General features: G+C 36.1%; 1 protein-coding gene across 1 annotated transcript; it reads left to right on the plus strand.

Moving 5' to 3' along the window:
• The first annotated feature begins 26191 nt into the window (after nucleotides 1–26191).
• On the plus strand, nucleotides 26192–53491 carry LOC114361427 (GAS2-like protein pickled eggs). Its single transcript, XM_028316432.1, has 2 exons — nucleotides 26192–26346; nucleotides 53196–53491. The coding sequence occupies exon 2, from the start codon at nucleotides 53219–53221 to the stop codon at nucleotides 53489–53491; it is 273 nt and encodes a 90-aa protein (XP_028172233.1). The 5' UTR covers nucleotides 26192–26346; nucleotides 53196–53218.
• Nucleotides 53492–72089: the final 18598 nt, after the last annotated feature.

Genomic DNA, 72089 nt, shown 5'->3' on the forward strand with positions numbered 1-72089 from the left:
GTGACGTGACGCGTCAGAACGGTATCGGTTTCATACATTTAGTACTAGCTGGTGCCCGCGACTTCATCTGCGCAGGATTAGTATTTCGAACAATATGTAAAATCCATTCAGTAGTTTTTGCGTGAAAGAGTAACAAACATCCATCCATCATCCATACAAACTTTCGCGTTTATAATATTAGTAGGATGGTAACGTTCACACTAGTGCGTAACGTGTTGTGTTGTGATGGCTTATGTATGGAACCGATACAGTTCTGACGCGTCACGTCACGACACACCAGACAGATATAAATCCACCTTGTCTTGCTCGCAATATTACATACACAAACAAAAGTACCTATACCGTAACTATGAGACAATTTCTGTCTATATTCATTTGGAGGGCGCCACTTCTAACTTAGAAGTTCTAAGCAAATCTGTCAATCTAGCTGAGGAGATGTACATATAGTTCACGTTACGCTGTCATTGCTGTCAGCCACATTCATTGGTCCTCCTCCCTTTATCTTTGATTTTATTCATTAACTACGTGCGGCGTTACTGACGCACTAGCGTGCGAGAGATAGATAGAAATTTCATCGTTCGACAAAAGTGAAAAGGATGACTTACAAAACTAAACGATTCACAAACGTTCCATTCTGCTGCGCCGTCCCACCCAATGTTCGGGGATTCCCCGATACATCGAGAATCACGCATTCAGATAGCCGCAGTGTTGCCAGAAGGTTACTTTTGTAACCTTTTAGGTTACTTTTAGGTTACACTAATGAAAAGGTTACTTATAGGTGATTTTTCAGAAATTGTAGAATTAACTTTTACAGGTTCTTCAGTAAAAAATATTAATAGTGACAATTTAAAAAATATGTCATAAACTGCATTTAAACATGAATTTGATTTATTATTTGTTATAAAAAATGAGTTTTAGCCAATGTTTTTCGATAGTGAAACGCAAATCCATGAAACGTTTTTATATGACCGGTCACTCTTCGGTCTTCATGGAATGGTCAAAATTTCGAATTTAGGTAAATGATTGATGATCAATTGTATTCATTTTCCATCCATGAACAACCTTAATTCCACAAAAAAATAATCGTTCAAATTGGTTTATAATCGGCGGAGATATTGCGTATAAAAAAGTTCATCCCCAATTTTCCACCCTTGGGGGTTGTTTTTTTTTATTATTAAATTTAAATGGGACCACCCTTGAGGTATTACCTATACGCCGAAAAAAGATTTGTTCAAATCGGTTCATAATTGGCGGAGTTATCGCGTAACAAACATAAAAAAAAAACATACGGGTCGAATTGAGAACCTCCTCCTTTTTTTGAAGTCGGTTGAAAACAGGTATGCGATAGTGCAAATTGCATACAACTGCTGCTGAGTTTCTTTCGCCACTTCTATGTAGCCGCTCATATGTTGTCCCGAAGTGGTGGTAGGGCAAGCTATATTTGGGACGTGTATAAGTGCCCTGGAAAGGGCGTAAGTACTGAATTAAAGTTTTAACTTGAATTTACTAACTTATAGTATACAGGGTGTAACAAAAATGTCAATAGCTTTGGAACCATTGAAAATCGCGGAATATACATGGGGGTTATATTGATAGGTATTGAAGTCCCCCATCGTTTGACTTACGATTATCCAACCCCCCTGTTACACCCTGTATATTGGTCTGCAACCCGCATTTTAAAGTGTAACTAGTAGATCCAACGGACTGCTAGCTGCGCACGCGCTTGTAAAGCCCCTCGACACGTGGCTATTAACGTCTTAATAGGACAATTAAGTAGAACGACTGTATTTATGAAAGCTCCTTGTGCGGCCGCGGCCATATTGGGGATCTGTGTTAGAACAACATTGGTAATTAAAGCTCGTTGTACAGTCAGCTTAACAGGCAGTTTTTGATTGAAAATAGCTTCTATTTTAAGGACATTAGATGCCACAGTATTTAGCTTGATGTGCTTGATGTACAACAGCATTTTTGTAGCAATCTCGCTTCTATTATTACTGTAAGAGAGTCCAGTGGTTTATTTGATGTTGACGGCTATTCAGGAAGGAAGGCGTTAGTGACGCCGAAGTCAAACAACGTTGTCGTTGTAATAGGTTTCTGTATCAGTACCTGGAGCTTAGAGGTTCAGGGTTCGGTGTTCAGATGAGACACATAAAGAGAAATATCTTTGTTGTTCCTAGTTTGGTCAGTAAGTACTGTCTGAAGAAGAACAACATCCATATGGTCTAGCTAGTAGTTATATAAGAAGTTGGATGTTGAGAGGTCCTAGTTTTAATGTTCAAATGGGACGATAATTTCAAATCATATGTATTGTTCTCTCCAGTTTGATTATTATCAATTGAAAAAAGAATTTTATTGTAGATCAGAGGATATTCTCAGCCATAGATTCATTTGAATCTTATAAAGGTCTACACTATTAAATTTACTAACTTAATACTAGTAATTTGTGATTAAACAAATGATTAATATCCTCATTAACCCCCCCCTGGCGAGAGTGATAACGGGTAAAGTGATTCTCGGTTTTTCATATTTGTGCTAACGGCTGTATTTTATAACATTGTGTAAAGTTTTCAATTTAAGTTTGGGTTGCATGCACCATCTCACTTTAACTTTAATAAACGTCAAACTACATACACAAAGCACCGGTTATCGTTAAAGTTAGGTGGTGCAACTCAGCCTAATAATAAAGATAAATATTTACAAAATTAGTTGTTTATAATTCAGCCGGTCTATTCGCTAAAAGTATAAAAGCAAACTTCTCCAGAAAACCCTCAGGCAATTACAGTTATTAATAAATCTAAGTAACACGAACTCATGCGTCATTCAATCATCAAGTCATTGACAAAAAATTGACCCAATTTCAATGAGCCAATTAATATGGTATTAGTCATTGGTTACAGTTACAGTTAACACATGTGCGATGGTGTAGCATTATTATCTGTGGAGTAGTGTTACATTTCACAGGTCAACGACCCTTGATTAGATAACACTCGATATGACCTATTTTCGCGGCTCTCATCGCGGGACACAGCATAGAGAGAACAGATAGCTCAAAAATCTTAGTTTATTACACCCATTTTTGAATGAAAACAAACTTGGGAAACTTAAGAATATAGTAACCTACATTTGGAATTGGTGTTTTGGTGATGGATTAACGCCCGTACCTATTCACGATGCTTGCTTAAGTGAAGCAGCAAATCGAACGCACAGCGTTGAATAGAGCTCTGTGATTGGTTCGTATGCCACCTTGTGCGTCCACGCGCACTGTGAGACCTCATTAGTCTCTTATTTTTTCTTATTATCGTCTTCATACTTTAGAGTGCACAAGCGAATTCAATTTTATCGCATTTGCCGCGTTTGTTTCTGTAAAGTTAAAAATGAAAATTTTAATACAAATTTCATCATCATATCGCTATAGAACGTTAACTAACTGCTTGTCGTAATTTATGAGCTCTTTTCATCCAAAAACTCCAGTAACTTTTTTGGGACAATCGGCGTAGTCATTAAATTACTTTTAACTGTGTTAGACACATACAACATTGTCATGTAAGTAATTTATTTTTTGCAATTAGGCTTTTTTTAAAATTGCACTTTTTTACACACTTTTATATAATCGAAAAAATTATCTTTGATCGTCAACTTTTCTTATCATCTGACGGTGTCTCCCTTCTGGCCGATCTCCTATAACTATGGACAAGTCGAGGCCGCCGAACGGATGTAAGGGATACGGGCTCAAAGCAGCTGAATCAGAGTCGTTGAGGTCGCGGTGTCTTCTCCCGGGCAGAGCAGGAAGTTCGGCATTAGGGTGCAGTTTCTTTGTACCTATTAATAGATTGTGGATGAAATTGGAGATTGAGTTTGAGATTTGACCTTGGTTAGTTTAATTGCTAGTCGTAATTGTAAAACTTCACAAATTAGGTAGGGTTCACCATCTTTCTTTATCTTTGAAAAACGTCAAAAATCTGTCAAACTTCATACAAAAACACCGGTTATCTTATAGTTACGGTCAAAGTTAGGACGTCAAAAATCTGTCAAACTTCATACAAAAAACACAGGTTATCGTTATAGTTACGGTCAAAGTTAGTTGGTGCAACTCAGCAGAGTACAGTGCAGACTCTTAAATTTTATGAAAATAACTTTAAATAAAACTCCTAAAACGTAGGAATCAATTGCTTAGTCATTATAGTACAAGCTCTATTTTAAGCTAAGTATGTACCTAATTGTTGTAATTAGTGAGTTTGTTGCGGCGCTTCTTCTCAGCACTTACCAAATGTTGGTCTCAAAGCGCTGGTAGGGTAAAAAGATTATGAGACGTGTAGAGACTCCTTATGAGCAAAATATTTGACGATTTGTAAGGACTATTTATTAGTCTATACAAATACAGAAATTTTGACTTTGACATTGTAATTATACAGTTATGTCTTCAAAATCAAAAGCTTCACATAAAGACAGACAATCTCTGTAAAACACGAAGTACCTACATTTAAATTATTCTGTGATTAAACCTAGTGTGAAATAAAATCTTGAGACACACTATTCGTTCACGTCTTCCAAACAAATCTATGATTTATGATTCCCCAACATACCCAAATAGTTATTTTTAGCTTCTCTTTTGTAAAACAATATGATATCACTATTTTTTGCGGCGTCTATGCGATCATCATTTAACCGTCGGATACCGTGAATCTGTAAGACATAGGTTTAGCGTTTAATTGAGTCAGTTTTTAAANCCCTAATATAAATAAATAAATAAAAAATACCTGAGGTAAGGGAGCGGCACGGGCAGGGGCGTAGCTACTAAGGGGCAAGGCGGGGCTGTGCCCCGGGGCCCCCAAGCTCAGGGGGCCCCTGAATCCTTACCTGAAAATCTCAATCGAACTGAACTTTAAAAAAATTCTCCCAAATAAACAGAGACATTCGAAAGTTATATCGAAGGAAGAGAATTCCCCTAAATTCTTTCTGTGGGTTGGCAGTGTTGTAAAGGACAATGACCAAAAATGTATGGAGTGTGGTCCAAATGTCCACCACTAACGAGACCTATGTAGTAAAATAGTCTACTAAATACTGATTCATTATAACCAAACCGCAATCAAAAATATGCTGTCAGTAAAAAGTTATGACTGAATGAAAAGTCTGTTTTTTACCTGTTTATCCGAAAAATGTTCTTGATATCATTCTATCGATTGCACATTTTGGACTAATCTATGCATATTATGTCATCATGTCGCATGTGGCACGGGGTTATAGATGAATTTTATTAAATGTCATACTAGCTGTGTCTACGACTTTGTACGCGTTAAAATATTTTGAATAATATTACCCATTTTTACAACATTTGTCTTTACTGCTCCGCCCCTATTGGTTGTAGGGTGATGTTATTTATTTATGCTAAAACCATCCTTGATAAATGGGCTATCCATAACAAAAATATTTTTTCAAATCGGACCAGTAGTTCCTGAGATTAGCGCGTAAACTACTACAATTTTTGAAACAGTCATAACTTTTTACTGACAGCTTATTTTTTTTTCGTCCCATACTGAAAGTTAATCTCTATTTAATGGACTATAAGCCAATATAGGTCCTATTAGTGGTGAACATTTGGACCACTTTTGGTCATTGTCCTTTGAAGGATAGAGATATGTGCGTTTTATTGTGAAGAGAAGAGAACGATTAATCCTAAAAGCTCCGCGAATCTAGACACAATAGATAATCAATTGTTATAACATTAATTAATGCCGTCTGGGACTCAATCGGTTAATGAAGAATGCTGTATCAGGATAAAACCTAATCAGTTTAGATTGCAGTGGGGCCCCATTTTTTTATTTGCCCCAGGGCCCTTGGTTACCTAGCTACGCCACTGGGCACGGGAGGGTGTTTTGATGACGGTTAAACGTCAGTGAGACTTCATAATTTGTATGATCTGTTACGTCATAAATGTCAATGTCACTCCACCCGTGATGCTCCTATACCTCAGGCACTGACTGAGATAAGCCTATCTATGCCTATCTGACCTATCTATAGTATTGACGATACATGGTTATTATTTACTTGTCTATTCATGATTGAATAGATTGACGGGTTGACATGTGTTTGAATTGGGCGATTTATTCATAAGTATGATTGAATCTTGACCCTCCGTGTAGTGTGAGTAGATAGCAAGATTTGTAGTATACTTTCATTAATTATTTATCATTTGGTAGTTTAGTTACTTTACTTATTTAAACTAAGTTACTATGCGATTTTATTACCTTTATCACTAAAAATGCGTTGTATTTACAAGATTATCTCACAATGAGGGTTTTCGCGAATGAAAGATCCGCTAGATGGCGGGACGTGGGTGTAGGTTATGACTGCTGCGTGATTGGTGGATTTTGACATATCTGTTAATGTCATGTCAAAAATAACCAATCATGCAGCATTTGGACCTCGCGTCTACGTATTGCCATCTGGAGGATTTTTCATTCGCGAAAACCCTCATTGTCAAACGTAAGGTTCATTGTCAAACTTCTATTATTTTATCAAATTTCTATTATTTTGGCATTTACCATCATCAGGTCATATAGTCTTCATTACAGGAGCATGACTCTATGTGATTTACCAGAGACAAATGGAGAATTTGGTCTACTTTTCTACTAGGGATGTTATGGATAACTATGTAGTTTCAGTTACGGTTACGGATATTTTTTTATTTTGGTTATCCGAAAGTTTCGGTTACGGTAACGGATATCTGTACTTTTGAATGCAATTTGCGAATAGTTGTCCAACACGGTTCATTCATGGCCGCACACTTTACATCGAATAAAAAGTAATAAAAAAATAAAAATTGATATTAGATGGCTTATGAAGTTAAATCAGACTGTTATGCCTTTACATAAATAATACTATATAAAAAACAATTTAAATTGCCTACATTCGAAACTATCCGAAACTATTGAATCGGTTACGGTTTCGGATATTTTTTTATTTTGGATATCCCAAAGTTTCGGTTACGATTACGGATAACTATAACATCTCTGTCTACTCAACCGAAACCACATGGCATATTTTTCATTTTACCAATTACAATTCATGATAGTTTGTATAAAGGTAGGAAGCTTTAAGTTCTTGTACGGTAAGTTTGGCATAACCAACTTGATCGAAAATCAATCAAAATACAACGGAAGTATTAAGCGTTTAAGGGCCAAGGGCTCGGGTCAGCGATGTTTTTAGTCATTCGTCACGGATAATAGAGTGGCGTCATAGGTCAGAGAGCAGCCTTATCAATTTGGGACCAGCATGGCTGTTGTATTGTTTTGTTTTATGTTACGCAAGTGCAATGGGTAACATGTAATGTTATGTGTAATGTAATGTATCTTGTACCTTTTTTGTGTCCACCTGTTATGCCCTGCAGGGTAAAGCCTTATTAATCTAAGCATTACTCAATTTTAGATTGAGAAATCTATTCTTTAGAGAAATTGCTCCATATTCTTTGTCATTGGGTTTAAAGTGTTTATTTTTCAGCACCAATATTTAAATATTATTAAGGTAGTTTAGATGTCTAAATTCTGACTTCCCTTCTACTTACATCAATATTAGGGTGGTCCTTATTTTGCGACTTTTGAATTATCCCCGGGGCACTTTCTCATTCGATTATATACCTCTAAATATGAAATAAGCTTTTTTTGTTTTTTTTTTTTTTTAAGATTTAGAGGTCGCTACCAGCTGTCAAAATATTTACAAAAAGCTTTGAAGATCTTAAATCATGGTTTCATAAATGTTTTATTTAAGTGTTTATATCACATTTTAGGTGCAAATAAACATCGCATAGATAGAATAGACAATCGCTTTTTGTCCCCTTCTCCCCTCAACCCCTCTTCTGTACCGACCATGGTACCGACGCGTCGAGATACTAACAAGTAAACTCTTATATCTTAAAAATAATTGATTCAAATATGTACATTGTACATAATATCTTAGTTCATAGCAACAACAATAATTTTGTAATATTTTTATTTGGCTTTGGCTTTAAAAATAAATTAATCTAACAAATACAGATTTTGTTTTTACTTAAAATTCAAACCTTGGTAGCGACCCCTAAATGTCTTTTAAAAATTAAAAAAAAAATAATGAAAGACTTTCATATGGTATATATTCAAATTACGTGGTGCCCCGAAAAATATAAGAAATAAAAATTTTTTCGTAGGAATAAGGACCACCCTAATCAATATGTTATAGCAGTTGGACGGAAAAGTGGCCTCCCACCCTGTGAACGGACGATCTGGTGAATAACTAGTTTACTAGTCTGATAAAAGTCCCGAGAAGGACTTGGATCGGCAACTGGGCCACACAGGACCGGTTGTTGTGGAATTCTTTGGGGGAAGCCTTTGTCCAGCAGTGGACGTTCGTTCGTTGAACGAAAACTCCTTCATTTCAATCACCGCACTGCTGCACTGTCCGTAGTAATGAGATTAATTCAATGTAACGTCTAGTGCTATTAATAATGCTACTGACAACGCCACCCTTGTAGCGGAGTTTTGGGCTGACACTGTATAGGTTTGTTGTCGACACGATAAGTAAGTAGAAGATAATGCTTGGGTGAATGTCCAAAGCACTAAACTTTCTGATTCACACACCCCACGTGCGTACGCGCATATGGGTCAGTCTGCGCCCACGCGGCGCTCGCAAGTGGGTCTAGGTCGCCATTGTAATGTAAAACGTAATAATTTTGATAAAAACGGAATATGATTCAATTGTTTGCGTTATAGTATAAGTTATTTTACATTGAAACTTTTCAGAAAGACTGGATATGTCATGATTCTGCTTGAATTGTTGAATCATTTGTAAGAGTTTTTAAGAGATGCAACTATGAATCGTAAGAGGTAAATGGTGACAGAGTTTCTAGTGCTGCTTCTTCTCAGCGCGTCCTCACGCCTCTAATTTGAAGGTGCCCTTAGAACCCTCTTTGGAGTTCTTAACTCTTCCTAAGCGGACAGTTGATTGAAATTATGGATGATTTAAAATAATTAACTATTAAGTTTAAAAACAATCACAGTTTATATTTTGAAATGCGAAATCGTAGGATCTGAATATAGTAAGGTGTTTAGCTTGATGCTACAGTTCGGTTGAAGTTCGTAAAAGATTTACTGAGTTATCATCGCAATATTCTTTATAAAGAACCTCCTCCTTTTTTTTAAGTCGGTTAAAAATATCGTAATCAAGTTAAATTTAAAATTCTTCCTGAACTTCACTCTGAAGAATGAACTTCAAAACCGATCTGTACATGTCTGCACTTGAACTAAACGTCTATTATTGTATCCCGCGGGTGTCCCGACTATTCCTGTAACTCCAGCTTATGTGGTTTTATAGATTGTTTGTTTGTGTTGTGTTAATAGAATCGAACGTACTGATCACTAAACTGATAATAACTGTTTTTTGGAATTAGAGGCAGTCGTTAATGCCTTATTAGTTGACTATAGGTAAACAATCGACATGGATTGGTAGTCGTATAGGATATCAGACTTTGATGTAATTTTTTTTTCCTTTTACTTCTCAGTCACCACTTTTGATAGAGTAGACTCTATATTTTTTGCTTTTAAGATTAAGTTTGGAAAATTTAAGAAGCTGACGAAAAGTGACTGATGCCCGTTTTCACCATCAATCCCTAACTTTTAAGTGACCCCTATGAAAACAAAATTCCTGTTATGTGTTACCATAGGGGTCACTTAAAAATTAGGGATTGATGGTGAAAACGGGCATGAATCTCTTGCGATTCTTCTTTGGACTATCCCACATTCGTTTGTTTCAGCCAAATGACGTCCACAGCTGGTCAAAGGTCTCCCCAAGCATTTCTGCAACGACCGGTCCCGCATCCAGGCACCTCCCGTGATCGTCGGTTCACCTAGTGTCTCACACTAGTCGACATAGCATTTAAGCACCACTATGATTGTATACAATTAATTGACATCGTAATAACAACTATCTGACATGATTATATTTTTAAATATGCGTAAATGAATTTTATATAATTAATTTGATCTGACACTGATGTATTTTATTTTGTTTATTTATTATTTTTGTATTGTGGGTATGCGACTAAAGCGCTCAAGATTATGGGCCAAACTGATTTAACTGATGCTATGAATAGCCACAACCACGCAGAATGATTCGATCGATCGAGACTGTTTTGCGGACGTCGAGACACACACAATCACAGTATACACAAACGCACTTTAATACATTACAATTTATTATTATTATTATGTACACACACACAGTTTTGTTTTTTAAATATTATCTTTTTATTTATAAATATCTTATCACATCTTTTCTACTTCGTCTATATCGTATATTATTATTTTCTACTACGTCTGTATATACATTTAAAATTTATACGCGCACTATTATTATTATTTATGTATGTATATTTTATGCAGTATAGGTTAGTGTCCGTGACTCTCACTCGGCATGGGGCACACTGAAAACCAGCGTCGTGGCTTCCCTCACCGGGGGCCACGGCATATGCTGAGTGAGGTCCCATTGCGATGGGCATCGCTGTGCGACAGGGTGGCACTGCTTAGTTTATTCATTCATTTATTGTATGTTTTATGTCACCTCTGTCTTATTTGCTTTTTTTTTTCATTTTACCTCTTTTGTCTTTTGTGATGTCCATAGCAATAAATGTTTCTTTCTTTCTTTCTTTCTTTCTTTCTTAGTCCCGAAGATTGAAACATTTTAAGTTCACACATACACCTTACATAATACCGCATCATGTGGCCACTTTATGTTTTATTAAATCATGAATTCCTAATAATGGTGATTAGCCTTTGCCAAAGGTCAGAGCGTGCTCCCAACAGCTTTGACAAATCGATGCGTATGCGACTTTCCATCTTAAACGGGGGTCTACTCTGGAAAAAAATCTATATCTGTCTCTTTCTTTTTAATGTAACTTTGCCATGGAAGAAAGAGACAGATGGAACTTAAATTGTTATGCAGAATAGACCCGTAAGGTTATAAATGGATGTATTTGGATGAAATGACATGTGAACGTATGAGATTGTCTCATAATTTCATAAATAGATGCTTATGTATTACAATGAGGTTTGTAATTGATTTGGTTATTGCAAAAGACATGAATAGAAAGTTGCTGGTATTACACAAAGGTAATGCAATAAAAATAAAAATACTTGTAATTTGTTGGATGTTGTTAAACTAAACAATGAATTCTTTGTACTGTTACTTGAAACCACTATAAGACGTATAAAAAAAAGACACTTGTAATTTTATTATTGTCCTGAAGCAGTGCTAGGGTTAATACTGGGACGTGTAAAAGTGCTTTTTAACCAACTTCAACAAAGGAGGAGGTTATATGTTCGGCTGTATTTTTTTTCTATCTATGTTCAGTCAATTGTGGACCGATTTTCAAAATTATTTTTTTTTGTTCGAAGTGTACCTACCCTACACTTCTGAGGTGGTCCCATTGTCACCAAGTCAGGATCTGATGATGGGATCCTAGGGAAATCGAGGGAAACCCTCAAATTTTATAGGCACGTATATCGTTTTTCATATTTATTCTAAAGTTATTCAAGTATATGCGTCTGGTAGTCATCATTGAATGTTGATGAGGTGATGATGGAAGGTAAAACTATACATTACTCTACCCATGAATAGTCTAAGCAATTGGTTTTTTAACCCTACCGATAGTAGAGTATCAATATACCAATTTAACACTCGCGTGACAATTTACAACTTGGATATGGCGTATTAATACAGACTGCATAACGGGTCAGCGCCCGCAATGCAGTACCGCAGCGCTGGCGCACGGCCAACAAAACATAGCACTAATTGCCTCAACCTGGAATCCGGGGGAATTAGGGATAGCGCGAAACTACTTATTTTGATTAGGGAATGTTGGTAATAAAGATATTTAGCACTGACACTATGTTAAAAGTCATTTTATTTTCTGCAAATGAGCTTTCAGAAAGTGCTTTTACACGTCCCTGTATTTTTTAGAAAGATTATTAGTAATTTGTTAAATTATACAAATTAAACATACCACTATATTAGGATTAATATTATCATATTATAATCCTACCACTGCTTCGGAACAATAAATGGGCCAGTGGCCAGTGCTGAGAATAAGCAGCGCAAGAAACTCAGTCATTTTTGCTATCTTTGTAATGTTCATAAGTGTCAAGTCAAAATTAAATAAAGACTAACTAGTTCGTAAGAGTCGTAATAATAATTTGCAATAATCTATTATTAACGCCGGGGGTCAGTGTTTTTTATCCGTATAAGGCACGAAATAACTATCCCGATACATTTATTCACTCAAGTATCAGCAAGTGATTAATTGATTTTAAATATTAGACCAACCACAGGAGCAAACCTATGCTTTCTGGTAGTTTAAACTTAGTTTCGCGGAAGTCGTTAGGTGGCGCCCACTTCATTAATATTGCAATTTTGTAAACACGCCTACTATTTGTTTTCGGTAAAGGTAAGTCATGCGGTGAAATTAATGTACTCCTGAAAAAATTTATGTTTGTGTTACAAGTACATAAAGTTCCAGCTACCCATTTCCGATTTTTCACTCGCTCTCATCAAATGGAATTTCTTTGCGATAGAACGAGACGACATGACCGAAAATGGAAAGCTAGAAGTGTGGCCCATAATATCTACCTAACTGCCGTATAAAACGGAACGTGAAACATGTATGGACTACTTAGCTGATACATTATACCTACCTTGGCCTAGTTTTACTCTTTCCAAGTACATTCTTGCCACAAGGGCTTTTACGTCATTAAGCGTAAACGTATGATATTAAATCTGAAGCAAAATGTTGATGAAATTCCTTTTCACAATTGGTTTCTGTTAAATACTATAAATCTTTCTATCTATAGCAGCCTTTGGGTTCGCCTTCAAACATAGGCCTCCTCTTCAACCCTCCACCGACTTCTGTCCTTGGCCACACGCATCCAGTTCACTCCAGCCTGCTGCCGGATGTCGTTTGTCCATCGTTGAGGCGGTCTTCCCCTGCCGCGGGTGTTGTTGCGGGGTCTCCACTCCAGGGTCTTTCTGACCCAGCGATCCTGGTTCATCCGTGCAATGTGCCCTGCCTATCTCGCAGGGAAGAAATAATAAATAAATAAAATAAAAATAAAAGGTATTTATTTCAGGCATAGCCCATAAAAGTGTTAGTAACAAAGGTCTTATAAACTATGGTATAATATCAATAATAACATAATTTTCTGAAAAATATGTCTCGCACAAATTACTTAATTCGTGTTGAGATGAATATCGTGCAATGGTAGGGGCGTAGCGCCGCCCGCCCAAGCGACTCACCGCCCAAACACGTCGGCGCCGCACGCGATGTATTTCCGTAAACGATGAAATGTCGTGGATTATTACTATAGTATACTAACCACTTAAAGTGGAAATGTACTGAGTTTTATGTAACTGTGGTGTATTTATTAATTTATTGGTGAATACAGTCTGCAGCAGTGGATAATTAAGTTTGACACCTAGGTGATACTAAAAAGCATTTTATCCTTTCGATTTCTTGCGCTGCTTCTTCTCAGCACTGGCCCATTTATTGTCCTGAAGCAGTGGTAGGGTTAATACTGGGACGTGTAAAAGTGCTTTTTTAAAGCCTACTTACAGAAATAAATGAGTTTTACCAGGCCTGTTCATCTCCGCGAGTTTACATCGAAAACAAAATACGCACGATGGCCCACCTACAGGAAGGCCTCACATACGAGCGAACATTGACTCACGCACGCGTATTCTTGTGTATGATGGAAGAAAATAAAGAAAATGGTGTACAAATACTGTGCAGTATTTAACTGCCTAAATAATAATAAAAACACAGAATGCACTTTTTTCAGTTGCCTCAAGACACTGAGAGGTAAATAAGTAGTTAAATTATTCATGATAATTCATGCTAAATCATGTATTTCCTCCGCCATTTTCCGCAGTTTGGCACCTCACGTCACATCATTTTACCGAAGTCAGCCCTATAGCTTCGGCGCAGTGCCGATCACTGACGTTTGTCAACAAAATGGTGCTTGACTCTTGAGACAGGCTAAATTACACCATATTGTTAATGACATTGAGCATACATTTTTTTAAATACCTTCGCAAAGTAAAACTTCTGTATAGATGACCCACGCTGAACTGTCCCGCCAAACTCAATGACAGGGGGGCGCTACCATCGTTCAACTATATGGTTTCCAACATGGCAAAAATCTGAACCAGCGATCCGGTATTGACGGTGGCGCCCCACTGTCAATGTCATCGACAGGACAGTCCAGTATTTTGGAACTATACGTAGTATTTATTATTCTGCCGTCCAATCACTATAATGCCGTTAACCCACAATTGGTCAATTTTGACTTTTGAATACCATCCGAATCAGAAAAAAATGCTTAATCTAGCACTATTATCGAAATTTTTATATCTTGTTTAGTTCCTGAGATAAAAAAAATAAGAAAGCCGCTAACTGCTTCGCCTCTGCAAGATTACATAACTAAAATGCAGTTACATTACATTTCTTAGCTTAAACGCGGTTAAGCGTCTTTAATTGTTATTAGAATTAAAAATTTAAGAAAAATTACAAAGCTTTATTGCCGTTATTTACAATTTCTAGTCAATACAGCCGTTAAGGTACTTTAACGACAATATTGCTAAGCTGCTCTTTGCAAAGCTTTAATAGACTCCTCAAGACTAAAACGCCGTTAAGTAAAATTATTAGACTTAAACGCAACAAAGGTCCAATAACGGCATTATAGCTTTGTATTACATGAATTTATTTATTAAAATTGCACTAGTAAATTCACCATTAAGGCTAACCAAATGTAACAATCTATGTGTTTTTTACATNTATGTGAACACTTATGGGCTACAATTTATACTTGGTGATACAATTTATGGGCTATTGAAATGGAATAACATATTTTATAAATAAATAAAATTGTTACGCTCCCATTTTATGCATTGAGCATACTCATTTTCTTTCATCAGAATTGTGGTAAATTGAAAACCGATTATCAAAACAAATTTATACCCTTCCAGTTTTTAATTTACTTTTAAATTATAAGTAAATACTTATACTTTGTTAAATAAAAACGGTTGTCATAATTAAAGGCACTAATTAAAATCATACATAGGAAACTGAATCCTAAATTACAAGAACAACGGAAATTATGTCTTTTTGTTTTTTTTATGATAAAAATGTTATAATACATATTTTCAGCTCAGAGCATTTCTTAAACCTAATTAGCATACGTAAATAATGAATATTAAATATTAAATTCCACCAAAAAAAATGTTGAATGAAAATTTTATCACTTTGTATATTGGGGTGTGTCATACCCCACCTGGTACGGGACGTAACTTTTAATCACCTCGTACACGGAGGGTTAACCGCTTGAGTCCCAGACGGCATTAATTAATGTCATAACAATTGATTTATCTATTGTGTCTAGATTCGCGGGCCTTGAAGGATTAAAACATGATAGCAAAAGGTCATTTACTCAGTAAATATTATAATGAAAGATGTTAGACCTGCATATTTTATGATAGTAGTTTTCGGGTAAAATTCAAACGGTGTGCTAATTTAACTAGGAAGACAGAAGCGCGTGAAAAAAAGGTCTATTAAAAAGTCTTGTGCTGCTGATCTGTCTAAAAACCAAACCCAGGATATCTAGATGCTTGTGACCACGGCTGCAGCATCGCAACCGAAACGTCAAGCCGTGAGTACATAATGCAAGTCATTAATAAACGTCGCGTTAAGACCCGTGTCTTACTATTTTAGTATCTAGATCTTATCATAATCTTCATAATTTCACCCACAGGACGTCCACTGCTGAACATAGGCCTCCCCCAATGACTTCCACATCGCACGGTTGGTAGCAGCCTGCATCCAGCACCTTCCTGCTACCTTTATTAGGTTCTAGATTCAGTTCACTTATTCCATAACATGTATTGCTCGGAACTAATCTGACTTTAAATTCTTCTGTATTTATTTGTACTATTATGTGACAAGTGGACACATAGGTACTGCTATTATCTATATTGACTCATGATAAACGATGTCCTTATTGGCTTTCAGCAACTACCCACTTCCTAGTAGGTACAGTACACAGCACATAAAACTGTGGCATCTTATACCCTTATAACAAGGGCTAAATTGCAATGAAAATGTTATAATCTGATGGCTGTCGTTTGTACTAGGAGTAGGACAAAGGTAATCTATATCATTTATTTATTGCTAAATTATACGTTTTCACCCACTGGTCAGATTCTTGAAAAGTACACACAAGTGATTCAGTAATTTTTTATTGGACGCCCACGACCAGTGTTATTACGCCTCATTGAATTGTTAATAGCTTAGGTTTGATTAAAGGTTTTATTACGTCGTATATTTACTCGTATTTATATGTACAGTAGAATTAATAGACAACTCTGTCTATACTTTTACCCCAGAATGGTCTAGTGCCCATAGCTGGGCACCGTTAATCAAATAGTTAACTTCGTTAATCGTTAAACCGTTAATTAAAAAATTAACTTCGTTAAACGTTAAAACGTTACATTTAACAAGATTTAACGCAAGTTAACGTTAATCGTTAATCCGTTAACACATGTTTAAAACGAATAAAGTAATAAAGAGGTTCAAATAATTTCGAAAGCTTGTATCGCACACGGAATTTATCCCTCTTTTATGTTTGCGCTACAAGCTTTCGAAATTATTTGAACCTTGCATACAATTATTTTTTTCGTTTTAGTAACAACTGCATTTCAGAATAAAAACTTGTTTTTAAAAAAGTATTTTATTATTATAATTTTACTAGCTTTCCGCCCGCGGCTTCGCACGCGTGAAATTTCGTTTGTCACAGATCGTCATAAATTATAGCCTATATGTTATTCTGGATTATGAACAATAATACTGTAAAATTTCATCAAAATCCGTTCAGTGGTTTTTGAGCCTATTCATTACAAACATACAAAAATAGGTACAAATCTTTCCTCTTTATAATATTAGTATAGATAAAGATATACACTTTTTAGTAGTAGACTAAGAGCTAGTGAACGCCAGACCTACGTCATTTTATAAACGCTGAAAGTTATACCACAATATACCATAAAATCTGATTTTTATGTATAATATTTGGGCAATGATTAGAAGTTGTTTCGACATCAGCCACACAGTTTTGACAGTTCCAACTCCTTGCCAGACAGTTTTTTTAGGATAGCTGCCAAAGCAACGATGACCCAAACTTCATAATCCACCAACATTCTAACCTATATTGGGAGCAAACGCTGACAAACTTTCAGCTTTTATAAAATGACGTAGGTCTGGCGTTCACCAGCTCTTAGAACTCTTAGTCTATAGTATCTCAATCTCAGAGCCTTGTTTCAATTACAATACAATTTAGAACCCTTTATTAATCTAAGTTAGCACCAAAGTGCTCGAAAAGACAAATCCAACAAACCCAAACTCGATAAGTTTCCACCGTTTCGTTTAGGAATTCATATTGCCACCTCCTGACTCCATGATCAGGACCCTGGACATCATCTAGTACCAAAGTGCTCGAAAAGACTAATCCAACGAACCCAAATTCGATGCGATGCCGCCGTTTCATTTAGGAGTTCCTATGGCCACCTCCTGACTCCATCATCAGATCAGCTTAATGGTACCATAACATTGCATTTTCATCGTACTTACATAAGTATACCAAATTTCAGCTCAATCGGTTGAGAACTAGTCTTAAATTCAGTTGCAAGATTTGTCCCACTCATACTAACTAACAAGTGAAGTCAATATAAAGCTTGTAAATAAATAAAAAAATAGCATTTTTTATTTCGTTTCGTTCTGGTTACAAAAACTGTTATTTTGGGTGAAAGTTCTGGAAGCCTGAACGTACCTGTGAGAACGCGTTTTTCTAGTGTTTTTCAGCGTGCCTGCTGTATCTTTTTGATAAATAGTAGGTACTGGATTAACGATTAACGGACTTAGGATAATTTAACGGAAGTTAACGAGTCCGTTAACATTTTTTAAAGTTAACTTAAAAGTTAATCCGTTAATAGAAATGTTAACTTCGTTAATTAACGATTAACGGATTAACGAGTTAATGCCCAGCTATGCTAGTGCCCACCCCAGAATGGTATTAGTGCCCACCCCAGAATGGTCTAGTACCCACCCCAGAAAATCTAAGAAATTATAAATCTACATACTTTATGACACTAATCCGTGCCCCCCTGAAAAAAAAATGAGTGGTTACTAAAATTCCTTAGCAATTAGAGACTCAACCTAAATTTGAAATTAATGTTATATTTAAAAAATAGAAGAGTAGACTACATGGGCATCCATTTTTATTAAACAATGTAAAAGTCTTTGAGGTTAAATAAAATAGATATTCTGTAGCAAATAGCTAACAAGATACCACTGGGATAACGTTTCATATTTCATAAGTGGTTGTAAAAACTTTGAATCGATTTTCTTTAGACTTTCGCACGATACAGGCGTTTCTAATCAGTAACAATGGTAAGAGCGGCTTGTTAACACGCAGAGATAGGTGTTCGTTGGAAATAGACCGAGGGACAGGCTGCAGAAAGTTTGAAGCATAAAAAATGAAAGAAAGAACGTTAGTAGTATAACACTGACGTCTGACTGACACTGTCTGAGTTTCTTCAGTGAGTCAGTACAGCCAATATGCTGTCCCGAAGTTGGTGGTGTGACAGGCTATCATTTAGGACGCGTGCCCTGTAAAAGGCCTACATACTAATAAAGAATTTGATTTTTAATAACGTAAAAGTAAGTAGTAAGTTAAAGTAAGAACAACTTGAACGTTTGAAATGAAGTATAAATAATTATAATAATATATAATACTAATAATAATCTGTCTTTATTTCAGGCTTTTAAATCCCATATCTTAATAATAAATATTTGAAAAAATGTAAATTGTAACGTTGGAGACAATAATTATAATTTACCTAGTACATAAAATTTATAAAATTTAAAAGTTATTTAAAAACATGGGTAAAATTTAAAAATACGATTGTTTAATAAATGAATAATTTATAAAACTGTAAAGATTGAATTTTTTTTTTAAATTTAAAATATTGTTTTATTTCCTATTTTCCTAAAATAGGCCAGGCTTTTGATTTGACTATCTTTGAGCTAAAATATGTTTTCCAATGTCCATCCCTTGCACTACAGCGATGTGAAAAGCTTATTATGTTATTGTTCGACATGAGCGAAGCCAGGAACCTATTTAGTATAGTAACGGCACATAACTTAGTTATGTCACACACGCTATGCAGGTGTATAGGGTTGGTAGGCCGGAGTCTTCCAGGGATTTGGCCCACTTTCAGCTTGGTCCACACTTGGCCCGTGGACAAAGCTAAAAGTGGTCCTAGTCGATGGTCTCGTTGCAGCGATGTCAGATGCCTGTGGTAGTTCATCAAGTCTGACAACGGCTGGTATTGATGGCACTGGCCCATTTATTGTCCTGAAGCAGTGGCTAGTGGTAGGGTTAATACTGGGACGTGTAAAAATGTTTTTTAAAGCCTATTTGCATAAATAAATGATATTTATGAGTTCTTTCATGATAACTCAGTCATTGTACTTGATATGAAAGCGTACATGATAAGATTTTACTCATAAGTTATAAAGAAAGGTTCCTAAGTTGAACCCACTGAAGATTGAGGTTGTGTGATATGATGGGAGTAAAAGTGTTCAGCGAGCTTTCACCAGACATCTTGCCTTCTGCTCTAGTGAATTTTCCCATAGAGCTCCCTATACACAGCGCCTCGACAAGCTCAAAATNCGAATGCCGCCGTTAAATAAATGAACGTGTGCATCGATTGAGTATTGAGTATCGAGGTAGGTCACCTAGGCGATATGTACGCACTCCGCGTCGTAGTCCTATTGGGAATCGTGAATATTCACGTAGCCCTCATAGTGATTTTTGTAGGCGCTGTGACAGTTCGTACGGCCGCCGCCATATTAGCTCGCGCGACGATGTGTTTGGGAAAATTTCGTCGCGAATTGACTCGTTTGAGGGTGGATTGCAACTAGGAAGGCCGAGCGTGTGTTTTGAAGTGAACGTGCTGCCCATACAAGTTTGAACGGGCGCTGGCGCATCACCACTATGACTTGGAGTTGCTGGCTGGGTCCTGCATCGAAAAACCCAGGAGGCCGCCGAGCACATGGGCTCGTGGCGCGGCGAGTGGACTCCAGGGGCTTGCGGAGCATTCTTGGAGGATGGCGAATCTTCACTTGACATGCAAATACGGCCTCTGTCAGTTTCTGGCTCTGTCCAGGCAGACGTTGATGGTTTTTAATACCTGANGGCTCTAAACTACCTCCCTGACAATTTTCAGCTAAATCGGTTCAGCCGTTCTTGAGTTATAAGCGAAGTAACTAACACGACTTTCTTTTATATATTATATAGATAATAATGGCAGGTTGAACCAACAAGAAGGTTTTAGTTTATCAATCATAATAATCTTCTTGACAAAATAAATCGTCAAACAACTTTGATCTGAATAATTTTGAACTTTACTGACGAACAGTTAAAGATTATTTTCTCTAACTCGAGATTATTCTGTAACATAGTTTCAAAAGGTAATATGTGCTCGCGATTCGTTGAAGGAATCAATTTGAAAACTGACGAACCTTTTCATTCCGAGACTGTACTCGGCACAAGTCAGGTGTCAGTCAGTCAGTCAGTGACGTCACATAAAAATGTTGCCAGAATGAGTAGGCTGACCAAACATTATCTATCTCTTTTTTCATACGTCACCATGATGGGTAAGTTAGAAAGAGATAAACAGTGTTTGTCATTAATGTGTCGATTTGAAGTATTTTTTTTTGTATACTTACCTCAAAATGTTAGGCGAATTAGGCTACTCCAGGAAAAAAAAAATATTAGGCGATTTAGGCTACTCGGTAGGAAAAATTAGGCGACTTGAGTTAGCTGATATCTGGCAACCCTGCNTAATTTGATTTGTGGAATTATTGGTTTCGGTTATGTAATAAATCGATATCTGCTGGTGCCGTACATTACTTTTAAAAAAGCACTCTCACCTCTGATCCTTAAGAATAATGTAAATCATTAACTTATGGATGTAACTTTTTATTTATTTATATTCCTGTTAGACATAAAATTTATTTAAGACAGAATCTAGATTTGAATAGGTAACGTAAATTATGAAATTATGCAAACTACACTCGCGAGCAAAACTATGGAATCACTTACATGAAGTTGTTTCCACGCGAACTTGTGTACTAACGAATTTGTTAGTAACAAAAAAAGTGGCACCATTTTAAAGATTAAACTTTTATCTTTAAATTGATACCAAATTCATTTAAATCACACTAGTATTTAAAAAGATATCCCGGCTGATGTGAAGAAGTAACGAAAAAGACATGTTTGAACTGTTGATACGTCGCGAGGTGCGGCCTATTTATCTTCTATAAAAGCACGCGTTTTTAGATTTTTGCTTTCACACGTTGATTCATACACATCTCCGCTTCTTTTGACACTTTACCTGGGATTCTACACCTTCAGAAGCAGCACAAATCGTTGCACTATTGCAAGCAAGGCTCAGCCAGCGGGCTATCGCACGTCAGCGCCACATAAGCCAGTCCTGGGTTTCGAAAGTTTCAAGACGCTTTCGGAAGACTAGTGGCTTTATCCCGAGACCAAGTTCTGAACAGCGCCATTGCACATCGCAGAGGGAAGACCGTTTTTTCATGTCAACCTCTCTATGAAATCGTTGACTGGAATCGATGTCCATCAAGAGCTCAGAAATGTTCNTATTATTCTGTGGTTTTACTGAGTTTTCCCACATCATAATCCCTGCTTAACTCGAAGGTAAATTGGTTGTGAATGCCTTATGGCATTAATTTGGCATTAAAAGTTAAATAAATAAATAATTAATGCTAGCAAGAAGAGAAAATATTAACTCGAAAGAAAAGACTAATATTGTTATTTTTATGTCGACATTTTCTGGCACCGGCGATAAAATTAACAACATTACGTATTGTTTCCTCTCATTATTGTACAAATGTAATTATTTCTCATTTTATTAGTAACAGAACCCTCAGAATCAGAAGTTTCTATTATAAAAATGTTAACAAACACATAAATTACATCAATAATACCATAGAGTTTAGACTATCGAGTATAGTTCGTAGTAGGGCCTTTGGCGCCGCCCGCCCCGTGACACGCGAGGCATTTCCGCGAAAATTGTATCGCTGCGTGACAACCGTCAACTGTGCGGAGTTTGTTCTAGAAATATTTATTAGCTCAATATTAGCTGGGGAATTGAGCAGTCACTTTTCTTGTAGTATGTTTGTTAAAAAATAAAAGCAAAAGGTCATTTACTCAGTAAATATTATAATCAAAGCTGTTTGACCTGCATATTTTATGATAGTGGATAGTTTTCGGTTACCTAGTAATGAAATTTTGAATTTTTAGTTGTAAATTAACGAATTAGGGATTGATGGTCAAAACGGGCATAAGCCAAGCGATTCTAAAATTCAAACGGTGTACTTATTTTGTACTAGGAAGACAAGAAGCGTGGCGTAAAAAAAAGGTTTGTTAAAAAGTCTTGTGCTGCTGATCTGTCTAGAAACCAAACCCAGGATATCTAGATGCTTGTGACCACGGCTGCAGCATCGCAGCCGAAACGTCAAGCCGTGAGTACATAATGTAACTCATTAATAAACGTCGCGTTAAGACCCGTGTCTTACTATTTTAGTATCTAGATCTCATCATCATCATCATTTCAGCCACAGGACGTCCACTGCTGAACATAGGCCTCCCCCAATGACTTCCACATCGCACGGTTGGTAGCGGCCTGCATCCAGCACCTTCCTGCTACCTTTATTAAGTTCTAGATTCAGTTCACTTATTCAATAACATGTATTGCTTGGAACTAATCTGAATTTAAATCCTTCTGTATTTATTTGTACTATATTATGTGACAAGTGGACACATAGGTACTGCTATTATCTATATTGAATCATGATAAACGATGTCGTTATTGGCTTTCAGCAACTACCCACTTCCTAGTAGGTACAGTAGACAACACATAATAAAACTAAACTGTGGCATCTTAGGCCCTTATAACAAGGGCTAAATTGCAATGAAAATGTTATAATATGATGGCTGTCGTTTGTACTAGGAGTAGGACAAAGGTAATTTAAATCATTAATTTATTGCTAAATTATACGTTTTCACCCACTGGTCAGATTCTTGAAAAGTACAAACATGTGATTCAGTAAATTTTTTACTGGACGCCCACGACCAGTTATTACGCCTCATTGAATTGTTAATAGTTTAGGTTTGATTAAAGGTTTTATTACGTCGTATATTTACTCGTATTTATATGTACAGTAGAATTAATAGACAACTCTGTCTATACTTTGATAAAATACAAAGCGTGGAAATGGCTAAATGTTGCTATTTCCCTATAATTAATCGAATTGGCGTGCACAGCACACCCCGTAATGGTCTAATGCCTACCCCAGAATGGTCTAGTGCCCACCCCAGAATGGTATTAGTGCCCACCCCAGAATGGTCTAGTACCCACCCCAGAAAATCTTAGAAATTATAAATCTACATACTTTATGACACTAATCCGTGCCCCCCTGAAAAATAGATGAGTGGTTACTAAAATTCCTTAGCAATTAGTCACTACTCAACCTAAATTTGAAATTAATGTTATATTTAAAAAATAGATGAGTAGACTACATGGGCATCCAACTTTATTAAACAATGTAAAAGTCTTTGAGGTTAAATAAAATAGATATTCTGTAGCTAATAGCTAACAAGATACCAGTGGGATAACGTTTCATATTTCATAAGTGGTTGTAAAAACTTTGAATCGATTTTCTTTAGATTTTCGCACGATACAGGCGTTTCTAATCAGTAACAATGGTAAGAGCGGCTTGTTAACACGCAGAGATAGGTGTTCGTTGGAAATAGACCGAGGGACAGGCTGCAGAAAGTTTAAGGCATAAAACATGAAAGAAAGAACGTCAGTGGTATAACACTGACGTCTGACTGACACTGTCTGAGTTTCTTCAGTGAGTCAGTATGCTGTCCCGAAGTTGATAGTGGGATAGGATATCATTTAGGACGCGTGCCCTGAAAAGAGCCTACATACTAATAAAGAATTTGATTTTTAACAACGTAAAAGTAAGTAGTAAGTTTATTTATTTATTTATTTTCCACACTTATAACTATCATTACAGGTTGACGCCTAATGCGATAGTATAACATACTTTGTTAAATAATGCTTAATCTAAACTTATATCTATAACCATATTCTAATAATCTTAACAATAACAAATCACGCATAGAGCAGCTATTGTGAACTCAAAAAGGAAAATGCATTGTGTTGCATACCCAATGGCTCGGGGGGGCCAATGGGTTATGTGGGGCTCTCCCTGCTAGAAGAGCAGGGCCTACCCACTAAAAACCAGTCGGGTCCCTCTGGTCGCGCTTAGTGGGGCACTATCCCCTGCACTACAGCGATGTGAAAAGCTTATTATGTTATTGTTCGACATGAGCGAAGTCAGGAACCCATGTAGTATAGTAACGGCACATAACTCAGTTATGTCACACACGCTATGCAGGTGGATAGGGTTGGTAGGCCGGCGCTGATGTCAGATGACTATGGTAGCTCTTCACGTCTAACACCAGCTGGGTTAGCATTCACCATCATCATTTCAGCCAAATGACGTCCACTGCTGGACAAAAGCCTCCCCAAGGATTTCAATTACGACCGGCCCTGCGCTGCCTGCATCCAGGTTCATCTCGAGACCTTCACCAGATCGTCAGTCCACCTACTGGGAGGCCTGCCCACGCTACGTCTTCCGGCCCGTGGTCGCCACTCGAGAACCTTTCGGCCCTGACGGCCATCATCTCTCCTCTACGAGCTATGTGCCTCGTAGCCACTGGGTTAGCATTGTTGAAATGATAAGTCAGTCATCTCTAGATATAACCGTATAGCGTACGATCCTAATCCTAATATTATTATGCGAAAGTTTGGATGTCTGGATGTTTGTTACTCATTCACGCAAAAACTACAGAAAGGATTTTGTTGAAACTTTACAGTATTATCGTTTGTAACCCAGATTAACATATAGGCTATAATTTATGCCGATCTGTGACACTAAATTTCACGCGGGTGAAGCCGCAGGCAAATAAGTTAATAAAGAAAGGTTCCTGAGTTAAACCCACTGAAGATTGAGGTACGTGATGTGATGGGGTGTGAAGTAAATGAGTAGATAGTAATTCCCCTGTTCGATGGACCGACGCCTTTAAAAACGTGGCAGGCTGGCCGGATAAAAAAATTCCGAAGATTGTACTCTATAATGATCCAGTAGGTAGTGGACTACCAAGCTGAAATGAAAACATAACTATTATGGAACTTAAAATTACTTTTAGTGGTATTAAAACTACTGTTTTCCTTGTGTTTTCGTGTTTTACAATTAATTGCCGTTATTTTTTAAGTAGTTCATATTCTAGTTCTAGATATTGACTGTTTCGGGGTAACCCTAATTATTAGTTACAAGTCGTATGTAACGCGTTACCCACAAGTTGTAACGACACGACATAATCTTACAATTATCACATAATAATTTCTTTAATTACCAATATTATATATAATGTAAATCAATGTATTAACTTGCGGATGTAACTTTTTATTTATTTACATTCCTGTTAGACATAAAATTTATTTAAAAGAGAAAAAAATATTTAATAGAGAATCTAGATTTGACTAGGTAACATAAATTATGAAATTAAGTCCCTTTGTTCTGTTTTTGTTTTCTTTTGTGTCAAATAAAGTTTTTCTTAATCTTATTCTTATTCTTATTCTTATAAATTAATACAAACTGAATAAATAGTCAATGTTAAGCATCTAAAAATAACTTAAAGTAAGAATAGTTCGGATTGCAATAGCTTAAATTGCGAAAAATTAGTTACATATCACATAGCATACCGGTGAACAATAACCCAAAACATAGCTATCAGCAAATTAATTAACCGTTTTGCGAAACATCAAATTAAATAAACTCCCCATCCCGGCCTATCTAAACTGCGATCCTCGAAAAGTTGCTTTGCGAGATAAATCTGTATGCGTCCTGCAAGGCTAGCATGCGCGCGCGCACGGCCCGCGACCAGTGGTGCCANGGCCCGCGACGACCGCGGCCAGTCGACCCACAGCCGCCGCGTCGAGCGCACGTTTCGCTAGTATCGCTCGCTCGATAACGTAGCCGAAGTGTTGTGTTTTTTTCCGATAAAGGATTTCTGGTGCCTGCCACAGTGGACCGAACCGTTCTTTTTAATTACAAAGGTACCCTTTTTTTTCTCCTTTAATTAATCTACATTTGCTTTTTTGGGTAAAATGATGCATGAGTTTAGGGTGTGCGCGGTATTGTATTTTGTCAAAAATAGTGACGTTGAATTAGTTATCTCGATAATCCATCGATTAGGTGTGACACTACTGTTTAAAAAATCGATAGTGTTGTTAGGCAATGCTGTCGATGTATAATTTATAAATGCTAGACTCCAAATTGCAATTTGCAAATGTAAAGATCGATGTTTTTGCTGAATATTCATGCAATTTTGAAATTTAAATGTAAGGTCACAAAATAAATATTAGCGCAACTAAATTATTAAAAAGGATACGTTTTAAAAGGCTAGTAGCTTAGTAATATTATGTGAACTGTCATACCTATGAGTAATGACGACATTTAAGATATTTATTGCGGCTGACGCCAAATCATTTAAGTTTTGAATTATGACTAAATCACAAATACAACTTGTCTGCAACCCACACGTTTTCTATAAGGAATGTACGGAATTAACAGTCTATTATTATAGACTTATTAAATTAACTACGTGTTTAAATAATTACATGTGCCTCCTTAATTTTATTTACAAAGGTAGCATGACAAGTTCTGGAAAACATTTTTGTCTTTTTGTCAGTTCAGTCACTTTTTACGGAAGGCACGTTGTGAGTAAATTGGCGACTGAATAAGTAATCATCCATAGTTTAAATTAATCACTGTACTTTACTAATATTTTAAAGCTGAAGAGTTTGTTTGCTTGCTTAGAACGCGCCAATTTCAGGAACTACTGGTCCGATTTAAAAAATCATTTTTGTGTCCATTTATCGAGGAAGGCTTTAGGCTTTACAACATCTAAAACCAATATTAGGTGCGGAGTAGTAAAGAAAAATGTTGCAAAAACGGGAAGTACCTATTATTCAAACTATTTCTTTCTATTCGAAGTTGCGGGCACAGCTAGTTATTGATAAGGAAGATGACCCAAAATATAGTTTTCTTTAAGTGTTAAATATAGAGATATCTGTTTTCAAGGGTTCGGTATGCCAAAGGAAGCATTAGGGTGTCAGCTATTCCAGTAACGGAGTGCCCTAACACTCGTATTTATAAACCAGAATTGGTTTTAGACTCGTTTACGTTTTCAAATTCTGAAACGAATCTCAATACAATTCAAACGCGCGCTTAGATTCAAGTCTCTCAATATTTTAATTTCAATATTCTTCTCCTCTTTGTCCTTTCATACTTTATTTGGAGTCGACCTTCCTAGTTCTAAATTCTAGTAAATTGAATTACAATATTCGTGAATTTATTTGGAAGGTAGGATTAGTATGTTTGAATGTCTTTTCACTACAGGTCTTTACTACTTTAACTCAATAATTTGTTAGGTGTGGTGCATTTGTATTTCGATCAAACCCAGCGGTCACAAGTTTGTATCACGCACAAGACAAATATTTACGTTTGCGTGTTAACTCCGACCGTTTAAACTTGAGTCATAGGCGTCTACAATTTAATTAATTACTTATCTTTGTTTGTTATTCATTTGCTATACAATTTGATAGAAATTAATTGGTATTGTTTATAGGCTTCATGCGTTTTAAAAGAAGATAAATATTAGTCATTTTGAAATCAACCGTGAGTAAGACCTAGATGTGATAATACACGCTAAGGTAAGATACTGCAACAATTAAGAGTATGGTAAGACGGATGATTTATTTTAACAAGCAAAATATCCTGAGCCCATCTCGCGAATAGCTTAAAACGAAATTATTCGGAAGTAATAATCCCCCGTACAGTAGTAATATTTCATTCCGAACCAAAACAAGAAAAATGGCCACTTTATTAAGTCCTCGTTTAATTAAGCATCCTATTAAACAAAATGCCAGACCGCATCCACCGATTCATTTATTAAGGCTCAAGACTCTCAATTAGTCAAAGTATGGATCCGTTTACGAATGCGAGCCTAAGTCTTTTTCTTCATTTTCTCGTTATTTTTAGGCGGTTTTCGAATGAATTGAGACGCGGCTGCGCAAGCGCCGGCCAGAGTTATCGTGACCTGTCAATTCAGTTCAAGTTTCACTGTTCTCGTATCGATACAATAACGTATTTATCGACATCGTAAATTAATATATTGAGTGATAAAAACGAGAGTAATTGATAATATCACCCGTTTTATGATTTAATTGTGTAAATTCGTAAGTGGGTTGCATTGGAGTTTATTAATTTATGTGATGTGACACGTTTTGCTCTGTTTATTTAAATAAAAAGGAATGTACCCTTGGCGCGTTGTCAGCGACAATAATGGCGGACTGGTCTTCATTAAAGAAATCGTTATTATGCCCATATTTTACTCAGATATATGCGGCTCACCTTAGAGGTTAATTGAAGACATGTCTCAATAAAGACAAAGACAGCCATTTTATATCCCTGCTATCAAAAAATTGCAATGTCGGTCTTAGTATTACACCCTGGAGAACTCCTAACAAGTATGTTAATTATCAATTTCTATAATTAATGGATCACGAATTCAATCGTATTATTTTGGTAATGATTCTAATTCAATTCCGAAGTGTTTCTTCTTTTAAATTGTTCTTCCATTACATTGTCAAAAGCTATACTTGAATCTATGCCTCAAGTAAGATGACGCTAAAGTAAAAATATGCATAAATACCAAACTACCGTAAAACATGCGGTTTTGTTACAGCTGTTACTTTGTTGATAAACAGACTACTTCAGTTGTTAAATAATACTCGTGCTGCTCAAAATGGAAGCGAAATGTAACCGTTTATTTGTTATTCCACAATTTAGCGTTTGTCGTGGGTTTGACATTGGAACATGCAAATTAGTTTTTTTGACATTTCCAATATCAGCCAGAAGTTACTTGTGTTTCTGCGTTTGTATTTGCCTAGTTTTTAACATTGTATTTGTAGGCATTACTTGTGACTTTGCATTGGCAATCAATATTTCAAATTGTTGCCCACCTGGTAGTTTATTTTTAGTAGTTGTTGCATCTGACAGTTTTTTTGCAAATTTAATGATTTATTTTTACAGAATTTTTACATTATTATATTTGTTGAGGATCAGTATTATCATTGATACTTTCATTCGAGGCCAAACTGTAGATCCTGGCATAAAAACTACAGTGTTAGCAAAGAGAAAATTAGAATTATGCCCGTTTTCACCATTATTCCTTAATTTTTAAGTGACCCCTATGATGATAACACATAATATGAATTTTGTTTTCATAGGGGTCTTAGTCCGGGTATTAGTCCCGTAAACAGTGTCATGCCTTGTTTTTACAGTTTCACAGGAAAAAGCCAGTGTTTAAATATTCAAAAACAATTCTTGTTTTTACCAAGTTAAATACATTTCGATAAACAGCGCGTCTTGCATCGAAACTCGATAAGGTATCGCTCGTGCGCCGGCGCGTGAGCACTATCGATTGAACTAAATTACAACAATGGCTACTAAAATTATGATTAACGGTAATATAACTTGATAAAAAAGAGAAATTGTTGTGTTTACTTAATGGGTCTGTTGTACATTCGTAGCAATTTTCAGCTGTATGGGAATTATTGCAGGTTCATGTCTAATTTGACCAGACTATTGGTCAACTTCTGAATACATTTTCATGCGTTTTTACTTGACTCTAAATTTTAATTTGCTTTGACTCTTTGTTAAAGATTATTAGATTGTAAAGAACTGTAATAAAATAATAAAATATTAGCGTATTAATATTATTGCTTATTCATCACTTTTCTGTTATATTAGGAATCTCTTACGTTTGCGTTGTATGATTATGATTCCATTCCAATGCCATCTAAATTGGAAAATTTGATCTAGAATTTATAGACTTGTCTTAATATTTTATAATATTTAAAAAAAGTATTACTACACGTCTTGTATTAATATATTTTTTTCTCTATATTATATACATACATACTATTACTTATAGTCATATAATATGTAGTTGTAAAGGCTATTCCTTCATTTTGTACGGAAGCGCACGCGCAGCCTTGCCCGCGGTGACATTTGATAAGCCGATCTGTCATGTGTGCTCGATTAATTTTGGCACTTATTGCTGAGCTAATAAACGTAATATCTTTTTTATTATTGTGATAATGTTCCCTCAATTTCGTTCTGGTAATCAATTTTTAATCAAAACCTAGCTTTTTATTAACTAATTTTATTGAAGTCTATTCTGCAATGAAATACTAATGAAGAAACTGAAGTTAGACTTTTTTTATTTAAGTATTAATTTATTAAAAAAACTGAAATTCAGGAATTAAATTTTATCGATAGAGATTCGTAACAACTCTAGTTTCTTTTTATTTTGTGTTAAATATATTTTCTATACTTTACGAGTGATATTATCTTATTATTAGTTATTTTTATCTATGTAGGATATGTTTTATTATTTTTTACACATATTAAAACAAATGTCTGTAACGATTTAATGACAGAAGCATAAGGAACACGATCGCTTGTGTAGTTTCCAATAATATTTACGAGTACATAAATTGGCATAATAACAAGTAAGTACCGTTCGCAAATAAAAAAGTTAATAAGTAAGTCAAGTTTTTTAGGTATACGGTAAGACCAGTATATACCTACTATAATCCGGGCATTTTCAAGGCGAGAGTGAATAGGCACTTACAGGGCAGATATGTACCGTCCTAGACTGCATCCCACTTAACATCAGGTGCGATTGTGGTCAAATAGCTGCCTTGTTATGCATAAAAATAAGAAAAAACCAGAAATGTATTTATGCATAGAGACAAAACAAAGTAAACTGTTTAAAAATACAATCATCTGTTTATTTTATAGTTTATCAGAGGTATTTGTGAGGTACAAACAAATATCCAATTAATTTCTTAGCCAAACGATAACGTAATCTTAAAGCTGAATGGTATTTTGACTTTTTTGTGTATTATAGATATTCTTAAAGTGTGACATAAGAATAAGTACGTTTACCACATGTGGAGCCCAAAAATAATAAGACCACACTGTCAACACATTAGCCTACTAAGAAGTACGGTCGGCAGAATAGTTTTGTAATAGATTTTTTTTACTTCTTTTTTTATTTAATTTCCTTTTTTCCCCATCCCAGTACCGTTCATATTATTTTATGGACTTTTTGCATGAAATACCTTGCTATTTTTATTCTAAAATAACTGCGATAACGAACAGGGTCACTGTGTGGGTAGCCTCAAATTCTAGCTAGAAAAGTAATGTATCATGGACAAAGTGACTTGATTTTACTATAGTTATTATTTTAGTAAATCTATACTAATATTATAAATTCGAAAGTAACTGTTTGTCTGTCTGTCTGTATGTCTGTCTGTCTGTCTCTCTTTCACGCCTAAACCGCTGAACCGATTTTGTTGAAATTTGGCATAGAGATAGTTTGAGTCCCGAAATAAAAGGACATATAATAGTTTTTATCCCGGTTTTTGAAACAGGGACGCGCGCGATAAAGTTTTTCTGTGACAGACAAAACTCCACGCGGGCGAAGGCGCGGGTGGATAGCTAGTGTTGAATAAAGTTTTTTAATACTTTCACACTCATACCCGTAGATTCGTGGTTCGAGTCGGTGTGAGCTGCCACAAACTCTAGAACAAAAATGAATCATACAAAGTGACTTATTGCAGTATTTAAGCGAATGGTCTAGTCAACGACTACTCAACGTACTAACTACTATGTATGACATAAGTGCGAAGAACGTCGCGTGCGCAACTCAAACTATACTTAGTGGCATCGCGCCGTAAACAGATTAGCCTACAAACGCGGACTCACCATCAGCAAATAAGTCTTTTATTTATTTTCACATTAAGGCTCAGTTGCACCACCTAACTTCAACCGCAACTATAACGATAACCGGTGTTTTTTGTATGAGGTTTGACAGATTTTTGACGTTTGTTAAAGTTAAAGTAAGATGGTGTAACACAACCTAAGTATTTCAGCATGTCAAAAGCAAGATTCTGAAAAATGGTTTAAGTACAACGTTGTTAATAAAAATAACGAGATTACAACACTTTTCTTAGAAATGACTTCAATATTTCGTACCCTATAATCGTCGTACTTTTATGACATGAGTGGATATGACAGAAGACTATGTAACTACGTATCATCAGCGTCTGGCAGTCCACTGTTGGACTTTAACCTTAAGAGTATCTACCACAAAAAAGTACGATGTTTTTCTTTCATTGCAGCTCTCTTTTTGAGGTTGTCTGTCTACCGAGCACGAGTGTCCCACGCTAATCTTGACCAACATTATATCTTACAAATATTGTGTCATGCTCTGGGGCGGGACCACCTTAACGTAGGTACATATAATAGATACGAAANCTTCCCGTTCAACTACCCTCCACGGAATCAATTAATTTCTTAGCCAAACGATAACGTAGGTATCTTAAAGCTGAATGGTATTGACTTTTTTATGTAGTATAAATATTCTTAAAGTGTGACATAAGAATAAGTACGTTTACCACATGTGGAGCCCAAAAATAATAAGACCACACTGTCAACACATTAGCCTACTAAGAAGTACGGTCGGCAGAATAGTTTTGTAATAGTTTTTTTGCTTCTTTTTTCCCCATCTCCGTACCGTTCATATTATTTTATGAACTTTTTGCATAAAATACCTTGCTATTTTTATTCTAAAAAACTGCGATAACGAACAGGTTCACTGTGTGAGTAGCCTCAAATTCTAGCTAGAAAAATAATGTTTCATGGACAATGTCACTTGATTTTACTATAGTTATTTTAGTAAATCTATACTAATATTATAAATTCGAAAGTAACTCTGTTTGTCTGTCTGTCTCTCTTTTACGCCTAAACAACTGAACCGATTTTGTTGAAATTTGGCATAGAGATAATTTGAGTCCCGGGAAAGGACAGGATAGTTTTTATCACGCGGGCGAAGCCGCGGGCGGAAAGCTAGTGTTGAATAAAGTCTTTTAATACTTTCACACTCATACCCGTAGATTTGTGGTTTGAGTCGGTGTGAGCTGCCACAAACTCTAGAACAAAAATGAATCATACAAAGTGACTTATTGCAGTATTTAAGCGAATGGTCTAGTCAACGACTACTCAACGTACTAACTACTATGTATGACATAAGTGCGAAGAACGTCGCGCGCGTGCGCAACTCAAACTATACTTAGTGGCATCGCGCCGTAAACAGATTAGCCTACAAACGCGGACTCACCATCAGCAAATAAGTCTTAATTTATTCACAGTAAGGCTCAGTTGCACCACCTAACTTCAACCGCAACTATAACGATAACCGGTGTTTTTATGAGGCTTGACAGGTTTTTGACGTTTGTTAAAGTTAAAGTAAGATGGTGTAACACAGCCTAAGTATTTCAGCATGTCAAAAGCAAGATTCTGAAAAATCGTTTAAGTGAAAAGTTGTTAATAAAAATAACGAGGTTACAACACTTTTCTTAGAGAAGACTTCAATATTTCGTACCCTATAATCGTCGTACTTTTATGACATGAGTGGATATGACAGAAGACTATGTAACTACGTATCATCAGCGTCTGGCAGTCCACTTTAACCTTAAGAGTAGGATCTTTGCGGATGAGGGGGGATAAAGGTATAGGGAAGCACAAAAGATCCCAATGGGTCGACGTGCACTGCGCCCATGCGCGGCCCTAAAATAAGATAAGATAAGATAACCTTAAGAGTATCTACCACAAAAAAAAGTACGATGTTTTTCTTTCATTGCAGCTCTCTTTTTGAGGTTGTCTGTCTACCGAGCACGAGTGTCCCACGCTAATCTTGACCAACATTATAATAATATCTTACAAATATTTCCCAATTTTTTTTTCATATTTTTTTTCCTTTTTTAAAGACGTAGTTTTCTGTCGGTACGCGCGACAACGGAAGCCAACGGAGCGCATCGTTGCGCAAACCATTGTCTCTGCTGACCGTACTTAGGTACTCGTCTGGAGACGCGCATGCGATTATTAACATAAATATCGTTATAGTTAACTAGCTTTGTCTTATGCCTTTGCTTGCTAGATCTACGTAAAGTGACGCGTGTTCCTTGGGAAATAAGTTCTCGGGGAAAATAAAAACAAGGATCTTGATACAGTTTCTTACAAATGTAGAAAACATCTCTTTGATTATTATTTTCATGTAATAGGCACACTACCTAAATAAAGGGTATTAAAATTTGTTGATGCTAAATATCTTACATATTTTGAAAAATATAAAATGATGCTTTTATAAAAAAAAAAATTATTTTACCGATTTAATCTTTAAAGAGACGGATTGTTTTGATTATTTTCTAAAGTCAGGACAAAAATAATAAGGTTAGCTGCTGAAAAGAAAAAACAGTACCAGCGATTCAGTCACTATTGTTAGCCATAGAACCTAAACCTAACAAAAACATTTTAGCTCATCAGCAATGTATGAAACAGCGACTGTCCTTGTACATACTATGTTGTGGTCTCTAATTTATACCTACCTTACACAATGTAACCAAAAAAAAAATACACCATAACGACGTCACAAGAACGTCATAATTTCTGTGTAAAACCAAATTCGAGGTACAGTTACGAAATATAAATTACTGCGAATGGATTTATAATCGTCTCGAAACCAATGTCAGTGACGTTCCCGCGAATCCTTGGGCGCGTGCGTAAGCGCAGCGCTGCAGCGTAAGCGACTGCGATACTTTTCCTTCCTAAATTGTAAACAATTAATGTGGTCAAGTTAAATTGTATTACGTATAGAAATTTTAATGGATTATTAAATTTTAATATCATCTAAGTATTATTCGTTTAAATTATTATTTAAACATACCAACCGATAGCCAAAGGATGCGTTATTTGATGAATTTCAGTGTTTCAGTCGTTGGCTGAAAAAAGATGGATAGAAACTCAATCATTTCGAAAATAAAAGGTAGCCCATATTATTTGGACAAACAAAAAACTCTTTATGTAAAGGAAAGACATTATGTACTTCATACATGTAGGTACATCATAATTTTAGCCATATGACGTCCACTGCTGAACATAGGTTTCCCCCAATGTTTTCCATATCGCCCGGTTGGTGCGGTCTGCGTCCAGCGCCTTCCTTCTTTCGCTTTTATAAGGTCGTCGGTGCACCTTAATGAAAACGAGTAGCCAACTTTTTTATGAAGTGTTGAAAATATCAATATTGTTATATTTTGAAAGGTTCTTTCTAACTAATGGACTTTTTAGTAACTCCATAAACTCATTTTTGAGCACAAGCACGAAACAGAGGATCAGTTTCCAATTTTCGTATAAAAACTGCACAAAATTAAATGACTCGCGATCTATACTCGCTGCAACAGCTCATTATGACGTAATTAAGGAAAAAACGTTTCAGTCATGATCAACATGGATTCCTCGCATTCCGGTCTAAATGACGCGTTCATGTTTGATTAGTCCACTTTTTGTGACGTTGGAATCTAACGTGGATGGCTGAATTAATTTGCTTTTTATCCGCGGAGATTGAACTAGATTGAGGGTAGACACAAGATGTCTGCGAGAGAATTTTAAGCCTATCTGTCAGAAGTTTTCAGAGGCATTCTAGTGAAAAATTTAGGTTATTCTAACTTTTTATTTGGTACAAATTTAATACTACTTATTATACTATCACCCTTTTTTATGCAGTATTGCTATAACAATAGGTGCCGTGAGATTTTCAATATACGAGAAGCATGTAGGTATATTATGGTATATTTATGTATTATATCTATCTCTTATCTAATTTTCTTCTATTCTTGATTAATCCTCAATAACCGATTGACCAAAGAAATTAATGCCTTCACTAGGCCTCCTTCTGAGTCTCTTTTATTATCTTCTTGGTTATTTTCTAGACATTGTTATAATACCTCCTTTTTTTTTTAACTTTCTGTGTTTATTTTTCTGACATTTTTTTAAACGATAGTGACGTAATTTAAGGAAGGATTACTCGATAAAAATAGAACTTAGGTAACATTCTTTGTAATTAAACTCTGTAATCAATTGTCAGGGTGTCAAGGCCCCATGAGACCAATTACTAGTATTCGGTGTAACAACAGCACTGGAACTTTTTGTAGAACCTATTAGGTAATTAATGGAATGATGGGTAAAAATCAAATCCATACTGTAAATTATTAATGCGAAATTTGTCTTTCTGTCATGCTTTCACGCCTAAACCACTGAACCAATTTTGATGAAATATGGTCCCGGGGAAGGTAAGTCTGTCACTGTCAAAAAAATGTATAAGAAAACGTCACTTTTGAAGTTTAGCAAATATGTCCTCGCCGATAACATGCTAAAGTTCCGGCGGTTGCCATGGCAATTGCCATAAATTGGCCGAAAAAAGCTTGTTTGCCAACAATTTTATTTTTTATTGTTGACTTGTTTTGCCAAACGACTAAGTTTTGTTTTTTTCGTCGGTCAAACGCGCCCAAAAAAAACTTCTCTTTGTGCATATCTGTCAAAAAGAAAGTTTAAACACATAATAATAAGTATTTTTTAGGAAGTTTTATTGCCTTACCGTCTTCTCCTCATCTTTGTTTAGGTAGTTCCTTAGCTTTTTAAATAATGTTTCTAAATTCTCGAGCAAGATATACCAAAGATTAGGAAATGCCGCAAGTTTGAAGTCAACGTCCTGAGCTAAAATATTTGCACTCGGCTCACCTGTCGACTGTAGGCTGCAGGGCTGGCAACACCGGAAGTGCCAAAAATTTAAAAGCTTTGGAACCGAATAAAACCATTTAAGGTTAGACTTTTTAGGGTTCCGTAGCTAAATGGCAAAAAACGGAATCCTTAAATATTAATCTTTACTTACATAATATTTCAAATGCTTCTATTGTGCGGTAAATTGATCCGCATTAACAAAGCTCTTTTGAAAATGTTTAAATTTAATAATTGGACCAAATACCTACTTAGCTCAGTTTAACCGACTGATTTTTATAGTTTTATAGCATAACTTTAACCCTACCACTGTTTCGGGACAATAAATTGGCCACCTGAGTAGAAGTAGCGCAAGAAACTCAATCACCTTTGTCAGCCTTCTTTCAAACAGGGATGTTATGGATATCCGTAACCGTAACCGAAACTCTCGGATATCCAAAATAAAAAAAATATCCGANAAACTTCTAATGCTCGTAACTCAGTTCAGACTGAGTTTAGAGGTATACATGCCATAGTAAGTTTGGTTTATTACACTATTTTGTAATCAAAAAACAAAGTTTGGTCGATGGCCGCGCGAAAAAAAAAGACGCCACCTTCCATACAAAATCTGGCATTGCCATTTGAATAACTTGGATTGACCAGTCCCCGAAAGCAGCGCCTGTTCACAGACATGACGAGTGAACCAGCCATCGCTTCACTCGACCATATTAGAGGGAATGTAACGATGATCTCGTAAAGAAACACCGAGCATAGCCCTCTCCATAGCACGCTGTGGTGCCACTTTGAGCTTATGTCATAAAAACTTATTTCGTTTTGCATAATCTGTATGTTTTTTTCCTATTTTAACTTAAGGTGCCCGCTTTGGGCCAGTCTCCCCTAAATGTTCCGAAAGGAAATTTTAAATTTGCCGTAAATCGGTTTATACTAAATCAAATAAAAAATTGAGTATAGTAGATTTGTATACATTTAATATACATTTTTATGGGCTTTTAAACGAATTCAGAAACCTTCAGTAACGAAATCTTCTAGGTGGTCCCGCTAGGGAGTATGCTCTCCGGCGGGACCACTTTGAATTAATGTTTACAACAAAACTATAGATATACATTTTTTTTAACTAAGTCTACAATTATATACATATTTTATACATTTCTTTCGTATATATTATATGTACCTACGTTAAGGTGGTCCCGCCCCAGAGCATGACACGTAAATTCAGGGTATNATGTACCTACGTTAAGGTGGTCCCGCCCCAGAGCATGACACCAAATATTTCCTTACTTTTTCTTTTTTTTGTACTATTTTTAAAAGTATGTAGTTTTCTGTCGGTACACGCGACAACGGAAGCCAACGGAGCGCATCGTTGCGCAAACCATTGTCTCTGCTGACCGTACTTAGGTACTCGTCTGGAGACGCGCATGCGATTATTAACATAAATATCGTTATAGTTAACTAGCTTTGTCTTATTGCTTTGCTTGCTAGATCTACGTAAAGTGACGCATGTTCCTTGGGAAATAAGTTCTCGGGAAAAATAAAAACAAAATCTTGATACAGTTTCTTACAAATGTAGACAACATCTCTTTGATTATTATTTTCATGTAATAGGCACACTACCTAAATAAAGGGTATTAAAATTTGTTGATGCTAAATATCTTACACATTTTGAAAAATATAAAATGATGCTTTTATAAAAAAAAAAAAACATTATTTTACCGATTTAATATTTAAAGAGACGGATTGTTTTGATTATTTTCTAAAGTCAGGACAATAATGAGGGTTAGCTGCTGAAAATTAAAAACAGTACCAGCGATTCAGTCACTATCGTCAGTAAAACAACCTAAACCTAACAAAAACATTTTAACTCATCACCAATGTATGAAATAGCGACTGTCCTTGTACACACTATGTTGTGGTACCTAATTTATAACTACCTTACACAATGTAACCAACAAAAATACACCATAACGACGTCACAAGAACGTCATAATTTTTGTGTAAAACCAAATTCGAGGTACAGTTACGAAATATAAATTACTGCGAATGGATTTATAATCGTCTCGAAACCAATGTCAGTGACGTTCCCGCGAATCCTTGGACGAGTGCGTAAGCGCAGCGCTGCAGCGTAAGTGACTGCGATACTTTTCCTTCCTAAATTGTAAACAATTAATGTGGTCAAGTTTTGTATTACATAGAAATTTCAATGGATTATTAAATTATAATACCTACTATGTATTAATGTTTTAGTTATTGTTTTAAACTTTTCCCAACCGATAACCAAAGGATACGTTACATAATATTTGATGAAGTTTAGTGTTTTAGTGGTTGGCTGAAAACAGATGGATAGAAACTCCATCATTTCGAAAATGACCCATATTTGGAGAAGTGAGAAATGTATATGCAAAGAAAGGAGTTTATGTATACTTCAACCAACATTGTTCATTTCAGCCACAGGACGTCCACTGCTGACCATAGGCCTGAAAACGAATAGCCAATTTTTAGGTATTGTTAAAAATATCAATGTTGTTATTATTTTGATTAGGTACTTATAAATGCTTATTCTTTCTGTAGGTCCTTCAGTTTCAAATCTGAATTTGTTTAAAAACTGCACAAAATTAAATGACTCGCGATCTATACTCGCTGATACAGCTCATTATGACGTAATTAAGGAAAAAACGTTTCAGTCATGAACAACATAGATCCTCGCATTCCGGTCTAAATGACGAGTTCATGTTTGATTAGTCCACTTTTTGTGACGTTGGAATCTAACGTGGATGGCTGATTTAATTTGCTTTTTATCCGCGGAAGATTGAACTAAATTGAGGGTAGACACAAGATATCTGCGAGACACTTTTAAGCCAGAAGAAGCTGTGTCAGAACTTTTCAGAGGCATTCTAGTGCAAAATTGTCTCACAGCATTATTTAGGTCCTTCTAACATCTTATTTGGTACAAAAATACTACCTATTATAACTATCACCCTCTTTTACTTATGCCATGTTTATGGTATGTTTATGTTTATCTATCTCTTATCTCATCTTATATTCTTAATTAATCTTACTAATATTATAAATGCGAAAGTTTGGATGTCTGGATGGATGTATGTTTGTTACTCTTTCACGCAAAAACTACTGAACGGATTTTGATGAAATTTTACACTACCATTTTTTATAACCCAGAATAACTTATAGGCTACTAGCTTTCCGCCCGCGGCTTCGCCCGCGTGGAATTTTGTCTGTCACAGAAAAACTTTATCGCGCGCGTCCCTGTTTCAAAAACCGGGATAAAAACTATCCTATGTTCTTTCCCGGGACTCAAACTATCTCTATGCCAAATTTCATCAAAATCGGTTGCGAGGTTTAAGCGGGAAAGCGTAACAGACAGACAGACAGACAGAGTTACTTTCGCATTTATAATATTAGTTGGGATAATTTATGACGGTATGAGACAAACTAAATTTCACGCGGGTGAAACCGCGGGCAAAAGCTAGTCCTCAATAACCGAAGAAATGATTGCCTTCACTAGGCCTCCTTCTGAGTTTATTTTATTATCTTCTTGATTATTTTCTAGACATTGTTATAATTCCTCCTCTCTTTTTTAACTTTAAATGTGTTTGTTTATCTTTTCTGCCAATTTTTTAAACGATAGTGACGTAATTTAAGGAAGGATTAGTCGATAAAAATAGAACTTAGATAAAATTCTTTGTAATTAAACTCTGCAATCAATTGTCAGGGTGTCAAGGCCCCATGAGGCCAATTACAAGAATTCGGTGTAACAACAGCATTGGAACTTTTTGTAGAACCTATTAGGTAATTAATGGAATAATGGGTAAAATGTTTTAAAATCAAATCAAATCCATACTGTAAATTATAAATGCGAAAGTTGTCTTTCTGTCACGCTTTCATGCATAAACCAATTTTGATGAAATATGGTCCCGGGAAAGGTAAGTCGGTCCCTGTCAAAAAAAATTATGGGAAAACGTCACTTTTGAAGTTCAGCAAACATGTCCTCGCCGAAAACATGCTAATGTTTCGACGGTTGCCATGGCAATTGCCATAAATTGGGCGAAAAAAGTTGTTTTGCCAACAATTTTATTTTCTATTGTTAGCAAAACAAGTTTTTTTTGGACAAACGCGCCCAAAAAAAAACTTCTCTTTGTGCATGTCTGTCAAAAAGAAGGTAAAAACACTGATATATTTTTTTTAGGAAGTTTTATTGCCTTACCGTCTGTCTTCTCCTCATCTTTGTTTAGGTAGTTCCTTAGCTTTTTAAATAATGTTTCTAAATTCTCGAGCAAGATATACCAAAGATTAGGAAATGCCGCAAGTTTGAAGTCAACGTCCTGAGCTAAAATATTTGCACTCGGCTCACCTGTCGACTGTAGGCTGCAGGGCTGGCAACACCGGAAGTGCCAAAAATTTAAAAGCTTTGGAACCGAATAAAACCATTTAAGGTTAGACTTTTTAGGGTTCCGTAGCTAAATGGCAAAAAACAGAATCCTTAAATATTATTCTTTACTTACATAATATTTCAAATGCTTCTATTGTGCGGTAAATTGATCCGCATTAACAAAGCTCTTTTGAAAATGTTTAAATTTAATAATTGGACCAAATAATTACTTAGCTCAGTTTAACCGACTGATTTTTATAGTTTTATAGCATAACTTTAACCCTACCACTGTTTCGGGACAATAAATTGGCCACCTGAGTAGAAGTAGCGCAAGAAACTCAATCACCTTTGTCAGCCTTCTTTCAAACAGGGATGTTATGGATATCCGTAACCGTAACCGAAACTTTCGGATATCCAAAATAAAAAAAATATCCGAAACCGTAACCGTAACCGATTCAAAAGTTTCGGATAGTTTCGGATTTAGGCAGTTTAAATTGTTTTTATTTTTTTTTGTATACCATTATAATATGTAAACACATAACAGCCTGATTTACCTTTATAATGCCGTCTAGTATCATTTTTTATTTTTTTATTACTTTTTATTATTCAATGTAAAATGTGCGGCCATGAATGAACCGTGTTGGACAACTATTGCAAATTGCATTCTAAAGCACAGATATCCGTAACCGTAACCGAAACTTTCGGATATCCGACTTAAAAAAATATCCGTAACCGTAACCGAAACCGGTATAATATTATTCCTATATCCGTAACCGTATCCATAACCGAAACTACATATCCATAACATCCCTACTTTCAAATCATTGACATCAAGCGCCAGCCCTGACAGGACTAATCCCCGTAACACGAGACGTGCGCACGCGCCGAATGTAGCTCCGTCAACATACAGCTTAATCTAATCTCACAGGCTGAATCATAGTGTATATTATTATGTCTCTGCATATCTTGCCCTTGATTCGTCAGCTGTGCCTTCTTTTATAAATCATCATCAGCTCACTTTTGTCAGACAGATCTGAGTGAAGGCGACAGCCTCCATAATTATGTAGGTATGTCTCTGATAAATTAGAGGTTGTGGTCCTGTAGTGGACTAATACACCTGGTGGTTTCTGCTCAGTTATTTTTCAGTAACACGGTTATCAAAATGGCTTTAAAGTAGCATTAGGTGAGAGGTGATTAAAGCTGAAGCAGTAGCTGGCAAAAATATTGTTTTTTTTTAATTCTGGGAGAAAAAAATATTTTACTTTTTTCTTATGAGTTCTAAGGATTGACCTTGTGAGCCCACTGTTGTGAGCCACAGCATTTTTGTTATTGCCAAACTGTCCCTGGTCCCTACGTCATGCAAAATCGTACGTATCATACTCATCAACAATCAAGTTGCAGTCAGCGACTTCGCTATCTTTTTTCTATAATCTATTAACGACATTTCCATAATTCGCTCAGTCGTCCGATTGTCTATGGTCCAGTACGTGTGCACATATCTCACGCATCATTTCGCTCGGTGATTGGTCGCTGCGCGTGCGCCTTGTATTTGTAAACCGGTCCTCCGTTTCAGTGACTGTTTTAATTGAATATTGTCAAATCACAATTTAATGATTTTGTTCTGTATTTTTTGGCAAACGAGATCTGATATTAAAGGACTGGAATAAATTGAAAATAATATTTTTCCACATTCATCATCATCATCATCTCAGCCATAGGACGTCCACTGCTGAACATAGGCCTCCCCCAATGCTTTCCATGCTGCCCGCTTGGTAGCGGCCTGCGTCCAGCGCTTTCCTGCTTTATGATGTCGTCATTACTTATGTAGAAAGTGTTTGTTTACTATTGTAGTGTTACTGAAACTGAAATAGGCATTACCAAAGTTTCAGTGTTAAAATATTACTAAAAGTAGGATGTGTTTATTAATGTGACCTTGTGATTATCTTTCGCTGCGCTAGCAACGAATGTAGTAACGGCCGAAGTAGTTCTTGTTTATTTTCCTACGGCTATTGGAATAAGAGTCAATTTAAGTTTTAGTAGAAGTAGAAGATAAAAATAGTTTTGGCCAAATTGATAGAAAATTAGACCTTTTAAAATGTATTTCTCTTAGGTATCTGAAAATATGTAAATGAAGAAGAAGACCTCCTAGAAACTATTTTTTTTACATTATTAAAATAATGAGGTCGATTGAAATGCCTTGAAATTTTAGTTTTTCAGGAATTACCCAAAACTGAATAATTACGAGTAGTAATGAGGACGAACCTTGAGCAAAATATTTTTGAACTAATTACTTACATATAATAATAGAATTATTTTGTTCCATTTTTATTACTTTTACTTATAAAGGTAACAGGATTTAAGGTAAAGTTACTTCAGTGCATGCTTTGGGCTGAAAAAGTTCTGAAAATTCGGACTTCACCATTCGCACCATATTTTATCTCACTTATTATGTCCGTCAATCGTCAGTTGGCTGATCCACTGATTTATTTATGTTTGTAATCTCACGGTCATCATATAATTTGGCTCGGGTCGGTGAATCCATCTAATTGATGAGTGTTTCATGTCCAACGCGATTTGCACGCTTTTTACTGAATTTAAGCAGATACACTATTTTTGTTAATGGACGAGTCCACAGACATCCCGAGATTAAAAATAAGGTAGAATTTCTAAAAAAGGTTAGTTTAAAAACTTGTTTCCATAAGTTTCTGATCAATTCAATGTCGAAAATCATAATTATTGTCGAATTACACCAGAAGAAGTCAACTTTAAAATTTTAAATTTCTAAAATTATTGCTATTTTGTATGACATTTATATCAACACGTGAACGACATATTCTAATTTCTGAATAAATTATTATTATTTACACTAAAGCGAATGTTTAGAATAATACTTTAAAATGAACGATTATTTACTCCAAAGATGCAAATAAAAAGATTGTGATACCTAAAGAGACTCTTAAATGTTCCCCCAGTAGGTAAGGGCCTTTGACTCGTCTAGACTGCTAAGGGCTGATTTTTCATTGGAATTTCCGCGAGATCCTTTTAAAATTGGTGTTGAATGTATACCCTTATATGGCATATGTCCATGAAGACAAAAACTAGCACACTGTTATGTAATCTTCCTGAAGATGTTCTGGAAGAAACCACTTTAAGCGATAAGATCTCAATTGTGCTGATCTATTCGTTTTGCTATGCACGACTAGTATCCATATTGATCTACGTTGTTTTTTATGATATAACTAGCTGGTTCCCGTGACTTTCGTCCGTTGTGATAATTACTTACTAATTGTTTTCCCGAATGCAATTTCAGTCCTTTTCAACCCTTTTAAGGGAGAGTCNCTTACCCCTTGGTCATTTGGGAAAGTTCAACATGAAAGCGTTATTGGCTTATGATAAGCGCAGTATAATTGTATTATTACTGCGCATTTAAAGTTTTGATAAATTATTTTGATTCACACTCCCACTCATAAATGCAGTAAGTTGTAAAGATACGGCGCATATATTACGTTGTAAGAACTAAAATTTAAATCAATCATATAACACATGTACCGTAAGTAACGAAAACTACTGATAAACGCAGTAAGGAACAATCATACTGCATTCATGGGTAGTAAGTATCTAACGAAAACTTAGTTAATCCATAACATAAACAGTTTTTTAATAATTTTAAATACAAAATATTAATTAAAATACAAAAACCTCATATCAAAATAAACTTTGAGTTTAGCTCTATAAGCCCATATATATTTTTTTACAAATATTTGCGTAACTAATTGTAGACACCCCAAAATAAAACGTGAACATCAAATTGTGCGGCAGTAATGAGGACGAACCTTGAGCAAAATATTTTTGAACTAATTACTTACATAATTATAATAATAGAATTATTTTGTTCCATTTTTATTACTTTTACTTATAAAGGTAACAGGATTTAAGGTAAAGTTACTTCAGTGCATGCTTTGGGCTGAAAAGTTCTGAAAATTCGGACTTCACCATTCGCACCATATTTTATCTCACTTATTATGGGAAATCATGTTAAACAAGCGTCCGTCAATCGTCAGTTGGCTGATCCACTGATTTATATTTATGTTTGTAATCTCACGGTCATCATATAATTTGGCTCGGGTCGGTGAATCCATCTAATTGATGAGTGTTTCATGTCCAACGCGATTTGCACGCTTTTTACTGAATTTAAGCAGATACACTATTTTTGTTAATGGACGAGTCCACAGACATCCCGAGATTAAAAATAAGGTAGAATTTCTAAAAAAGGTTAGTTTAAAAACTTGTTTCCATAAGTTTCTGATCAATTCAATGTCGAAAATCATAATTATTGTCGAATTACACCAGAAGAAGTCAACTTTAAAATTTTAAATTTCTAAAATTATTGCTATTTTGTATGACATTTATATCAACACGTGAACGACATATTCTAATTTCTGAATAAATTATTATTATTTACACTAAAGCGAATGATTATTTACTCCAAAGATGCAAATAAAAAGATTGTGATACCTAAAGAGACTCTTAAATGTTCCCCCAGTAGGTAAGGGCCCTTGACTCGTCTAGACTGCTAAGGGCTGATTTTTCATTGGAATTTCCGCGAGATCCTTTTAAAATTGGTGTTGAATGTATACCCTTTTATGGCATATGTCCATGAAGACAAAAACTAGCACACTGTTATGTAATCTTCCTGAAGATGTTCTGGAAGAAACCACTTTAAGCGATAAGATCTCAATTGTGCTGATCTATTCGTTTTGCTATGCACGACTAGTATCCATATTGATCTACGTTGTTTTTTATGATATAACTAGCTGGTTCCCGTGACTTTCGTCCGTTGTGATAATTACTTACTAATTGTTTTCCCGAATGCAATTTCAGTCCTTTTCAACCCTTTTAAGGGAGAGTCCGCTAATTTGGACCAGTTTTTTTCAATCCCATTTTACACATAGTTTTCTTTTGTTTTTGTTAATGTCCATGGTATATAATAAAAGATACATTATTCAACTTACTATTTCATAAGTATTAATTAACATGATTGTTGTAAATTTAGCACAAATCAACAAAGTACGAGTTCAGACCTTCGGTCCAATTTAGCCAACCGGTTCGATAATTTGTACCACAGGGTTACTAAATTGGATTTCAATAAATTTCAAGCCTATAAAAAAACTATGGCAAAATATTATACGATACATTCTTAACAAATTCGGAAACGAAAAGGAACAGTAGTTAATAACATAGACAAAAGATATTGTTTTACACGTTATCACGATTTTGAGTGCAAGTTTTGTAACTCCAATTATCGTAACGCACACTTGTACCTAATCTACTTTGCCAGTCTTTTGCTTTCATTTATTGTTAGTCAAACATAACTACGCTATTATAACTTCAAAATATTATTTACTAAAAAAAAAACAAAATTCTTTGGTAAAGTTCCATACAACTTGATGTGGTACAATTTAGCCGACTAGGTGATAGTGCTTTTAAAAAATCGGTAAAAAATATACCTTATAAATACCGAAAAATGTTTCAAATAATTGTAATCCACACTAATTTACGCTTCTAAATAATATATTAGAAACACCCTGTGATTAAATTTAACAAAATTACAAACTAAACATGTATTGTCAAAAGTTACTTGAAAACAATGAAAAAATACTTTTCAAAATAAAACACACGTGTTTGTTGTCACGGCAAAAACCACATGGCCGATATTAATTGATTTTAGTTGTGTATCGCTGAGTGTTGCAATTATAGACATTCAATAAATACTTTACGAAATATGAGGGTGGTACAATTTACCCGGCGGTACAATATACCGAACTCTCCCCTATATTAGACTAGCTTTTGCCCGCGGCTTCACTCGCGTGAAATTTAGTTTGTCACAGATAGTCATAAATTTATAGCCTATATATTATTCTGTGTTATAAACAATAATACTGTAAAGTTTCATCAAAATCCATTCAGTAGTTTTAGCGTGAAAGAGTAACAAACATCCAGACATCATGACATCCAAACTCAAAAGCGAATCATGAAAAAGAGACCAACGGGACTCAAAAGCGACTTATTATGTAGTACATAAGTATGTACAGTCAGCGTCAAATAGTTCATGACACCCAAAGTAGCCAAAAAGTTAGCAACATAGCTTGTCGTTTCGGGTGTGTTGCTACAGCCGAGGTCACAAGAAGACTGGTGGCTCGCGGTGTTCGACGCGGCATCATCAGGCGGGCGGTCTGAAAGATTTTCAGTTACCCTCAATTTTTTACTATTAAATTGCCAGTGTAGTTACTATACTAAATCCTTACTATAATCTATGTAGTGTCTCCTGAAGTTAACATGGCATTAACCATTAGTAAGCCGCCATGCTGTGCCGTAGACCGTGAGGGTAAACGAACTGGTTCAATACAAACAGACTGATAATGGGACTTTATGTGAAAAACCAATGGTGCAAAATCACCTAAAGAGAATTTACGTGAATATTTTTATTCATATTCATTCATTCACTACTTACTGGCTGGAGGGAAGCCGAAACTTAATTTCAAATTCCTCTAATATTCTTCTGATTAATTTCGTTGTGGGTCAATGACAGTTTAACTTTCCCCCAAAACCAACTTGACCTTCACTGGTTGAGATTTATTGGCGGTCAAGCTGTAGATCCTGGCTACACAGGAGTTGCAGTGGCGGGAACGAGAGGTGGAAATAGTCCCGCAGTCGACCATCATGAAAATGCATTTTTACCTTTTCAACCGACTTCAATAAAAGGAGGAGGTTCTCAATTCGGATTGAGAATCGAAGGATCGAAGACGTAGAAGCAAAGTTCGCAGTTTTTTTATTCGTTAACCGGATAATTTGCCTCCTGTCACATAAAAAAAAAACTTTTTGGATAACTTTTACCTGAAATCTGGGTGTTTGTAATAAGCTTTTTGTAATTAAATTTTCCAACTGCATAAATAAAAGGTTGTTAAAATGCATGATTGAAACAATTGAAATGTTACAATGTAGACATTTCTCATCCATCAACTGGTTATCAAACTCAATGATAACTCGAGAAGGAAGCTGTGAACTAAATCGACCCACTTTATTTATGACTTCATCCTTTCGGTCTGGATCTTGCCTAGATATCAATCTGAGCCGTCCATCTCAATTGGTGCTGATACGGGTGCCATTTGAACCTGCCTGATGGGTAATTGTCTATCTAGATTCTAGACAAACCATTTAACACTGATTCTTTTATTAAGGTGGATTGGGGGAGATATTTTACTATTGAGACAATTGGCTTTATTCAAAATGACAGTTATTTGAAACAATGTAAGTTATTGGTCTTCTACTTGAACTTGGATTTAAACTTTGTAGTACTTTAACAACAAAACTAGGCTTAGTGTAAAGTAGAAGATTCTATAAAAATAAAAGGCTGTTTGCCTACACTGTGACTTTTTAACCGACTTCAAAAAAGGAGGAGGTTATATGTTCGACTGTATGTATATTTTTTTCTATGTATGTTCACCGATTACTCCGTCAATTGTGGACCGATTTTCAAAATTCTTTTTTTGTTCGATAGGGTACACTTCTGAGGTGGTCCCATTGTCACCAAGTTAGGATCTGATGATGGGATCCTAGGGAAATCGAGGGCAACCCTCAAATTTTATAGGCACGTATATCGTTTTTCAAACTTTTTCTTAATTTACTATTCAAGTATTTGCTCCTNGAATTAATATTTATGTAGGTATACCATGATTGATACTTTTGGAGTCGGTGCAGGCAAACTTTACATGTTTCATAATCTTTTAGTGTCACTTGTGGTCTAAACTGAATAAATATTTTTTGATTTGATTTGATTTGATTTGATTTTTTTTTTTTATAATTGACATTTAAAATCGCTTGGGCTACTCCCGTGACCTTCACCAGATCTTAGACCCACCTAGAGGGGGGCCTGTCCACACTACATCTTCCGACCCGTGGTTGAACTTTTCTGCCCCAGCTGCCATCAGCTCTGCGAGCTATGTGTCCCGCCCACTGCCACGATTTTATACATTATCAGCATGATTTGCAGAGTTTTATGTGACAAAAAGACTAACGGGACTATTCCCACCTCTCGTTGCCACCGTTGCAACTCCTGTGTAGCCAGGATCTACAGCTTGACCTCCATTAAACCCAACCAGTGAAGGTCAAGTTTGTCCCGGGGGAAAGTTAAACTGTCACTGGACCCGCAACGAAATTAATCAGAAGAACATAGGTGGAGTTCAAAGTTAAGGTTGGACAAGTTAAGGACAACAAGACTGTAATCGCACTAGATATTAAGGGCTATATTTCACCGGGACACCATGGCGGCGCAACCAGTCGCCGCTACCAACAAAATGTATACAGCTCTATAGAGAGTTACTCACCTGGTGTCCGTTTGGTTGCGCAAAGCTGCATACATTTTGTTGGTAGCGGCGACTGGTTGCGCCGCCATGGNGGCGTCCACCACGGGTTCGTCAAATACTGGGGAACTCGGCCACGGACCCAGTAAAATCAGTTCAAAAACGAAGAAAGAACTGTTAACGACTGTATTCTGTGCCTCTTTTATCTAATCTTAAAAAAAAAATTGTGAATATAGTGTGACTAAATCCACATTATAATTTATTCTCGTTTATTATGATTTTCAGTGACCGTAATTAGCAAAATATAAAAAGAAAAGATTTCGACTGTCCACTGTCGAACTTTGGCCTTAATATCTCTTATTTCCCAATCTGTGATTAGCAATTTGTATTTCATTATGCCTAATTACCGCAAGCTGAAGGCTTTGTTTCGCCATCTAGTGAAATACGTGTCAAAATTAAATCTGACACTAATCTAATAGGGGCTCAAAAATAATTGAACACAATTTTGCTGATCAATTTAATTAACTTCTTTTGAACAATGACTAATATATTGTTGTTATAGACAAGATTTAATATTAAATTAATTAGTTACTACAATTATCGAGAATGCCGATCAATTGTTAATTGTATACAGTCATTGTCTGTCAATATTATTATATGTTGAACTAAAAATATTGCATTAAATATGGCTCTGTGAACTATTTTTGTTCAAAAGAAACAAAAAATAAATACCTAAACCGTGTCCAATTCAATAATTGAATTAGTCAAAACTTGATCATATTATTAAGTATCACCTAATTTACCTAAGTCATATAAATTAAATTGGTAAATGTATGTAATATTAACCCATCAAAAACAATACTTGTCAAAAAAACCAAGTCTCGCAACTCAGTTGTTCTACGGTAAAAAGTTGTGAGATCCATGTAATACCAAGTCCAGGCCAGGAATTCTTTAACGTTTTACATAAATTATTGACTTGGCCATCGCACTAAATAATTTAATTTACACGTGTTTTCATGCGATGGCCAAGTCAATATATTTATGTAAAACGTTAAAGATTTCCTGGCCTGGACTTGGTATTACATGGATCTCACAACTTTTTACCGTAGAACNGCATAAGTATGTACAGTCAGCGTCAAATAGTTCATGACACCCAAAGTAGCCAAAAAGTTAGCAACATAGCTTGTCGTTTCGGGTGTGTTGCTACAGCCGAGGTCACAAGAAGACTGGTGGCTCGCGGTGTTCGACGCGGCATCATCAGGCGGTCTGAAAGATTTTCAGTTACCCTCAATTTTTTACTATTAAATTGCCAGTTACTATTGTAAATCCTTAGATTATACTATGTAGTGTCTCCTGGGGTTAACATGGCATTAACCATTAGTAAGCCGCCATGCTGTGCTCACTAGACCGTGGGGGTAAACGAACTGGTTCAATACAAACAGACTGATAATGGCTTTATGTGAAAACCAATGGTGCGATATCTCCTAAAGAGAATTTACGTGAATATTTTTATTCATATTCATTCATTCACTACTTACTAGCTGGAGGGAAGCCGAACTTTAACTTCGAATTCCTCCTATGTTCTTCTGATTAATTTCGTTGTGGGTCCAATGACAGCTTATCTTTCCCCCGGGACCAACTTGACCTTCACTGGTTGGGTTTTTATTGGCGGCCAAGCTGTAGATCCTGGCTACACAGGAGTTGCAGCGGCAGGAACTAGAGGTGGAAATTTAATAGTCCCGTAGTCGACCATCATGAAAATGCAGTTTAACCTTTTGCAGGGCATTTTTTTACCTTCATAAGAATTTTCCTTAGACTCCCACGAAATGAATGCATTTAGCATATTTAAATGTAAATATTTTCTAGTGGTTTTCTAACCATATTGGGGGATCGAAGACGTGGTAGCAAAGTCTGAAACGCAGTTTGATTGGTTAGTCGGAAAATTTTAACCTTTTGGAAAACTTTTACCTAAATCTGGGTTCGTGTAATCAGCTTTTTGTAATTTTCCAACTCCATAAATAAAAAAGTTGTTAAAATTATTGAAACAATTGAGGTGTTACAATGTTTTTTTTTTAAAGATTATTAGTAATTTGTATTGCCCAAATTACTAATAGTCCCAGTTACGAGTGGGCTCACCACAATAGTCGAGCGGCGGTGGGATTCGAACCCGCGTTCCTCGAAATCGAGTCGGCCACTCCGACCCCTTCACCGTTCGGCTATCGTGGCTATATTGAGTACTAGCTTTCCGCCCGCGGCTTCGCCCGCGTGGAATTTTGTCTGTCACAGAAAAACTTTATCGCGCGCGTCCCTGTTTCAAAAACCGGGATAAAAACTATCCTATGTTCTTTCCCGGGACTCAAACTATCTCTATGCCAAATTTCATCAAAATCGGTTGCGAGGTTTAAGCGGGAAAGCGTAACAGACAGACAGACAGACAGACAGACAGACAGACAGACAGAGTTACTTTCGCATTTATAATATTAGTTGGGATGTAATGTAGACATTTCTCGTCCATCAACTGGTTATCAAACTCAATGATAACTCGAGAAGGAAGCTGTGAACTAAATCGACCCACTTTATTTATGACTTCATCCTTTCGGTCTAGATCTTGCCTAGATATCAATCTGAGCCGTCCATCTCAATTGTACTGATACGGGTGCCATTTGAACCTGCCTGATGGGTAATTGTCTATCTAGCTAGACAAACCATTTAACACTGATTCTTTTATTAAGGTGGATTGGGGGAGAGAATATTTTACTATTGAGGCAATTTATTCAGACTGACAGTTATTTGAAACTTTGTAAGCTATTGGTCTTCTACTTGAACTTGGACTTAAACTTTATAGTACTTTAACGACGAAACTAGGCTTAAAATAAAGTAGAAGATTCTATAAAAATAACAGGCTGTTTGCCTACACTGTGATTTTTTGATATTTAAAATAGCTTGGATTACTCCCGTGACCTTCATCAGATCTTAGACCCACCTAGAGGGGGGCCTGTCCACACTACATCTTCCGACCCGTGGTTGAACTTTTCTGCCCCAGCTGCCATCAGCTCTGCGAGCTGTGTCCCGCCCACTGCCACTTGATTTTATACATTCTCAGCATGATTTGCAGAGTTTTGTGAGACAACAAGACTAACGACTAATTATTTGTGATTGTTACTTGTTGTGTATGCCTAATAATAAATAAAATAAAATAATCTCACAAGATATTAAGGGCTATATTTCACCGGGACACCATGGCGGCGCAACCAGTCGCCGCTACCAACAAAATGTATACAGCTCTATAGAGAGTTACTCACCTGGTGTCCGTTTGGTTGCTCAAAGCTGCATACATTTTGTTGGTAGCGGCGACTGGTTGCGCCGCCATGGTGTCCCGGTGAAATATAGCCCTTAGTGATGATGATGATGATTTTTTCCCACTTTCTAACTCTGTCTCCTGTCTCCTTATTTCCAGAGCCAGTGATGTCCACTTGAGCAATGGCGAGCGCAGGCGCAGTGCTCCTGGAGGCGCGGCCCTTCAGGCCCTTCAAGTCCTCGGAGGAGTACCTCTACGCCATGAAGGAGGACCTGGCGGAGTGGCTGACCATCCTCTACCCTGAGCTGAGGATCAACGCGGACAATTTCTTGGACAGACTGGATACGGGCGTCGCTTTGTGCCGGGTAAGTTTTATTTATTTATTACTCGACCACGTGAAGAAAGGTCTGTTTTTAGGGTTTTCTCGGAAATTATTCGAAATTTTCTTGCCGTAAAAACCATTCTTGGATTTCAACGAACATTAATAAAAAGAATTGGTGAAATTGGTCCCGGCGTTGTTGAGTTATGCGCTTACCAACACATTTTGCGATTCGTTTTCATATTTTAGATTATCTACCTACTTATAATAAATCTGTAGAGAGGTCAATTCTGTACATGAAATATATTTTCAAAATAACTATCAGGGGGTGATTAGTGAACGATACTGATGCCAAGCTATGCCAGCTAGTTATTAATAATTATTTAATTAAACCAAGGTCGTGGCGACCATGGGCCGGAAGACTTAGTGTGGGCAGATCCCCCCACTTGGGGGACCGACGATCTGGTGAAGATCGCGGGAAGTACAGCAGTGGACGGGACGACATTTTTGGCTGTAATGAACGAACGAATTCATTAAAACTTTAATGACTTGGTTTTTTCTCACCATGTGTATTACGTCAAATGTCTATGCAACATTATGAAGCTTTATGAAGATCCGTATTGTAGATTAGGTGGGTCATTCCATCGTTTCGGGTGTTACGTTCGTACACACATATTCAACAATTTCTTGTATTTTGAAATAGTATTTTAATAATATTAGTGCGTTAATCTGTCCGTTTTTAGTTGCTTTATCTAAATAATAAAATTTGTACAGCTTAGAATGTAGGATAACGAAAATATGAGTCGAAAAGTGTGCGTTTCGGGCGTTACGAGATTTTGCCTCTATGTTCTGACTGTTGCTGCATTTACTCGAAATTTAGCGAATTTTCTTAAGGAACCATACCTAAAACTTACAGGCCTTCTAAAGTATGAAATTTACAAACCATGTAACATACAATCACTGTTACATAAAACGTTTTACTATTTTTTTATAATTTTTTTCTTTGTTTCGGGTGTTACAATGGTTCTGTTTCGGGTGTTACGAGTACGAAAATGCAACTCGTTTTATCGATAAAATCGGTGTTTTATTAGTCTCTAGGTACTACAAAATAAGGAGTACAACAAATAAACACAAATAGAGCGAATTCCGGTTTGAAATTACCAAGCAGCTTTTCTTAAAAAATATACAAAGTTCAAGTTTAATTTTTCCTCAGAATATAGCTTTTTCTATTGTTTTTGGCTTGAGATAGCATTACTTTAATTTCTAATTACGATATTTAATGGAAATGTCAAACATCGAGACTTTTTAGCAATATCTTAATTTTAGTGGTAAGTCGACATTTCAAAAATGTCTTGAATAGAGAAATATGACTACTTTTCCGACGCCAGCGCTAGTGGGAGGTCGAAGCACCCTCACAGTAATACTTTTTGACTTCTCCAAGCAATATACACACATTATCGACGTATAAATAAAAATGTAACACCCGAAACGTTTCGGGTGTTACAGTTTTTAATCAAGAAAGAAACATACTAAATTAATATCATGCTCAGATATTAGTTAGTATTTGAAATCATTACTACCATGACCTTACTTTTACCAAATATTGTTATCCTAATCCATTTGTAAGGTACAATAATAAAACAAATACCTGTTTTTTTGTTTCGGGTGTTACATCGCCGAAGTAACAAGAAAACACACTTAGAACTTGATGATTATCAATTTTTTTGGGACTATGGCGCTACCTACCAATACTATGATAAATACCCTCAAATCATATAGTGAGAAAACTTTTCACAGATTGATAGTTTTTTTTTAAATCGTATTACCAATAATTAGAGAGAAAATGATCATTCAGACAGTTGACTTAAGTATAGACTTTGAAGACTAATAACTTAAAAATTACTTGTTTCTTGCAGATTTTTTTTGTTGCACATTATAATTTGGAATGTTTACTTTCCAAATTCATCAGATTTAATGCGAAAAGAACATATTTAGTTTTTCACCCTCGGTAACATTTGTCATGGAATGACCCAGGTGTGCTAGAACAACTGAATTTCATTACTGGCTGTGATATGGTAATATTACTCTTATATCTCCATAATTTTTGTAAGTTTTCACGGAAAAAGTACAACGAAAAGTTGACAACGACAAAGAAGTACTAATATTATTATGTTTAGCTTTAGGAATACCCTGTTTCTTCGATATATTGATCATTTTCAACTTTATAACGAACTGCGCCTTATCATTGGTTAGGTCGGAAATCATTAAGTGCTTATCATTACGTCGGTATCAGATAAGTATTTATGGCCTCTTTTACTTCGATAACAGAATAAACACCTACTTGTTTACCTTTCTCAGAACGAATGTTTGGTAGTTTTGGTGGGAAAAGATATTTACCGTATTCACAAACATTACTATGAGGTCTCACAGTGCGCGTGGACGCTCAGGGTCACACACGAACCAATCACAGAGCTCTATTCAACGCTGTGCGTTCGATTTGCTGCTTCACTTAAGCAAGCATTGTTTGTGATTACGGGTGTTAGTATTGAAAAATATTTACTTACGGGATTTTTTACTCACACTTTCAAGTTAATAACATAAATATGCTGCTCTATGTAGAGATTAATATGAGAAACTCCTGCTTTTTTAAGTAGGTTAAAATGGCTTTAAACTGATGTAGCTTGAAACTTAATTTATTAGTAAAATCAGTGGTCCGACAAGCCAAAGATCGTTAACTATTAGGAATTTAAGCAGTAGTTTTTAACAAGTAAAAAAACTAATAAATAAAGAAATAACTGTTAACGACTGTTTTCTGTGCCTCTTTTATCTAATCTTTAAAAAAATGTGAATATTGACTAAATCCACATTATTCACAATATATTAAATAAAGAAATCACATTATACTAGAATAAAGCTGAGTTGCACCACCTAACTTTGACCGTAACTATAACGATAACCAGTGCTTTTTGTATGGAATTTGACAGACTTTTAACGTTTGTCAAAGTTAAATTTAGATGGTGCAACCCAGCCTCAATAAAATTTTATAAACTTAAGTAACTTAGGTTGCAATTCTAATCGACAAACAAAAGATCGTGGATTCGTAAAAAAATTCTGTGCCTCTTTTCTTAATTATTTTTTACTTAATTTTAGGTTGTATCAAAATGTTAATTTATTCTTATTTATTATGACTTTCAGTGACCGTAATTAGCAAAATATAAAAAGAAAAGATTTCGACTGTCCACGTCGAACTTCGGCCTTAATATCTCTTATTTCCCAATCCGTGATTAGCAATTTGAAATTCATTATGCCTAATTACCGCGAGCTGAAGGCTTTGTTTCGCCATCTTGTGAAATACGTGTCAAAATTAAATCTGACACTAATCTAATAGGGGCTCAAAAATAATTGAACACAATTTTGCTGATCAAATTAATTAAATTCTTTTGAACAATGACTAATATATTGTTGTTAGAGACAAGATTTAATATTAAATTAATTAGGTATTATAATTACAATTATCGACAATGCCGATCAATTGTTAATTGTATACAGTCATTGTCTGTCAATATATTTTTTATGTTGAATTAATAGATTGTATTAAAATGGATCTGTGAACTATTTTTGTTCAAAAGAAACAAAAAATAAGTAAACCGTGTCCAATTCAATAATTGAAATAGTCAAAACTTTATCATATTAAATATCACCTAATTTATAAGTCATATAATATAATATTAATTTTGTATCTTTTGGGCAAGCTTGCTCCATCATCTGCCCCCTCTCGGTGAGATTTTATTAGTTCAAGTGTTCATTCACATTTATTTATTTGTGTAGGTAGAGACGAAGTAAATACCTATCTAGTAAGATTTTGGTTACATAACAAGGATTGCCGTGGTTTTAAAAGCGAAACCTCACATGAAGTTTACGAAGTTTAGTTTAACCGCAGTTTAACTAAAACGCATAGCTTTAACTAAACAACTCGTGCGCAGGGTGGTTTATTTACGCCGGCGCATACCGGCTTCACACGGAGCGATTTAGACGCAATTACGGGCTTATTACTTGTAATAGGTATGCAGTAAGTGTGAACCCACAGCTTGATTTCAATTGAGGGTATTTACGCCATATTTATACGTAAGTAAGTACATAGGGAACATAGTACGCAGAACTGACGGCCGATGGGGCAGCAAGGTTCTGGCGTATCGGAAAACACAGCAGTGGACGTCCTATGGCTGAGATGATGATGATGATGACGCCATATTTATGCATTGATAGCCACGTGGTTTGATGGTTCTGTGATTGAGGATTCGAATCCCACAGGGTGCAAATGTCGGAGTGATTAGCACCAATATTTTTTTAAACTGAGTTAGATTTCAGATCTGCATTTTTAAATTGAGTTAGATTTCAGTTCATTAGAGAGAAATGTGACGTATCCTTTGGAAACTGTCATCATCGTCATCATTTCAGCCATAGGATATCCACTTCTGAACATAGGTCTTCAGCAAAGATTTCCATAGTGACCGGTTGGTAGCGGCCTGCACCCAACGCCTTCCTGCTACCAGGCCTGGCTCACTCCGCGCGGTACATCCGATAATTACCTACAGCGAAGCGCCCCGCCGGCGGGTATTATATCAGTCGAGTGTCACGCGCTCGCCCGTCAGGACGCTGGCTTGCGTTTTAGTATGATTATAATTCTATGATCGAAGTATTATTTAAAAATGGACATAAAGAGAAAGAAATATTGTGCGGCGTTCGGGTGTTTAAATTCGAAAAGAAATTACCGGATTTATCTTTTTTTTCGCTTCCCAAAGATGCTGAAAGGTATGTTGTATGTAATCAATAATAAAATTCTTAGGATAGTATAGGATTCTTTTTTTTTCTGTAATAGTATGTTTAATTTATCTGTCTTATGTTAAAATAGGTGGGTATGAATGAAGACATTGTAATAGAACAAGTTTTTTTAATCCTAATTAGGTATATTTGAAATGTTATTTTTACTTACCTACATACGTACCTCATTACAAATAAGTAGATTAATTATTTTTTCACTAGACAGCAACCCTAACAGCGTAAGAAGAGTTCAGAGGCACGCGATAGAAAGAGACAAAACTTGTAGGTGAATAAAATTGTAGGTACGTAGTGCTGTGCGAGCTGAATTCCACTGTATCGCGTCGTAGCAAGACTCGCATTTATTTAAATCGTCGTGCGGAGTAATCCTTCTGTACCTGTACTATTACTTATTCTGTGCTGCTACCTCGGAAACTCTATTTTATACTCGGGATAAAAATTATCCCATAAGTAATTCTCGTACTCTTAGCAACCAATAGCTTTTTTTAAATAGCATCAATACATTTTCAGTGTCATGTCACAAGGAATTTTGTTGATAAATAGTGTACCCACGAGAAAATAGGTACCTGTCGTAGACTGTAAGTATGTATTACTTAATCCAAGTGTTACTCGGCTAATCCGACAGAGCGATTAGTTGACAGATGCTGGTGTCAATGGGTGTTGCAACAGCCCAGTATGGTTATTATCAGTCTAGCGTTTAAATCTCAGTCAGTACCTGAGGTATGGCAGCGGCACGGGAGGGGTGACATTGACATAATGACGTGACAGTGCATATAAATCCGAAGTCAGCGGCAGCAAACGTCAGTTTGATCAGGCTTCATCTCCGCGAGTTCGCATCGAAAACAAAACACGCGCGACTACACCTCCTGCCTGAGGGATTACTAATGTTTGGCCAAAAAACGTTTCCCAAATTATCACATCGCAAACAACGTTTCGCAAATTTTCATTTGGCAAATTCTCATTGGGCAAAACAACTTATAGCAAACTTTTAATTCGCAAATGTCGTTTTTGGCATATTATTGTTCAGCAAATTATTGTTTGGCAAAGTATGTTTTACCAAATGTTTCATTTGGCAAAAATAATTTCACGATAAACTATTTATAAAATAATTTGATTGGTGCATAGAATGGAATACAAATTAGCTTGTGGTTATTATTTTGTTTAGTGGGTAGTTAATATAAAATTTGTTCTAAATTAATTTTCATATTTCATTATTTTTATCGAAATTTCCAAATGATTCATTAACAATAGAAGTGGTTCTAGCGCTCGGCGGCCGCCACAGAATAAGTAATAGTACAGGTACAGAAGGATTACTCCGCAAGACGATTTAAATAAATGCGAGTCTTGCTACGACGCGATACAGTGGAATTCAGCTCGCACAGCACTACGTACCTACAATTTTATTCACCTACAAGTTTTGTCTCTTTCTATCGCGTGCCTCTGAACTCTTCTTACGCTGTTAGGGTTGCTGTCTAATGAAAAAATAATTAATCTACTTATTTGTAATGAGGTACGTATGTAGGTAAGTATGCATTCATTATGGAAAACCTTCATAGTAGGTTAGGTTCCTATACTATCCTAAGAATTATTGATTACCTATATGGCCAACAAACCTTTCAGCATCTTTGGGAAGCGAAAAAAAAAGATAAATCCGGTAGATTACTTTTCGAATTTAAACACCCGAACGCCGCAAAATATTTCTTTCTCTTTATGTCCATTTTTAAATAATACTTCGATCATAGAATTATAATCACACTACAATGCACGCCAGCGTCCTGACGAAAGCGCGTGTGACACTCGACTGATATAATACCCGCCGGCGGGGCGCTTCGCTGTAGGTAATTATCGGATGTACCGCGCGGAGTGAGCCAGGCCTGCGGCCGCTGCCGCGGCCTTCGCGCGTTAAGGGTCACTGTTCTAACCTAACCTAACCTACTATTTTCTGCAATACCTACTTTCTGCAACCATACTGTTTTCTGCAATCTCTTTGTTTTACATAAAATTCTTGTGAAAACCATGATCATGTGCCATATGCTTTGATTTGTGGATAACGGTGGGTAAATATGTGACGTGTCAATTTGACCAAACAAATTATTTGGGATATAATATTAGGCAAAATAAAACATTTGCCAAGTAAAATTTTGCCAAATGATAATTTGACCAAATGAATTAGTTGCGAAAAGTACAGTTGCTAAAAGTTTATTTGGGAAATGAAAATTTGGCGATAAGTTGTTTGCGAAGTGAAATTTGGCGAAAAGTAATTTGGCCAAACGGAAGGATACCCTGCCTGACATATCTAATCGACAGTACAATCATGAGCAAGCATTAACGCAATCACGTGTATTCTTCACCCATTTGCATTGCAATGAATACTGTGCAGTATTTTAACTGCCTGAATAATATAATGAATAATAGAAACACAAAATATAATTCATGCTTTTATTCATGTATTTCCTCCGCCATTTTACGCAGTTTGGCACCTCACGTCACACATCATTTTACCGAAGTCAGCCCTATGGCTTCGGCGCAGTACCGATCACTGACGTTTGTCAACAAAATGGTGCTCGACTCTTGAGACAAGCTAAATTACACCATATTGTTAACGATATTGAGCATACATTTTTTTAAATACCTTCGCGAAGAAAACCTGTACGTAGTATTTATTCAGTAGTTTGAAGTCACAAAAAAAAATCTCGTTCTGCTTCAGCTTCTGACTGAGTTAAACGCTAGACGTATACTTTAGTTACAGACTTAGCTAATCTATGCTTATGCGCTCGTTTGCACGCTTGTTGCCTATTAAACTGACGTGCCAGGCTCAGGTGTAAGAATACTTAATTTAATGGTGATTTTTATTTGAAACTGGTTCTAAACGTAGTTGCCCGCGTTACTTATGGCATGTTTTTTTTGTTTAGCGGTTTAAATTAGTTTGTTTATTCAGTACATAGGCCCTTTCTAGGGCACTTATATACGTCCCAAATATAGCTTGCCCTACCACCACTTCGGGACAACATATGGGCTGGTGCTGAGAAGAAGTGACGGATGAAACTCAGTCACCTTTCTACCAACTACTTCAATGAAGTAGGTAGTCCTAGAATCACTGCGACCGGTACCGATCTATTGTGATCGCCGCTATTTTCCTTACAGTTCGCCTCCGAGTCCTGCATCCATTAGGTAGTGCAGTATCTTTTGGGGGGCGATATGTTTTACATCCTGTGGGCTGAAGATGTGTTTGCCCAGGTACCCAGGACCTTTAGCATGTTACTCGTATTAAGTTTTGTCATCAGTAGGATTGTTTTATAGATAAGTTTTAGAATTTAATAACAAAATACAAATTATTTAAGTGCCTAACTAAAATTATGACGACTATGAATAGGGAAACAGTACATAATGTATTGACGTAACGCAACGGACTAGATTTGTCCTGTTTACTGTATCCTGTTAGGTACCTATAACGATGAAGACATGTCTGGAACTTGCTTTTACTCGCCTATATTTATCATCATTATCTCAGCCACAGGACGTCCACTGCTGAACATAGGCCTCCCCCAATGCTTTCCATGCAGCCCGGTTGGTAGCGCCTATTATATACATATCACAAATTATTCATTGTCATAATTTAGCCTATCAGTACTACTTGTATAAAAATTACATAGATAGTTTAAACTAAGACCCTGAGAAGATGCGTAAGAGACTCAGTCGCGCCTTTTTCAGCCGTTTGTTTAGTAAGAAAGCACATTTACAAGATGTTAGCTAAGTATGCATGTAAAATCTCCACACTCTTGTTGTTTAAAGTTACATAATAAATGAAAACTCGTAATTAAAATGCTTACATACCTACCTTTTGTACGAATATACCTAGCTTTTTGACCAAAAGCACTTAGCAAACATTTATCTCTACTGACAAACTAGAAAAAAGAGTAACAAAACATTTATATTCACTTCCCGATCATTTTAATTAGAAATTAGCCATCCTCTTCATGATATTCAACCAAACCACTATTAATCCTTAACCAGTAATTTGCTTACAACAAACAATAAAAACAATGTACGAAAATGAATATTCAGGGCAGATAANCGAATATAAAAAATATATAATTTAACTAATTAAGACATGACAAAAAAACTGAGGTATGTCTCGTTTCTGTCGGGCCTGGGTCACAGATGACCGTTCTTCTTTGTAACGCATAAAATTTTAATTGATTTAGCTACATAACGAAAGGGGTAAAACCAGCATTTTTCAAAATCTTCAGAGCTCGGTCGGCACGGGTTAATGTTGACGTAGGAAGATGAAATTTTGTATTTAAGTATGTCTGAGTAGTACAAAAAGAAATAGGGGGTATGCATTTCAATATCTAAAAAAAAATTTTTTTCGGCCATATAAGGGACACCCTAGGGAACATAGTACGCAGAACTGACGGCCGATGGGGCAGCAAGGTTCTGGCGTACCGGAAAACACAGCAGTGGACGTCCTATGGCTGAGATGATGATGATGATGACGCCATATTTATGCATTGATAGCCACGTGGTTTGATGGTTCTGTGATTGAGGATTCGAATCCCACTGGGTGCAAATGTCAGTGATTTACACCAGCATTTTTAAACTGAGTTAGATTTAGTTAATTTAAGAGAAATGTGACGTATCCTTTGTAAACTGTCATCATCGTCATCATTTCAGCCATAGGACGTCCACTTCTGAACATAGGTCTTCAGTAAAGATTCCCATATTGACCGGTTGGTAGCGGCCTGCACCCAACGCCTTCCTGCTACCTCGGAAACTCTACTTTATACTCGGGATAAAAAGTATCCCATATGTATTTCTGGTAGTATGGGCATATTCTTAGCAACTAACCCAGGACAAAGAAGTCTGGAGACGCATGATACGGAGTACCGACCTCAATTAATAATATGTAAATGGGCCAGGCAAAGAAAGTACCTACTCTTAAAGTAACCAATTGTTTTTTTTTAATACCATCAATACATTATCAGTGTCATGTCACAAGGAATTCGAGGTCGGCCGTTTGGTGTAGTGGTTCAGAACGGACTACTATGCCGAGAGGTCCCGGGTTCGATTCCCGGCCGAGCAGAAATTGAAATGATGAATTTTAATTTCTGTGACGGGTCTGGGTGTTTTCTATGTATAATATGTATGTATTTACAAAAAAAAAGTATTTAAGTATGTTTATATCCGTTGTCTAGTACCCAATACCCATAGTACAAGCTTTGCTTAGTTAGGGGCTAGCGGCGCAGTGTAAAATGTCCAAGGATATTTATTTATTTATTTAAATAGTGTACCCACGAGAAACTGTCGTAGACTGTAAGTACGTATTACTTAATCCAAGTGTTACTCGGCTAATCCGACAGAGCGATTAGTTGACAGATGCTGGTGTCAATGGGTGTTGCAACAGCCCAGTTTGGTTATTATCGATGTAGCGTTAAACTCAGTCAGTGTCTGAGGTATGATAGCGGCACGGGAGGGGTGACATTGACATAATGACGTGACAGAGCGTATTTATTTATTTACTAGCTGACCCGGCGAACTTCGTACCGCCTTATATCAATCTTTCTGAGAGATTTTCTTTATGTTTTTTTCCGTAACAACCTTGTACAGAGTATTAGATAACTACAAAAAAAAATCAGCCAAATCGGTCAAGCCGTTTTCATGTTATGTCGTGACAACGGAAAACGGGTTTCATTTTTATATACAGGGTGTTAGGTAAATGGGTATATGAGCCGACACTAGCCCATGTTAACATGGTCATATAAATGGTATGGTGAAGTCAGAAAATTGATATCATCATTTTAATAATTTCAATTTTCATACACATCGGATTTTATAAAATTTATTTTGTATGAAAATTAAAAAAATTAAAATGATGATATCAAATTTCTGACTTCACCATACCATTTATATGACCATGTTAACATAGGCTAGTGTCGGCTCATATGTATACCCATTTACCTAACACCCTGTATATATAAAGAAGATTTATTTTTTATTTTTATTGGGCTATCAACATGAGATACAGTATTAAACACAATTAAAAAATTAAACAACTAAGCCAAAGGTCTCTAGCTAACTGCTCCCACACAAACGTTAACCACAGCATGCATAATATTATAATGTAAGCAACCCGTGAACTTTACACAATACAATAACATAATATAGTACCTAATTACAACTTTGAATTTAAACAACAAAAAGAAAGCAACAAAAAATAAAAATAAAATAATAAGAGGCCTCCTAGATGCATGCCACCAGGGGCACGTCATCCGTCTTAATTGTTTTTAAGAAACCAGCGAGGCTTTGAAAATGTATATCAAGTTCTGGCAACTTCTTGCTGAGATCATTGTACAAACGAGATACACGAACAATTGGTGAACTGCGACCCATCCTCGTCCTACAAAATCTATCTTTGAACAATCCACAAGGGTAACGTGGTATTCTCAAGGGCACGTATAACACATATAAATCTGAAGTCAGCGGCAGCAAACGTTAGTTTGACCAGTACCTCTAGTACGAAAAACTTTCGAGTTCGTTTCGTTTGCGTATTCAAAGTGTCATCGAAAAATTTTGTATGAAAAATTAAACAGCGCCCCCTATATTATAGCCGCCCTAGGGGGCGCGGTTTAATTTTTCATACAAAATTTTTCGATGACACTTTGAATACGCAAAGAAGGCGAACGAAACGAACTCGAAAGTTTTTCGTACTAGAGGTACAGGCCTGTTCATCTCCGCGAGTTCGCATCGAAAACAAAACACGCGCGACTAGACCTGCCTGAGATATCTAATCGACAGAACAATCACGAGCAAGCATTAACGCACTCACGTGTATTCTTCACCCATTTGCATTGTAAAGACAATAATCTATGTATGTAAAAACGGTGGTGTAATGAATACTGTGCAGTATTTTAACTGCCTGTATAATAATAGAAACACAAAATATAATTCATGATTTTATTCATGTATTTCCTCCGCCATTTTACGCAGTTTGGCACCTCACGTCACACATCATTTTACCGAAGTCAGCCCTATGGCTTCGGCGCAGTACCGATCACTGACGTTAGTCAACAAAATGGTGCTCGACTCTTGAGACAAGCTAAATTACACCATATTGTTAACGATATTGAGCATACATTTTTTTAAATACCTTCGCGAAGAAAACCTGTACGTAGTATTTATTAAGTGGTTTGAAGTCACAAAAATAAAATTCTCGTTCTGCTTCAGCTTCTGACTGAGTTAAACGCTAGACGTATACTTTAGTTACAGACTTAGCTAATCTATGCTTATGCGCTCGTTTGCACGCTTGTTGCCTATAAACTGACGTGTCAGGCTCAGGTGTAAGAATACTTAATTTAAAGGCGATTTTTATTTTAAACTGGTTCTAAACGTTTTTGCACCTGTTACTGTTGGATTTGACATGTTACTCCTAATAAGTTTTGTCGTCACTTCGTCAGTGAACTTGTTTTCAGAATTTAACGAAACAATACAAATTTTAAGTACCTACTTAGGTAGGTTTACTTGGGTAAAAGATCATTTAATTATGACGACTATTAATAGGGAAACTCAGTACATAATATTGACTTAACGCATTTGTCCTGTTCGTAAATGTCCTGTTAGGTATAACAATGAAGACAATATGTCTGGAACAAAATTTTGCACATTAGAAACTGTTCGTTCCTCGTTCTAATCTAACATTTAATTACGTGTTATAAAGTGTCATAGATAAGTCTACTCTAAAACTACCATTTTGAGAAGACGTAGCGTAAGATAGTACTCGGTCACCTTTTTCAGCCGTTTGTTTAGTAAGTAAAGACATGTACAAGATGTTAGCTATGCATGTAAAATCTCCACACTCTTATCGTTTACATTAAAATGCTCACATACTTACCGATTGTCTCAATATAAAGCTTTTTGACCAAAAACATTTATCTCTACTGACGAACTAGAAAAAAAGACTAACAAAACTTAAATCCTGAATTAAAAATAGCCATCCTCTTCATGATATCAATTATATTAATTTAAGCATAATAATAGAATTAAACCACTATTAATCTTTAACCAGTCATTTTCTTACAACAAACAATAAAAACAATGTACGGAAATGAATATTCAGGGCAGATAAAATTATATCTGAATGCGTCAGTTTCAGCGAAGCACAGGGAAGTGCTCTGAGTCAAGCTGAAAGAAAACACAAGTGAGTGTTAGTCACGCTCCTTGGGCTTGACCGGAAACGGCTCAGTTAATCTGTGATTAAGTGTGGGAAGAATGTTTTAAAATAATAAGGTAAATGATAAACTTCCACACGCTAGCCCTCCAATATTTAGTTTTGTTGTTGCTATGAAAAATACACTGAAACAGTGACATAGTGATCTCAAAATAATTTCTTTTAGTAATAAAAAATGTAGGATTATGTTACTCAAATCACTAAAATCATAGATAATTCTGTATTTTTAAGATGGTCGGCATTTTTTGCAAAATTTTCCAGTCTATGGGCTCAGTGTTTATTTATAGAACTAACGTGGGAATGTGAAAACGGATATTTTTGACTAAAATATTGTACAAAAAAATGAAATTAATTAATTATTTCACATATCGCCTACTCACTGTCACTGAACCAAGTAACCAATACTACACTAGCTACTGAAATAAGTAGCTGTATACATAGTACAAATAGACAGCAGCACCTAATGTAGTTCCAATAAGTTACACTTTTCCTCAAAACCGTCGGACGTGCGGGTAACTACACACTATTATGAGCAGAAGCCACACAAAATTAGTGTTTAGTATTGGTTACATAACTACCATATTCGCGGCAACCTTGTGTCGCAAGGCTTGTCGCAACACGGCCCTCGACACCCGCGTGGAAATTTCGCAAAGCTAACAAAAATGCATGCTTAGATATGCACTGGTCAGTTTCACACTTATGAATATTATATTGTGGAATAGTTACATTAAGAATAATTATTAGACTATTTTGTTAAGAACTGGAGAGTTGGCTAAGTGTTATTTTAATTCGGTTTAAAATAAATAATATTGAAATCGCGACTTCGTCCAAAGCTCAGTATGCCGAAAGAAGTATGTACAGTCAGTGTCAAATACTTTGTGACACCCAAAGTAGCCAAAAAGTTCGCAACACGTCTTTGTTACGATTGGAATAAGGTTGTGTTGTCAACTTTTTGGCCACTTTGTCACAAACTATTTGACGCTGAATGTACTTACTAGGTCGGGGAAATAGTATTTTTGTACAAAAGTATGTTGAAACTGTTAAATTTTTTTGGCTATCTTTCTGTCTGATTTTGATGACATTAGGAAGGTTACAAAGAAGTCCTAAATGAATTTATACCAAAGTATAATTTTTATCCCAAATGTATTTTTAATCATAAAGCTCTCAAAAACTTTTTTTGGCCATACTTATTGGTATCTGTCTGATTTTGATGACATTAGGAAGGTTACAAAGAAATCCTAAATGAATTTATACCAAAGTATAATTTTAATCCCAAATGTAGTTTTAATCATTAAGCTTTCAAAAACATAATAAATGGTTTCTTAAGGTCCCAAAAAAGGGCCCTAATTATCCTACAGGTCTAAGGCAAGGCCAGATTATACGTCTAGACGTTATGATGGACGGATCCGGGTATAATCACAACATGGCGTATTGTTGGGGTGCTATTTTTAGTCAAGGATACCCATAGGTTAAACATTGAAAACATTTTAATGGGTTATGAACTTTTTTCTTTTGATAAGTATTTGTTTTGTTACATTTTGTTTTGTGTGTTTACCATTTTTAAAGACAAGTAGGTATAATTTGATATCTTCTATTTATTATTAATGAATAAAAAAAGAATTGAATATAATACAATACACGAAAGAAAACAAACACAAACAATCTTGCTAATATTATAAATGCGGAAGTTTGGATGTCTGGATGTTTGTTACTCTTTAACGCAAAAACTACTGAACTGATTTTGATGAAACTTTATAGTATTATTGTTTATAACCCAGAATAACATAAAGGCTATAATTTATGACGATCTGTGACAAACTAAATTTTACGCGGGTGAAACCGCAGGCAAAAGCTAGTAAATCATAAAATTCATTGACTTTCCAGTTCCCATTGCAATATGAAGATGCTATAAAAATTATAAAACTCTCACGAATTTGACTATGACTATGTAAATTCGGGTCCAATGACCTGCCATACAAGGAAGTCACCCAAATCACAATAGTTATATCTCAAGAAAAATCTAACTTTTCCCCTAGAACTTGTATGAAACGAATGACATTACAAAATCAGCGTATGGCGCGGCGATAACATCGGTCCCACGCGGGCGCGGGTTCGGTGCTTGACCGTTACTTGGTGACACCGATAGTTTACTGCGAAATATTCGTGTGTTTTAAATGCAATAGATGGCGTTGTACGGGTTTTAGAACGCGCTAGGGCTTTGATATTTTATTTTTAGCAGTTTCTGCTATTGATAAACAGTAGATTGGTTTGATTCTTAAATTACTAATTTATACGTGATATGAAAAGACTTAGAAAGGCTACAGCTTCTCTAAAACGTCTTGTTTTATTGCTGAAAACTAACTAAGCTAGAACTTAGTTGCTTTTAACGTAAAGAATATTATGTATTGATAGCGGCACTTCGAGCTAAATATTTACATATATTATGTAAAGCTCGATGTGCTAGAGAATGTACATACGTATGTAATTCACCCATTTGTTTAGTACTTCATTAACTTACATACCTATTACCAGTAAACTGATTGAAATTTCAAACGTGTACGTTCCTAGGAAACATTTTCATTTCAAATGGTAATGGAAACAGCCTGGAAAAATCCTCGTGAATGATTTAATTCGTTTTTTCTGTTAATTATCAAGATTTTATAAATAAAATACTTATTTTAAATGACAAGAGTGCTTGGACTTTTTCTGCTGTACATACTACACATCTTGTAAATAGTATTTCCTGTAATAAATAAAGATGTTGATGAAGGTGACTGAGTTTCTTCCGCCACTTCTTCTCAACACTGGCCTATATGTAGAGTCCCAAAAATATCAGCTAGTGTCCCGTCCGACTTGGTAGTCAATAGGTCAAGTTATTCTTGGGACGTCATCATCATCATCATCATTTCAGCCACAGGACGTCTACTGCTGAACATAGGCCTCTCTCAATGACTTCCACATCGCACGGTTGATCCTACATCCAGCGCCTTCCTACTACCTTTATCTGGTCGTCGATCTACCTTGTGTGTGGACGTTCCACGCTGCGTTTTCCGGTAGGCGTGGCCTCCACTCCAGAACCTTGCTGCCCCATCGGCCCTCAGGTCTGCCTACTATGTGCCCTGCCCATTGCCTCTTCTTGGGACGTGTTTAAACTATAATATAGGTATAGTAATCCAACATACTTGAGAAGTGTTAAGGTGCCCTAAAAAGAGTCGATGGACCGACGATCTGTTGAAGGTTGCGGAAAATACCTGGATGCGGGCAACGCAGGATCGGTTATTGTGAAAATCCTTGAAAGTCATTGTCCAGCAGTGGACGTCATTTGGCTGAAACAAACGAATGAACGAAAAAGAGCATACTATTATTAAAGAACTAGCGGCCACCCGCGACTTCGTATGCGTGGATCCCGTTTTACCTTCCTAGTGGTGGAGTTTCGTAAAATCCCGTCATAATGAACACCTACGTTCTAAAAGGAACCTCCATGCAAAATTTGAGACTCTTACGCTTATTCACAAATGTTACTATGAGGTCTCACAGAGCGCGTGGACGCACAAGATCACACACGAACCAATCAAAGAGCTCTATTCAACGCTGAGCGTTCGATTTGCTGCTTCACTTAAGCAAGCATCGTTTGTGAATACGGGCATTAGCACTTATAGTTTTTGAAATTTCCTGAGTGAGTCAGTCAGTCAGTGTCTTTCGCTTTTATAAATATAGATTTGAACACCTTCAAACAAGTTCTCAGTTCTCACACATCGTTGGGAAATGCCCGATGGGTTGATGCATCGAATGCGTGAATTCGGATCGCTTCAGCGAATCGATGGCGATCGATTACAAATGCGATCGGTGCTGCCAAGTTTGGGACGTGGCGCGAATCGCATATTTAGGCTTTGCTCAGGGTTGCCAGTGCAGAAAATTATTTCATGATAACTTTTTACATTATTAGAAGAAACACCTAGGTACAGGTATTCGTTTATGTCTTTTGTTAAAAAAATAAAGTGAAAAGAAGTCGATTCAAAATTACGTGTTTTGGCATGCATGGAAAAACCCGTAGGGTAAAATAATTTTCTTCTTTTAGCTCCAAAAATGAGTAAAGTACATTGTTGTATTTACTAAAAATAGGTTCATTGGATTATTTCATTTTAGTGAAATGATTCAAAAAGTTTAATGTTTACTGAATGCGAAAATTCTAAGAACACGCAGTAATCAGGAGACTCAGTGTAATGAAGCTAGAAGTAGATATTATGCATTTAGGTCAGTTAAGGTATTTCTATAGGGTCTTTATTTAACTGGTGGCCCTGCATAATAACCATTGAAATAATAAGTAATATGCAGATATTCCAAATCGCCAGCCCTGACTAAAGTCTCTTGGAATACCAAAGAGTCCTGCAAGATGGAATATTTGGCTTACAACTTTGTATGATTATGTTGATACTGCATGACATAATACCCCATTATTCTATAGATGAATAGTAATAGTGGCTATTTTTGTACTGCTATTGTTTCTTCATACATTCATAAAAAGTAACTTGCAATTCGCATTGGCGCCTGATAAATATTTATTTATACATTATATCTATCTTCTTATGTAGAAAAGTTAATGTTAGTGAAAAGATCTAGAACGTTTTTAGTTGTTGAATAATGAATTATAATTCATAATTGTTTATATTAGATTGTTCTTATACCATCATTATTTTAACTCTTAAATTTTTCTAAATAATCATAGATATTATACGTATCCTCCACGCTCACTGTAAAGGTGAGTATAAATTAGAGCATTTCTATGTAATGTAAAGTTCTTACGAATGGTAGGTACAATACCTACAGATAAAATGTACGACGCGGCGACGTTTGATTCCTGAAAGGGAGACACTGACCCTAGAACAAGAGGAGAGCGTATCTTCACCTTAAAGGCCGGCAACGCACCTGTAACGACCCTGGGTCTGCGGGTGTCTATGGGCGACGGTAATCACTTACCATCAGGTGATCCGTCTGCTCGTTTGCCTCCTGTCACATAAAAAAAAAGAACATTTTATAGAGCAGCTCGTGGTTCTGTTACAAGTAAACGCTCTAGTCTGTACTCACCTTAAGACATTAAACAATGTCACATCACTGACACGAATCAAACAATCAATGCAGTGAAAGTCAAATAAGAGGTGCAAGTGCAATTCAGTGAGCTTAGAAAATGGTCTCACGTAATGTAACGTTCGTTCATTAACAGTTAGTAATTACAAGTGAAAACTTAGAATTTACAGCCATTGTTGGGAAACAGTGGCATCGACAGCGTGAGTTTACGGCGTTTTGTACGCTTTCTGTTTTGATTTATTTACTAGCTTTTTCCCCTACTTTGTTCGTAAAAGTATTTATGTACAGATGAAAGAACATTAGCCTAAACTTGTAACGGCTGGTTCTCACGGAGACATCCTATTTTTTCAGGGTCCCGTTCAGTAGCATACGTGTTTTGATGTTATCCCGCAAAAATGTGTTCACATGAACACTGGGATTCAGTAGTGCAATATCCCGGAAAAAACTGGATTGCCGTGGGGACGAGCCCTAATAGGTGTGACTTTGTAATAAAAATGTATAATCAGATGTACAGGCAACTGTATTTAGGCACTTAGATATAAAGCAAGTTTAAATATGGGTCTTTTTAACCGACTTCAAAAACGGA

Source organism: Ostrinia furnacalis, unplaced genomic scaffold (genome assembly GCF_004193835.3).
Source record: "Ostrinia furnacalis isolate ACB-3 unplaced genomic scaffold, ASM419383v2 OfSCF5696, whole genome shotgun sequence".
Lineage (NCBI taxonomy): Eukaryota > Metazoa > Arthropoda > Insecta > Lepidoptera > Crambidae > Ostrinia > Ostrinia furnacalis.

Excerpts from the sequence above, each read along its gene's own strand:
- LOC114361427 (XM_028316432.1), top strand. The coding sequence starts at position 53,219 with ATGGCGAGCGCAGGCGCAGTGCTCCTGGAGGCGCGGCCCTTCAGGCCC.